Raw genomic sequence first — 72,089 nt, 5'->3', positions numbered from 1 at the left:
ATTGGCATATGTTTTTCGTTTATAAATTGTTTTGCTAATTTAAGCGTTTCGTTGTTGGTTTGACAACATGGCTTGTGTGTGCTGTTTTTTTTTTTTTTTTTTTTTTGTGTACTGTTAGGTTATTCTGATTGTAGTTTTGTGCATTTCGTACTACATGTTCTTTGCATTTTATATTTCTTTTGAAGGTTTCTGTTTTGGAGGGTGGGTGGTTTCTTCGTTAAGTGCATGTGTTGTCATTTGATATGTGCAATTAGCTTTTTTTTTTTTTTTTTTTTTTTTTTTTTTTTTTTTTTTTTTTTTTTCGGGTATGTTGTGCATGTCGGTTTTAAGTGTCTGTTTTTGTGTTTATGTGTGTATTTCTGTTTGATGATTGTGCAGTACGCTCGGAATCGCTACAAGGGTGTGTTATAGACGTGTCTCCCGATGGAACTAAGTTTTGGACGCCTTCGTGTGATGAGGAGGTTAGGCCTTTTGAGGGGCAGGCTTTTCCTTCTCTCGCTCACTGTATTGATTTTTATCACCAGTATGCGTCTCTTGTTGGTTTTGACGTATGTTGTAGTTTGGTGCGTAAGAATATGGAGGGTCTTGTTGTAAAAGACTTGTTGGTTTGTTCGCGTGAGGGATTCAAGCAGGGAGGGGGGAGGGGGGGGGGGGGTAGGGCTCCGTTGTTGTGGATGGTGCATTGGATCAACCACCTGTGGCTCCGAAGCGTCGGCGTGTTTCAAATAGGGTGGGTTTCAAAGCGAGGTTGTTGAAGATGGTTGACGATGGGGTTTTGTGGTTCATTTCATTGAGCACCGTAATAATCATTGTTTGTGCTCGGATGTGGCTAAGCCTTTCTTGCGGGTTAATCGTTCCATGGATGTTCAACACCAAAATTTTATGCTTAAGTGTGCTAGGGCCAACGTTGGGCATAATAGGTCGTTTCCTTGGCTAGGGAGTTTGCTGGTTCGTATTCTAATGTTGGTGCGACATGTGTCGACTTTAAAAATTTGAAGCGTGATTTAATGGAATATATTTGGACTTCTGATGCTCATATTGTTGTGAAAAAAATATGTTAAGAAGGTAGACGATTGCCAAGAATATGTCTTTAAATATGATGTGGACCTTCAAGACTCATATTAGCCCAACGAATCACAAAGTTGGACCCTTAGCACGATTCATGACACCAAATCCTAACATGGATTCCTAACACACCGTTCTAGACATACGAAACATCAAGAAGACTCACAAATAGTCCAATAATTCAACAACGGGAGTTCAAAACATCAATACCAAGAAGAAGAGAATCACGGGGAACAAATCCCCGCACATCACCATATTGTTCCTCGCGGGTGGGGCCACGGGTAGACCCCCACCCGTGGTCCTGCCCGCGGGTACACACCCGAAAGTCACATGTTCCCCGCGGGTGGGGCGGCGGGTAGGCCACTGCCCGCCGTTCCGCCCGCGGGTACAGTGTAACACCCCCCAAACACGACCTATATAAAAGGCTTTAACACCTACAGATCATACAACAAAACTAGCACAGCGGAAGAAGATAAAGCGAAAACTGGATAAAAGAAATCCCAATGGGGTGTTATGCCACGTCTACCAAACACGGTAAACGCTACGGCGATCAATTTGCAAGTGTATACATCTATCCCAAAGACATCAGTCTAAAATACAACGGCACACAGGCTACAAAACAAAGGTAAAGATACTAAACTACCGGCCTCTAACATCGCGCTCGTCTAGACATCACCTGAAAGATACAAAGATAAACATTGGGACGACGCCCGGTCAGCGATAATGCTGGTAACCCACCAATACCGTTAAGTATCATACATAGATATGGTATATATACAAAAACCATTTTCGAAACGAAATACATAAGTATATAAGTCAAAAGCCAAGATCAATAGTCAACACAAGACTCATCGCTCTCAAAGATAACACGGGAACACATCCCAAACCACAAAGGTTAACCACAACACAAAGGATAACGACAAGACCGATGGCAACACATGCCCTTGTGACTACACACGTCACAAGAAAGAGAACTCACAACAACGGCTACACAAGCCCTCGTGACATCACCCATCACGAGTTGATATGCCTTCCTTATGCCCTGTTCCAACCTTATGGCTACGCCCAACATTATATCTTCTTCCAACCATTACCTCCAGGACTGCTGTACAGCCAAGTCCAACCTTATTCCCCCAGGACCGTCGTCCCCCACCAACGACCACCAACGAAACCACCAATTCATAGTACACAAGGTACCGTACATGGCAACACATGCCCGGATAACACATGTTATCCCCCATAAACGTGAACCTTACACAAAGGCCACAACTCCATAATCACGTCACGGCCACCACGAGGACCGCTGCAATACCTTGGTGACTAGTGTCCCATACCACCATTCGTGCAATCCAGGTAAAGCCACACACAGATCACACCACAACAGGAATCAATCAACGGATTACAACGAAGATATGAAACCATACTCAATCAAGGAATGGGTCACAACCCAACAACAACAACGATGAATAACACAAGTTATCATCAACCAATCGGAAGGTACAAACAACACACACGCTAGCTCTTAAACACTGAACTAGCATGCTTATCAAACGGGTAAACCAAAGATAGTTCCGAAGAACACACAAGACACCTCTCGGTTCAACGAAACACAATGTTGAACACATAGCACGATTCAAGACACCAAAGTCCTACATCGATTCCTACCATATAGTTCTAGACATACGAAACATCAAGAAGACACTCAAATAGTTCCACAAAAGAACATCTGGAAGTCAAAAGACCAAATACCGAATCAAAAGAATCACAGGGAACAAATCCCGATCCAACTCCACTGTGTTCCCCGCGGATGGACCCACGGGTAGGCCCCTACCCGTGGTTCCGCCCGCGGGTACACTACCCACAAGCCAATGTACCTGTGGGTGGGCGGCGGGTAGGGCTCTCCCCGCCGTTCCGCCCGCGGGTACATACTCTTGTGTAAAATAATCCCTTTCGGGGATTTTCTTCTCCAAACACATATTCAAGTCCAAAACATGCCAAATCTCACCCAATACAATAAAATGACTTGAACCATGGAAAATGCCAAGCAATGGCACAAAGGAACCTTAAACACAAGCTCTAGATATGCAATATCACAAGACAAATGCATAAACCATCACATTTCATAGCAAAGCACAAGTAGAATCCAAGAAATCACATATAGGTAAGCAAAATAGGTTTTGTAGAGCATGGGTTACCTCTTGTAGACCAAAAGACTTCACTTTACACCACAACAAGCTCCCCACAAGGCTTACTTTCCAAACCCACTTCAAGATTAAACCAAAAGATCATAAAGATCCTACCTTTAAGAAAAAGACAACTAAGATGAAACCAAAAACACAAGATGAACTTAGACCTTACCTTCCTAGATGCCCAAATAGGTGAAAGGTTGAATCTTGGAAGCAAATCTTGGAATCTTGACAAGGGTCTCAACTTAGCTTGGAGAATAAGCTACTCACCTTTCTAGAGAGAAGGTAGAGCTAATTTCTAGGAAATGTAAGGAATGAAATGAAGAAGTCTTCTAGGTTAGGTTACAATACTAACTCTTGGTGAAAAGTCAAGGATACCCTTACTAACATTTAGAATGTGTAAGGAACAAGGGAACTCCCCTCAAAGCTCAAGGTACAACACAACTTTAAGGTTGACTAGTCAAATACTAGTCCTTGAGTATTAAAAATAAGGATTTTAGGAATTAATTCTTCAAATAAAATAGGATTAATTACTCAATTAATCCATGGATTGAATGTGGATTCTTGGGGTGTCACATACAGTCCTGTACACCAAAAATTCCCTTCGGGGATTTTCATCATCAAGGTCAAGTTCATGGTCCAAAACAACCAAAATCTCACACACAACAAAGATATGAATTGAACCCAAGAAATAGCCAAGCAATGGCATTCAAGAAACCTAAAACAAGCTCTAAACATGCATCATCACAAGATCATGCATCAAATCTCACAAATCATACCAAGAACATCAAATAGAAGTCAATAATCATCATTTAGGTAAGAAAATATGTTTTGTATAGCATGGGTTACCTTTGTAGACCAACAACCACTCTTTTCCACCCTCTTAAGCCTTTCCTAGAGCTCTTCTTCCTCACCAACTTCTTACACAAGCAAAAACACAAGAAAGATTCTAACTTTAGATAAAGACACCCAAAAGATGGCTTAAAACACCAAAAAGCTAAGGACCTTACCCTTTCCTATGCTCAAGAAGAAGAAAGTAGGAATCTTGATGGAAGATCTTGCAAAGCAAGGAGGTTCACCTTCTTGCTTGAAGAATAAGCTAGGTTATTTTAGAGAGAGGCTAGAGTGTTTGAGACTTAGGCTTGAATGAAGAATGAAATGATATGTCTTGCTAGGGTAGCTTGAAAAACAATTCATGGGTGAAAAGCCAATTCTACCCTTAGTAAGGTTAGAAAGACAAGGGGACAAGGGCACAACTCATGAAGCACAAGGTACACTCAATAGATTTAAGTGACTAGTCCAATTCTAGTCCCTGGACTATTAAATTTCAGGATTTTTAGAAATGAATTAGCAAAAAAAGCTTGGATTAATTCTTCAATTAACCCTCAATTAGTATTTAGATTTACGGGGTGTCACATCCTCTCCCCTTAACAAGAAGCTTCGTCCCTGAAGCTTGGGTACGACAGGTTAACCTCAAAGATGCGACAAAAGCTGACGGGATGTAAATAAACAAGGCTCCAAAGATCAAAAAGAGGTAAGGTTTCAAGAGTCAAGAAATGCAAGGTTTCAAGTAACGAAGGAAACATCTTAAGCCACAAAACTCCTAACTGATCAACTACCCCACACCCGACCAAAAGACTACACAACTAAGAAAGGTAACGCGAGGTACCTGAGGTAAACAGATCCGGGTAGCGTTCCCTCATGGCGCACTCCAGCTCCCAGGTTGGTTCTTCCACTCCGTGATGAGACCACCACTCCTTTACCATCTTCATCGACTTCCTGCGGGTTTCTCTTGTTTTAAAGTCCAAGATCCGGAGTGGTCTTTCTTCATATGACATAGTTCCGTCAAGGGGTACCACTTCTGGCGGAATCACATGAGAAGGGTCGTGTACATACTTCTTTAACTGGGACACATGAAACACATTGTGCACCCGTTCCAACTCCATTGGTAGCGCCAAACGATAAACCATATTCCCTATCTTCTCGAGAATTTCGTAGGGACCAACAAACCTAGGGCTTAACTTGCCCTTCTTTCCGAACCTCATCACCCCCCTAGTGGGGAGAAACCTTTAACCACACTTTGTCCCCAACTACAAATTCTGCCTGCTTCCTTCCTAGGTCCGAGTAGGACTTTTGTCGATCCTGTGCCATTTTCATTCTTCCTTGAATATACTTGATTTTCTCCGCTGTGTCATGCAAGTATTGCAGTCCCAGCATCACCGGGTTAACTAAATTCTCCCAACATAAAGGGCTTCGGCATTTCTGACCATAGAGCGCTTCGTACGGTGCCATCTGTATGCTTGCATGGTAGCTGTTATTGTAAGAAAACTCAATCAGGTCCAAGTGCTCTTCCCACGAGCCTTGGAAGTCCAACATACAAGCCCTTAGCATATACTCAATTGTTTTAATTGTCCTCTCGGTTTGTCCATCCGTGGCAGGGTGAAAGGTGGTGCTCAGATTCAACTTCGTTCCCAAAGCAGCTTGTAAAGAATTCCAGAATTGAGATAGAAACCTTGGATCTCGATCGGAAACGATATCTCGGGGTACTCCATGGTACTTCACTACTTGACTTACGTATGCTCGGGCTAACTGTGTCATCGTCCACGTTTTCTTCATAGCGATGAGCCGAGTCGTCTTAGTTAGTCGATCCACTATCACCCAAATCTTGTCCTTGCCGGTGCGGGTCACCGGTAAACCTCCTACAAAGTCCATAGAAATTAAGTCCCACTTCCCTTGAGGTACCTACAACGGTTGCACCAATCCTTTGGACCAGCATCGTTCAGCCTTGACTTTCTGACAGTTCAAGCACTTACTTACGAAATCGGCTATTTCCTTCTTCATGTTAGGCCACCAATAAAGCTTTTTCACGTCTTTGTACAACTTGTCACCCCTGGGGTGTACCGAGTACGGGGTGTTGTGACCTTCTTCCAGAATTTGGCGCTTCAAACGGTCACAAAACGCGGGTATACACCAACGGCCTTTGTATCTTATGCCCCCATCTTTGGATAACTCAAAAGATCCCTTCTTTCCCTCGACCAAATCACTCTTAATTTTCGCAAAGCAGGCATCTTTCAATTGCTCATCCTTGATCTCTTCCATGAGGGTAGGCACGATCCTCAAATTGAACAAACGGACTTCGGCCTCCACCTCACCTTGTTCCACCACCTCTAAGTTCATCTTTTGTTACTCATTACAAAGTTCATCGCCCACCACACAGATAGAGCTGATGGAATGCTTAGATTTCCTGCTTAGAGCATCGGCTACCACATTTGCTTTTCCCTCGTGCTATTGAATATCCAATTCATAATCCTTAATAAGCTCTAGCCAACGCTTCTGACACATATTCAAGTCCTTTTGCGTGAAGATGTATTTGAGACTTTTATGATTCGTGAAGATTTTACACTGCATTCCGTATAAATAATGTCTCCAGATTTTCAGGGCAAAGACCACTGCTGCTAGTTCTAGATCGTGTATGGGATAATTCTTTTCATGCACTTTAAGTTGTCTAGAGGCATATGCGATTACTCTTACATTTTGCATCAAAACACACCCCAAACCTGTAACACCCCGAAATTTCAAAAAACTTTTGAAACTATATAACAAAGGTAATGATCGTAAATCCAAAACATAATACAAAGAGTACGGGGTGTTATGCCACACCCGAGCTAGAGAACTCAGGTGCACAAGCTAAATTCTAAAACCTCAGTCAGTGTCAATACAAAATCATGGCACGCAGGCCGAAAGGGAAAACTATCTAATCTACGCCCCAAGCTTATAGCGCGCTCCAGTGATCTACTCGTCTGTGCCTGGAAGCCAAATATATCTGTTCAGCGAGAGATGCTGGTAACCCACTCCAACGCGTTGAAATACAATACATATAGATATATACATAGTTATACGAAAAACCATTTTGAAGCATGAAGATATACCAATATCTTTTGCTCCGCCGTTAGCCATTTCCTATTCGGTCGTGTGGCCGAGGTGAATCCTTCCTCTTTCCCGAGTAGGTACCCGAGATAGTCTTTGTACCCCTTGCTTTGGGTATCAATCCACCCCTTTCGGTCGTAGCTTGACACACCCGTGGTGGTCAATTTCAAGAGCTTGGCCAGGCGGCCTTCGGAGAGTGTAATTTCCTTGCCTCGGACCTTGGTGGTGATTTCTAGCTTATCACCCCGTTTGGTGGCTACTAGATATTGATAGAATTCTTTCACCAATTCGGGGTACGTATCCCCCTTGATGGCGAGATACGTATCCAAAAGTCGTTGGTGAGTAAGCATATCAACTAATTCCGGAGAAAATTGGTCGGGTTCAAGGGCTTTACCTCCGATTACGGTATAATTGGCGTTGCTCCATTCCGGGGTACGGGTTCCGAGGGGCTTTTTCGGCATTTTGGGTCTTCGGCTAGGCGGTGTTTTCCGGCGAGTCTCCGGCAAAGCGGTGGTGAGGGTTTCTGGCAGCGGGCTTGGTTTCGGCGACGGCTCGGCGAGGGGGCGGTGGTCCCTGGGTCGGGCTGGCCGTGGTGGTGAGTCGAGGCAGCGGGGGTGCTACAGGCGGGTGACGAGAGACGGTGGTGTTGCGGGCTGCTTCCGGGCGGCGGCGGTGTACGGTGGGGCGCTGCCTGGGCGGTCGTCGGTGGCTCCGGCGGTTGACGGCGGCCGGCTGGGCTGCTGGTTCGGCGTTTTGGGGCGGCGGGGAGGCGAGATGGGAAGGAGGGGTGAGGGAGAGGAATGTGGGAGAAGGAGAGGAAGAAGAAGAAGAAGAAGGGTTTTTGATTTGGGGATTTTTGTGGGTTTTAGGGACTTGTGGGACTTTTAAGAAGAAAGTGTTCCCTTTAGGTTTCAAGAAACACTCTTAGCTTAGTGGTTAAGATCTTGGTTTTGTATATGGGAGGTTAAGGGTTCAATTCTTATTGGCGGCAACACTAGGCTTTTCTTGATGGTGTGGTCCTTGTCTTTGTTCCTCTTTCGTCTTCTAGTGATGGGAGGCTTGGCTTGTTATATAATTTTTGGTTTCATCTTTATAAGCAGGATTGAATTTCGATCTAATCTTTTATTTATAATAATTCCGAAGTAATCGCTAAATAAGTAGTTTTACTATAAAGGTGATTACAAGGAATTTGCCGATTTATCCTAGACAGAATTCGTCTTCTTGGTTTTCTCCCGCGGGGTTTGCGTGGTCCTCGTCTTCTGGGGTTAGGTTCCCCTCCTCGAGGTTGCTCTCGTTCTCGAGGTCGGCTTGAGTGCGGCTCATGACGAATATTTTCCCGGGAGCGTCGTAGTTCCCTTGGTGGGTGGTGCCTCCGTGTTGACCCGTGGTGGTGGGGCGTGGCCTTTGGGGTTGAGTGCACTGGAAGGTCTTGTGCCCTTCTTCTCCGCAGTTGAAGCATCGCCAGGGATTGCCCATGCAATCTTTCCCTCTATGGCTTTTGTTGCATTTTGGGCAAGGGAAGCTTCTTGGGTTTGCTTCATTGTTCCCTAGGGACGGTCTTTAGTTGGTCAGGTTGCTTGGTCTTGAGTTGGTGTCGTTCCTTGTTCTTTTTAACGGTGGTGCTCCCCCTCCGGTGTTCCTCTTTCGTATCTGTTCCTGAACCCCGCGCTGGAGTAGTTGGATTCAATAGAGATTGGCGGCACTGGAGTAAGCCTCGTTGAGAGTCCGAGTTCTGCTTACCACTAGTGCTTTTCGGGCTTCGAAGTTGAGGCCCGAGACGAATCTTTCTATTTTGGTTACTTCGGTGGGGACTAGCTCTGGTGCGAAGCGCGCTAGTTCGAGGAATCGCTTGTGGTATTCCATGACGGTGGCTGTCCCTTGTTTTAGATAGAGGAACTCTTCGTACATGGATGCTTTTACGTGTGTTGGGTAGAATCGTTCTCGTAGTCGTGTTTTGAGGTTTTCCAAGTTGAACCCTGGTTCTTGTTGGTAAGCGGGACCCTCGTGGATCCACCAAAGATCGGCCTCGTGTCCGAAGTAGAACGAGGCTATCTCCACGCGACGTTCTTCTGGGCATTCCACTAACCCGAGAATTTTGTCGAGGGTCCGGATCCATTCCTCCAGGATCACGGGGTCCTCTTCTCCTGAGAACGTGGGTGGTCGATGGTTTGAAACTTGTCGGGTGACGTCTGAGTTCGTGTTTGATGGGGGAGGCGGGGGCCTGTTGTTGCGAAGAGCTACGTCGCTTAGTGCCTGGGCGACTTGCGTTAGTTGTTGTAGCTTTTGGGTCAGGGGGTCGTGTGTGGCGGGTTCTGGAGTCCTTGATTGTCTTCTGTTTGGCGCCATGCTGTCGTCTTTCTGGGTCAATGTTTATAAGAACGTTAAGTTAGAACTTGGTGCTCTTCTTTCGATGCGATAAGCAGGGGAAGAAGTTCTCTTTAGATGGGGGAGGGATAAAATGAAGGGAGGTTATGTGTAGGTTTCACAATCTCACCGCGCGTCCTAGGATTCCCGAATCCTATGTCCCTAAAGTTCAAGTCTATGTCCTAAGGTCTGTCTTAATAGTCTTATCCTAGGGTCAAACTTAGGCTCTGATACCAATTGTAACACCCCGAAATTTCAAAAAACTTTTGAAACTATATAACAAAGGTAATGATCGTAAATCCAAAACATAATACAAAGAGTACGGGGTGTTATGCCACACCCGAGCTAGAGAACTCAGGTGCACAGGCTAAATTCTAAAACCTCAGTCAGTGTCAATACAAAATCATGGCACGCAGGCTGAAAGGGAAAACTATCTAATCTACGCCCCAAGCTTATAGCGCGCTCCAGTGATCTACTCGTCTGTGCCTGGAAGCCAAATATATCTGTTCAGCGAGAGATGCTGGTAACCCACTCCAACGCGTTGAAATACAATACATATAGATATATACATAGTTATACGAAAAACCATTTTGAAGCATGAAGATATACCAATATCTTTTGCTCCGCCGTTAGCCATTTCCTATTCGGTCGTGTGGCCGAGGTGAATCCTTCCTCTTTCCCGAGTAGGTACCCGAGATAGTCTTTGTACCCCTTGCTTTGGGTATCAATCCACCCCTTTCGGTCGTAGCTTGACACACCCGTGGTGGTCAATTTCAAGAGCTTGGCCAGGCGGCCTTCGGAGAGTGTAATTTCCTTGCCTCGGACCTTGGTGGTGATTTCTAGCTTATCACCCCGTTTGGTGGCTACTAGATATTGATAGAATTCTTTCACCAATTCGGGGTACGTATCCCCCTTGATGGCGAGATATGTATCCAAAAGTCCTTGGTGATTAAGCATATCAACTAATTCCGGAGAAAATTGGTCGGGTTCAAGGGCTTTACCTCCGATTACGGTATAATTGGCGTTGCTCCATTCCGGGGTACGGGTTCCGAGGGGCTCTTTCGGCATTTTGGGTCTTCGGCTAGGCGGTGTGGAACCCGAAACCATGCTTTAGACACTTTCAAACGCAATTGATAACACACGTAGACAATTAACGGATCAAAAATCAAGAAACATACGACACATAACCTATCATGCTTTTCTAAACATAATCAACACCCAAACATGCAAATTCCCACCAATCTACCAAGAATAATACCATACGAATTCCGCGATATAACCTAGGGTTCTAATTATTTTTAAATCAACAAGAACACAATTCATCTTCTAATATCAAGATTCGGTAGGAATATCATATAAACATCAAGAACATCATATAATCATCAAGAACATCAAGAACACCATATAATCATCAAGAACCTCTTATCATCAAGATTACCCATGGAATCATAACACCAATTATCAAGATCATTATAACGAATCATCAACACACAAAAATATGGGGGAAATCCTAAGAGGGAAATCATAGCTATGAAAATAGGTTTTGTTGAGACATGGGTTACCTTTTAGCCTTAATTAATTCCTTGGCTATGAAGGGTCTTTCTTGAAGCTTTCTTCTTTCTTGATTTCTCCTAGGGGAATTCTTGGAACTTCTTGTGTGGTAAGGGATTATTGTGGTAGGGGTTCTAGGTGCCTCTTAAGTCCCCTATTTATATACCTAGGAGTCCTAATTAGCAACTAATATTATAGCTTGCTAATTCTATTCCTTTTAGGGCTAGGGGTTGGGTTTTAGGGGTGAGGGCCCACGGACTATGGTGGGCCTTTTTCTAATTAATTATTGTAATTTAATTCTTCCTTCTGGGCAATTGGTTAAATGATTAATCGGTTTTAGGGGTTGTAACACGGGGTGTTACACTCTCCCCCCCTTACGAGGGGCTTCGTCCCCGAAGCCCGGTGTGTTAATCCATTCTTTCACCCCTAGGCATCCCGCATCTTGGCCTCCCGGTTAGGAATGTGGCCCCACGTTTTGCCTTAGCTGGGGTAGACTGGATTTCTGGCGGTGTTGTGATAGAAAGGTTTTAGGTCTACCTCGGTCTCCTGTTCCTGAGCTGGACGCCCCGCGAGTGCCCAAGGTGGACTCGATTGCTGCCACCCTCTGATCTAGTGTGCGTGTCGTACGGATCAAGGATGAGAACCCTTCCTCCATGATTTGGTTTTTCCAGTTGAGTTGTGCGAGTATGCGCTCATTGATCGAGTCCTCGTTTTGCTCCCTTGGGTTCCCTCCCGATTGTGGGTGCAATGATGGGTTAGGCTCGTCCTCCTCCTCTTGGTCCTCATTTCCCTCTGGACCCCCACAATCTTGCATTGCTCGTTTGAGCTTTTTGTTTGAAATGTCCAGTCGGTCGACCAATTCTCTTCGCTCCTCCTCGGGTTTTAGGCAAATTTCTTCGAGGGTGAGGTAATGTCCCCCTTCAGTGTAGTAGATATCATTGCGGCGGAGGTTCTGGGCGTTAAAGATCATGCCGTTTGCAGTCTTGACCTCAGTGTGGCTTAGGTCTACCCCCTTTTTCTCCATGATCCAACTTAGGATCATCCCGTAGGGTAGGCTAAGTCGGTTGCTTGTTTTGCAAAACTCCATGTGTTTTAGCATGAGGGCCGGCAGGTTGAACTTGATTTTGTGTTTCAAGAGATAGGAAAAAGTGCACTCTAAACTCCCCACGTCCTTGCTCTTATTGTTTGTGGGCAAGAGGCTATCGGTTACAATCATAACCAATATCTTTTGCTCCGCCGTTAGCCATTTCCTATTCGGCCGTGTGGCCGAGGTGAATCCTTCCTCTTTCCCAAGTAGGTACCCGAGATAGTCTTTGTACCCCGTGCTTTGGGTATCAATCCACCCCTTTCGGTCGTAGCTTGACACACCCGTGGTGGTCAATTTCAAGAGCTTGGCCAGGCGGCCTTCGGAGAGTGTAATTTCCTTGCCTCGGACCTTGGTGGTGATTTCTAGCTTATCCCCCCGTTTGGTGGCTACTAGATGTTGATAGAATTCTTTCGCCAATTCGGGGTACGTATCCCCCTAGGAGTCCTAATTAGGAACTAATATTATAGGCTTGCTAATTCTATTCCTTTTAGGGCTAGGGGTTGGGTTTTAGGGGTGAGGGCCTACGGACTATGGTGGGCCTTTTCCTAATTAATTATTGTAATTTAATTCTTCCATCTGGGCAATTGGTTAAATGATTAATCGATTTTAGGGGTCGTAACACGGGGTGTTACAAAACCCTTCTTCAACGCATCGCTGTACACTTCGAATCCTTCGGTCCCAAACGATAGAGTTAACACGGGCGCGGTGGTCAGCTTATCCTTTAGTTCTCGAAATGCTAAATCACAATCTTGATTCCACTGAAAAGGAACGTCCTTCTTTAACAACTTGGTCAACGGTTTAGCCACCTTGGCAAAATCCAACACGAACCTGCGGTAGTATCCCGCTAACCCAAGAAAACTCCTCACTTCCGCAACTGACATCGGTACTGCCCAATCCTTCACTGCTCGGATCTTATCCGGATCCACTGAGATACCGTTACTGTTTGTCACATGCCCCAAGAAACTTACACTGTCTTTCCAAAACTCACACTTTGAGAGCTTGACAAAAAGCTGTTTCTCCCTCAAGGTCTGAAGCACGGTACAAAGATGCCTTTCATGTTCCTCCTTGCTCCAAGAATATACGAGCATATCATCGATGAACACGATTACAAAATCATCTAGGTGCGGTTTGAATAGCTGGTTCATCAAATCCATAAACAATGCCGGCACATTGGTCAGACCGAATGGCATTACCGTGAACTCGTAATATCCATAGCGAGTCATGAAGGCTGTCTTAGGTACATCTTTATCGACCACTTTTAACTGATGGTAGCCCGACCTCAGATCAATCTTAGAGAACACGTCTGCACCCTTGAGTTGGTCAAACAGATCATCGATCATCGGAAGCAGGTACTTGTTCTTACCGGTCACTTGGTTCAACTCCCGGTAGTCTATGCACAATCTCATGCTTTCGTCTTTCTTTTTAACGAAGAGCACTGGCGCTCCCCGCGGCGAGGTACTCTGTCGGATGTAACCCTTGTCCAGCAAATCCTGTAATTGCACCTTCAACTCCTGCTTCTCCTTGGGCGCTAACCGGTAAGGGGCCTTCGAGATGGGTGCGGTTCCGGGTACAAGATCCAGCGAAAACTCCACCTCCCTAGGTGGAGGCATACCCGGGATTTCTTCGGGGAAGACATTAAGGAATTCACACACCACTAGTATAGATTGAGCGGTATCCCCTTTGGTCTCCAAGTTTTCAATGGTGCAAAGGAAGACTTCATGACCCTTCTCCGCGTACTTCTTCATCCTAAGCATGGATACCATCTTGGTTTTAGGCTCCACCGCGGTGTCTCGATACGATACTCTTCTCCCGCTCGGTCCCTTAACACAACCTTCTGTTCCCTGCAAAGGATTTGAGCCTTGTGCTGTCCCAGCCAGTCCATTCCTAGGATCACGTCTACCCCATCCAAACCAAACTGGATAAGGTTGTTAGGGAATTCTTCTCCGTTGATGGCAATCTTGACATTCTCAAACAGACGATTACACGGCTTGATCTCCCCCGAGGCCACTATTAGAAATAAAGTGTAATGGTTTTGATATGCCAAATATGTATTTGTAGAACCCCAAATTTTATTTATATAGGTCTAGTGGAGTCTTAGACCATGATCGGGAAATTATTTAATTTGCAAAAGAGAAAAACAAAGGAAGATGGATGAAAATAGAAGAAGAAGATATCAAGCCTAAAATCAAGAATTTGTCTGGAGAAAATGACAAATTGAAGAAGATGATGAATAATATGGTATTCACGTCGCTACTACTCAAAAAGAATTCCCAGAAGAATTTTCGTGAAAGAAAATTAAGATGGGAAGATTGCATGAATTTGACTTGGAGATCAAGCATCTAAGGAAAGAAAGGAGTACATCAAAGAAGATTGGAGATATAATTAATAAATCGTACAGATGAGTTGGAAGATGCTTGATGTATTATGTGAAATGGCTCAAGTTCAAATCTCAACATTAATAATTTTACAAGGTAAAATTTGAGAAGCCAAAATTAATTAAGTCTAATGGAGTTGGGCGCTAGTTTGGCTTTGGGCGTCAATTACAAGTGGTTTCAGAACAACTAGTTTGGCTTTGGGCGTCAATTACAAGTGGTTTCAGAACAACTAGTTTGGCTGGTTTCAGAATAATTGAAATTGGGAGCTAATGGTTTCAGAACAACTAGTTTGGCTGGTTTCAGAACAATTCAAGTTAGGAGCCAATGTAAAATTGAAATTGCCCAATTCAATTGAAATTGGGAGGGAGCCAATGTAAAATTGAAATTGGGAGGGAGCCAATTCAAGTTGTAGTATGCGATGCAATTTCAAAGTCTGATGGAGTTGGGCGCTAGTTTGGCTTTGGGCGTCAATTACAAGTGGAAATTGGGGAGCAATTTCACTTGGGTAGCAATTGCACTTGGAAGCCGATTTCAGAACAATTGAAATTGGGAGCTAGTTTCACATGGGAATCAATTCAAGTTGGGAGCCAATGTAAAATTGAAATTGGGAGGGAGCCAATTCAAGTTGTAGTATGGGATGCAATTTCAAATTGGGAACCAATTAAAAGAAGATGTTGGGAAGCAATTCATTCAAGTTGTAGTATGGGATGCAATTTTAAATTGGGGACCAATTAAAAGAAGACGTTGGGAAGCAATTGAATTGAGATGATGGGAAGCAATTGAAGCACTAGGAGAAGATTGGGTGCCAATTACAAGTCAAAATCAATTGGGTGCCAATTAGAAAGGAGAAATTCAAATTGGGTGCCAATTACAAGTCAATTGCAATTGGGTGTCAATTACAAAGGAGAAATTCAAATTGGGAGGAAGTTCAAAGCCAGTTTGAAATCTGAGAACACCCAGACGTGAGAATGAAGAAGATGAAGAAAAACTTACAGTGAAACATGAGAACACCATAGGAATATCATATGAAGTTTGGGAAATCATTTGCATGAAGTTGAAGCTCTACAAACGGCTAGCTTATCTTTTCTGACACTTTGCCAGAAGATAAGATAAGATCTCTGACAAAAAGATACAAGAATTCAAAAATGAGATCGTCTCTTTCCAACGGGCAGATTCTCATTACCAGCTATAAAATGATGAAGATATGAAGACTTGAAGAACACGAACTCACGAAATAAGATCAAGAATATATAGAGCAAAAGTTTCAATTGGTACAGAGTATACCAAAAGAAATCTTCAAGTGAGAAGTGAGAAAAGAAAAAGAACTCAGAGAGCTTCAAAGAGAAATATTCTGAGAGTTCTAAAAGCAGAGCTAAACAGAGCATAAAAATCAGGTGCTTTACTTGATACATTCAAGGCTCGTTTGGTTCGCGGAAAATATTTGAAGGGAAGTGGAATTGGAATTCCATGGAAAAACAATTACTAGGAAGATGAATTCATTGTTTGGTTGGTGGAAAAAGAATTACTGGGAATACTAATTCTATTGTTTGGTTAGATTTGGAATTGTAAGAAATAATGAGTATAAAGACTTATATGCCCCTACAAATTAATAAAAGTAATATAATTAAAAAGGAAAGCAAGGGTAAAATAGGCAATCTATTCACTTTTTCTTCCCATCTTCCATGGAAAACAAAATCCTTGGTCCAACCAAGGATTTTGTTTTCCTCAAATTTGAGGAATTCATTTTCCAATGGAAAATGAATTCCATGAACCAAACACTAGAAAACAACATTTTCCTTCACTTTAAGGAAAATGTTTTCCTTTGGAAAACATTTTCCACGAACCAAACATCCCCTCAAAGAGAGAAAACACTCCGAGCTATCACGAGAAAATCACTCAAGAGTGTTTAATCTTCATCAACAAGAGACCTGCATCATATTGAAGATCATCCACAGAGTCTCAAAAGTTTGAAGCAAGAAGAAAACTTGTCCCTGAACAAGTGATATTCCTACGGGAGTGTAGGAAGGGAGAAAAGTAGCACGGAGCTGTGAAATCCTGGATTGTCACACGAAGCTGTGAGATCCGAAGCAGCAGTGTCGGAGGCACTGGGCGTGATTAGTGCGGGCTTTGTGATCAAAACACTAGATCACGGGATACGTTTCTACTGGAGTGTGGAAGACAGGGGGGAAAGTAACGCGGAGTCGTGAAATTCTGAGATAGTAGCGCGGCGACGTGAAACCCGAAGCAGCAGTGTGGTTTCACTGGGAGTGATTAGTGCGGCCTTGGTGATCAAAGCACTAGATCACGGAATTCATTGTATCTTGAAACCAAGAAGTGGTGGATATAGTGAATTGCTCTTGGAGATAAGAGCAAGTGGAGTAGGAGGATTACACCACCTCCGAACCACTATAATTGTCTTGTGTTCTTTACTGCTTTCTTTACTTACTGCTCTTTACTTGCTTCACACGAGATATACTTACACAATCTCACACACACTTATCTTTATTTATTTCCGCTGTGCACCATACTCTAACAATCTAGTTAAGAATTTTGGCTTCTCTCTGCCTTAGCAATTGTTATGCTGTGTGAAAAAGTTTGAAAGTCTATTCACCCCCCCCCCCCTAGACTTTCACCTTACCTCTTTTGGGAACAACAATAATTGGTATCAGAGCAGGCTGTCTATTTAGGCCAATTTGCTATCTAAGCACGTTGCCTAATTGGGTCAACCTTTTCTGACTGCTAGACATATCCATTCTACAAAGTGTGTGATTGGATTAATCTTCCATATCTCTCGTGATGATGATGAAGAAAGATTTAGCCCAAAATCTATTATTCTCACTTGATAAATTTGATGATTGGAAAGTTCGTATGCAGGTACACTTATCGGCTTTACACGATGAAATGTGGGAAGTTATTTCCACTGGCCCGATCAAAATATTAAAATTCAATACGGCGTTTGTCATATCCCCGGATGTTCCACAGTACGTACAAAAGCCTAAACCGGAATTGACATCGGACGATAGAACACGGAATAATCTTGACAATATTGCCAAGGATATTCTATTCAAAGCCGCGGATGATACAATATTTCTGAAGATCCGAAAGTGTGCTACTGCTAAAGAAATATGGGAAACTCTCATCAAGATTGGCGAAGGAGATGAACAAGAGAAAGACAATAAGTTCACAATCGCCATGAAGAAGTTTGAAGATTTCAAACTGCTCTCAAATGAAAGTGTTGCAGACATGGAAGCTCGAATGATCAAAGTTCTTGGAGAGATTAGTGATCTTGGCAAAAATATTAGCCAAAAAGAAATTAATCTCAAAATCCTACGAGGATTACCATCTGCATGGGATATGAAGGTTACGGCTATGCGCGATCGCCGAGATCTAAGAATGTTGTCAACAGACAAATTATTTAGTGATCTTAAAGCATATGAGTTCGAAATGAAGGCCAAAGATGATGACGTTCATGAAGCTCGAAATTCTGCTCTAATGGCCGAACAACCGTCAACCTCCAGGTCAGTAGATAATATTGATTATATGACTGACGAACAGTTTGCTCTTTTTTAAAAAAAATTCAAAAGGTTTATGCGAAAAGGAGACAACATAAATTCTGCTCGTGGAAAATTCGTCTCTCGCACGCCACAAGAAGAAAAGGTCGAAGAAAACAAAGACCTATGCTACAATTGCCGCAAATCCGGACATTTTAAAATAAATTGTCCATATCCGATCGTTAGCAAGTATCAAGGGAAAAATGTTGAATCTATGCCGAACAAATCCGAAAGCAAAAGGTTTAAGCGCGATAAAAGAAAAGCTCTCGTTAGCAACGAACCAAATGAAAATGATGAATCGGAGGAATCATCATCAAGCGATGAAAGCTCGTGTTCGGATGATGATACGGCTATAATATGCAAGTTAATTGAGTTGAGTACAAGTGAAGATTGTTTTATGGCTCTTGAAGCAGAGGAAGAAGAGGTAACATCTAATTCTTTTAATTCTGTTAATTCTTCTTTTTCTCGTGAATCGATTGACAGTATAATGCGAGAATGTCAAGAGATTATGCTCACTCATCCTCAACTCAAGGAGCGCAATAATATTCTAATTCTTGAAAAAGAAGATATGAATAAAAAATTGCAATATGCTTTACTTGAAGTGAGTAAGTTGAAGAGTGAAAATATTCATCTTCAAGAAGAGTGTAAAGCAAGAGAGGTTAGAGAACATAACCTTCGGGCAACCATTGCTACGTTCACTAACTCGTCCAAAATAATGGATAAGATGGTGAGCATGCAAAAGCCATCAGGAGATAGAACCGGAATCGGTTATGACTCCACATGTTCTCAAACCCCTCAAAATCTGACTAATTCTACTACTACTTTAAATAATAAAGTTCAAGTGGTAAAATTTGTTAAAGGCCAGAATAGCACGATGAGACAAGGACTTGGCTATCAAACAAAAGCAATGTCGAATGTTGAAAGACCGAAACAATTCTATACTACGGTAAAGCAACAAAAATTCTTCAAGCAAAGATATGCCAAAGAGTCAAGTGCAAAAAGATTTCATAGAAAAGAGGGAAGCTTTTCTAGAAATAGAGTTGGGAGATTTTATCCCACTCAAAAGGATTGGTTGTGTAATAGATGTAATGCTTTTTTTAGACCAAAGCAACAATCCTCATCCCAGGTGCCAAAATATAAAAATATTTTTCAAAATCTAGCGCAAAAAATGTTTTCAAAAGTGAGTTATGATTATCGTTTTACAAATGGCTACAAACCGCCTCATCTTAATTCAATAGGATCAAGGTGGGTTTGGTTACCAAAAATCACTAACAGTAAAGGACCCAAGCAAGTATGGGTACCTAAAGTTAATTAATCTTTTTTGCAGGATGTTTGGTACATCGATAGTGGTTGCTCACGCCACATGACTAGAAATAAATCATATCTAGTGAATTTCAAAGAAATCGATGGACCAAAAGTTATATTCGGAGGAAATCAAAATTATGGAATTACAAAAGGAGTTGGCACAATCAAGAAAAATGGATTAAAGATTGAAGATATTTCATTCGTTGAAGGCTTAAAATTTAATTTGTTGAGCACTAGTCAATTTTGTGATAAAGGCTATCTTGTAGAATTTTCTAAAGATAATTGCCTAATAAAAAATGAGCTAAAAATGAAGTTGTATTCTCTGGAAAAAGACGAAAGAACATGTATGCTGTTGATTGGAGTACAAGCAAAGATTCAGTGTGCTTAATGGCAAGAAATTCGAATGAAGCTAATTGGGAATGGCACAGAAAGCTCAACCACTTAAACTTCAAGACTATCAATCAACTTGCAAAGAAGAATCTAGTTGAAGGCTTGCCAAATATTATCTTCAAGAAGGACCAAGTGCGTAATGCATGCCAACGCGAAAAGCAAATCAAATCATCATTCAAATCAAAGACACACGAGTCAACGTCAAGACCGCTAAGCTTACTACACATGGACTTATTTGGATCGGTTGATCCAATAAGTGTAAGTGGTAAGAAATATACACTCGTTGTTGTTGATGATTTTTCTAGGTACACTTGGACCGTGTTTCTCAAGAAGAAAAATGAAGTTGAGCAAGTTCTACCAAAGCTGTTGAAGCAACTACAAAATGAGAAAGAATTGCAAATATCAAAAATACGAACGGATCGTGGAACCGAGTTCGTGAATGGAGTTATACAAGCTTTTTGCAATTCACATGGAATTTCTCATCAATTATCTGCCGCAAGGACACCGCAACAAAACGGTGTTGCCGAAAGATGAAATCGGACGCTCAAAGAAGCCGCACGAGTGATGATTAGTGCAACTGGTCTCCTGAAACGATATTGGGCGGAAGCTATCAACACCGCTTGCTACACGCAAAATCGAAGCATGATCCATAAGCAATACAAGAAGACGCCATATGAGCTATATAAAGGAAGAAAACCAAATATTGGTTATTTTCATATTTTTGGATGCAAATGTTTTATTTATATTAATGATAAATTGCATCTAAAAGCTTTTGATGAGCATGCAGATGAAGGAATTTTTCTAGGATATTCGACTACCAGCAAGGTGTTTAGAGTTTTGAATAAAAGAACAATGGTGGTTGAAAAATCCATACACGTTGTGTTCGACGAAAAATCACGGATCAATAATGGCGCTCTGGGCGAAGAAATTGCACAAAATGGTAACAAGTGTCATATTAATTTTTATGATACTAATTATACGTATGAAGATGATGTTTTGCAGGGAATGGATGAGTTGGAAGTTAATTCTCTAGAAAATCTCATCCCTCATCCAGAAGAAGTTGGAAATTCTTTTAATAATAATTTTGGAGGTGAAGCCGCACGTGAGAATGGAGATGCAGTACGGGTTGAAGTTGGTGATCCAGTTAGTGATCAAGTTACAGGTGAAGTTGGTAATCAATTACAAGATGAATTAATTGAGGAAATTCGAACCAACATTGCCAGTACACAACAAATGGATCCACCCAGCACCATGCACCCATTTGAACCAGATTTAAGATGGCTCAAAAATCACCCTCCAGAATTAATTATTGGGAATATACATGAAGGCGTGAAAACGAGATCATCTACTATGGAAGCATTGTTCACGTGTTATCTATCACAAATTGAACAAAAAGAAGTAGACGAAGCTCTTAATGATCCAAATTGGATAGATGCTATGCAAGAAGAGCTCGATCGATTCAAAAGAAATGATGTTTGGGAACTTGTTCCAAGACCAGCGAACCACAATGTTGTAGGAACCAAAGGGGTCTTCCGGAACAAAGCAAACGAAGAAGGCGTGATTGTTAGGAATAAAGCAAGGCTCATTGCAAAAGGGTACTCTCAAGAAGAAGGAATAGATTTTGATGAAACCTTTGCACTGGTAGCCCGACTTGAAGCAATTAGAATTTTCCTAGCCTACGCCGCACACAAACATTTCACTGTTTATCAAATGGACGTGAAAAGAGCTTTCTTGAATGGTCGACTCGAAGAAGAAGTTTATGTCGAACAACCCCCAGGTTTTGAGGTAAAAGGCGAAGGTGATAAAGTCTACAAACTTAAAAAGGCATTGTATGGGTTGAAACAAGCACCTAGAGCTTGGTATGATACTTTGTCAATGTTCTTAATAAGCCGTGGATTCAGCAAAGGCCTTGTTGACAAAACTCTATTTAGAATTCAAGATGGTGATCATATTTTATTAGTACAAATCTATGTTAATGATATTATTTTTGGAAGCACTAACAATTCTTTGTTTGAGAAATTTTCAAAGCTTATGCAGAACAAATTTGAAATGAGCATGATGGGTGAATTGAATTACTTCTTGGGCTTACAAGTCAAACAACTGAAAGAAGGAATATTCATCAATCAAGCAAAGTACACCCGCGACTTGATAAAGAAGTTTGGCCTTGATGGAAAACCATCGATCAAAATTCCAATGAGCACATCATCAAGGCTAGACAAAGATGAAGATGGAATGGATGTTGATCAAACAAAATATAGAGGAATGATTGGTTCTCTTCTATATCTTACTGCAAGCAGGCCGGACATTTCTTATGTTGTGGGAGTGTGTGCAAGATTCCAAGCAAATCCAAAAGAAAGCCACCTCACCGCAACAAAGAAAATCATACGATATCTGAAAGGTACAATCAATGTTGGATTGTAGTATCCAAAAGGTACAGATTTTACTCTAACAGGTTTTTCAGATGCGGATTTTGCAGGTTCCAAAATAGACAAAAAAAAAAAAAAAAAAAAAAAAAAAAAAAGCACTTCCGTGACATGCAAGTTCTTGGGGGGAGGCTTGTTTCTTGGTTCAGCAAAAAGCAAAATTCCATCGCAACTAGTACCGCCGAGGCCGAATACATTGCTGCAGGAAGTTGTTGTACGCAAATTTTGTGGATGAAGCAACAATTGAAGGATTACGGAGTTAATTGTGATGACGTTAGTATTTATTGTGATAATACTAGTGCAATCTCTATCACTCACAATCCGGTGCTTCACTCAAGAACCAAACATATCGACATTCGACATCATTTCATAAGGGATCACGTTGAAAAGAAGAATCTAAAGATCGAATATATCCCCGCGGAAAACCAAGTTGCTGATATTCTCACGAAGCCTTTATGCGAAACGAGATTTTCTACCTTAAGGCACGAGTTGGGAATGATCGAAATGAGCTAAGTATCACTGGACTTAATCTCTCATTTAAATTGATACTTGTGCTCAAAATAAATTGTTTTATGTGATTATATGCCTATGTTTATTCAAAAAATTTTATTTGATAAAATTGCAATATGTGTTAGGAATTTATTTGTGTATTTGCATGTGTTATTTAACGTGAAATCATATGCCATGCAAATTAATTTGATGAAATGTGCAATTCGTGATTAATTTGACAATTTGTTTAGAATTGCATGATTCAATGTGTTTGTTCATGTTTGTTCATGTTTGTATAAGTTGATTAATTTGTTTGCATGAACAATTTGCTTTAAAAATCTAATTTAATGTGTTTATTGCATTATGTATGGGTTTCGTGCATATGTGATATAATTTGCTATAAAAATATTTTAGAAATCTGAGCTGAAAGTTAAAATTTTTATGAGTTTCTAAAATGTTTAGAATCTGATTTGTGTGCTAATTATATGAAGATGTTTCTAAATATTTATTTGGAATATGTGTGATAATTTTGTTAATTTCCAAAATGTGTTTATTTTGATTGGAAATTGCCGTGTGGATGTTTAATGTATATAGTTATGTGTGTTTGATTATTTATGGATTATTTTTTCTACTAACGAGATGTTTGAGTGTGATTATATTTGTGGTACACGTTTTTGAGAAGGAAATCGGGAGAGAAAGGAGGAAAATCAGAGTTTAATTGGGAATCAAACCTCCACCCATATTAAACCTCCACCCAACCTAAACCTCCCCCCATAATCCTCTCCAAATCAAAATCCTTCCCTAACAGATTCACTCTCTCTCGAATCGTCACCCTAATTCCTCATTAACTCTCTTAGAAACCGCTACCCATCACATCCACCGCTTTCTCGACCAATGAAGAGTCATGCAAGCATTCATCACATCTTTTGAAACCAAACGTCGGCTATATCCAAAGGAAACCTTTCAAACCCCTTCATCATTAGCCCACATGGTTCTAGCACATTCCTAAGCCTATAAATTTGGACCTGAAACAAACATGTCTGTGTGGAGATTTCTTTTGTTTGTATCTAATTTTGCTGGCTTCGATGACTCCGAAGAATCAAGAAAAGATAAGATCTTCCAGGAGAGTGGCCGAGCAAGCAAGACAAGAGATGCTGAGAGCTCGACGTGCTGCAAATAGAGGACATGAAGTTGGAGACACACCTAGCAATCCTCTCATCCTATTCTCTGAAGAAGAGGAAGGACAACCACCAACCAAGGATCAAGTTCAAAAAGGTCAGAAAGTCTCAGCAGTGCAGCTACGACGCTCAACACCATCACCCCTGTCATCTCGACCTCAAACTCGCAGCTTTAAGCGATCTGCTCGACCTCCAATGGAACCCGGATTAGTCTATGCTTCGAAATCAAGCTCTCCGTCTCCACCACATGCTGATCTTGAGGCTAATCACGTCGCTAGCTTCTCTACCAATGAAGCCTGAATATGTGATGTGATCTGAAAATGTTATCTCTCTCTCTCCCTAAGAAGGAGATAAATAAAAGAAAAATGGTTGTTTTTGCTTCTGGTTCTCTCTCTCTATCTCTCCTACATATGAAAAATCCCTAAGTCTTATAAAAAGAACAAATGTTTCGTAGCCAAGAAGATACACACACAAAACAAAAGGGAAGAAAAATATATGAATAAAAACAACAAAAAAAAAAAAGAGAATAAAAGTAATAAAAAAATATTTTATGGCTACAAGAAGGGATAAAAGAAGAAAAGAATTAAGAGGAGAAGTGTCAGAAGAAATAAGAGGAGAACTACCAGTTGAAGTTGCAGTAGAAGTTGCTACTGAGAGTAGACAACTAATCAGAAAGGATTTATCTAGTGTATTGGCAGTACACAATACTGAGTCCACCATGCCTATCATGGACCCTATTTTAGAAAATGAAGATTTATTTGCAGACAACTACACAAGAACAGAAATTCTAGAAGAAGAGATTGGTGATCTCAATCAAGAAGTCGAATCACCTGAAGAAGAAGAAGAAGGGATGCAACTTGTAGACACACCCGTTCTCACAAATCCGAGAAGGAGTCCAATCGGATCTCCTCAAAATATTGTGCAGACAAGTGTGATCAAGAAGATGGCATATTTACATCCTTATTTGCCAAAGTTGCCGAATCCGGTGATGTTGTTTGCCAAACCATTGGAGAAAAGTTGGTTGAACAAAATCAGATGATGGAACAACAACACATGGATACCCGAGTCAATCTGAAGAAACTTATAGAGTATCAACACAGTTTGAAGACTCAGATTGACAAAGCTGAAAGAATCTTGAAAGGAGGAGTGACAAAAGGATTACTTGAAGTGATCCAACTCATGAAGAAGGAACGTGAAGCAGCCGAAAAGATTCACAACGAACGTCACTTGCGACAAATCAAGGCGATTCAAGATCAAGAAAGCCGAATCAGCAAACTTGAAGTTGAACTCACAGTTGCAACAAATAAGCTGGATAACGTACAAGCTGTTTCTATTGAAACACACAATTGAGTTGAAATTGTGAAAGCAAACCAAGACCGAGATTGTAAGACCCTTGCATTTTTGGTTGATAACGCCAAAAGGAGGGAAGAAATTCTTAGTCACTTGGCTTTGCAACTACAAGAATTTATTCTTGGAAGCCAATAACAGCCAGTAACACCGACCCAAGGTCGAGGTCGAAGCCGCGGGCAATCCTCACAAGGACCATCTTAGATTGGTTTTTCTTAGTTCGCGAGTCCTAGTCTTGGTACGAGTACATCGAAATTTGCTGAAACTCGTGGCTGGTTTGAATGCTCTAAAGGTCCCGCCACTCATACAACAATATGGACGAAGGAAAATCTACCAAACATGATCAAGAAATGGCCTGCAGCCGATCAAGCCCAATGGATCTCGGACAAGAATAAAGAAGAAGAATGCAAAAGGAAAAGAACCGAGATGTGGTATGAACTAAGAGATTTCACTGGAAATATGGGCATGAATCTTGGAGAAGAAAGAAGCTTCGAAGAATGTGTTGTATGGTGGGAAGCTGGAGTTCTTTCGGGCAACAATATTAAGAAAGTTTTTGGATATTACATGGCTAGGCAAGTTACAAAGAGATTTCAGAATGCGAAGTTCAAAGATGATTTCTTCAAGCTTAGAGAACATGTCAAGGAAATCTTGAAGAAAGACTTGGGTGTGAAGAAACCCAGAAGGTAATCTGGAAAATCTCTTAAACTGATATTTTCGCTATTTTCGAACCTCTGTTGCGTTTTTCTCTAAAATATTCGAAATATATCAATAATAATTTCCCATGGTCTATTTTGAGTTTAGAATTTTATTTGTCTGTTGTAATTAGACCTGCGTGAATTAAAAAGACAAGGAATGTTAAAACGCACATAAAAATTAAAAAAAAATGATGATAAAAAAACTAATAAATAAATAAAAATACGTTTAGGAACTTGTCTAAAAATTAATTCACAAGTTTCTTTTGATTGTGCTTAGAAAACCATTTGTTAAACTCATCTTGGCTTTGTCAAATAAAATTGAGCAAAATGATTATTTTTCAAAGACTTAAAGCCAATGACTGAGTATAGGTTTTGGCATTATCAAAAGGGGGGAAATTGTTAGGAATAAAGTGTAATGGTTTTGATATGTCAAATATGTATTTGTAGAACCTCCAATTTTATTTATATAAGTCTAGTAGAGTCTTAGACCATGATCGGGAAATTATTTAATTTGCAAAAGAGGAAAATAGACGAAGATGGATGAAAATAGAAGAAGAAGATATCAAGCCTAAAATCAAAAATTTGTCTGGAGAAAATGACAAATTGAAGAAGAAGATGAATAATATGATATTCACGTCGCTACTACTCAAAAAAAAAATCCTAGAAGAATTTTCGTGAAAGAAAATTAAGATTGGAAGATTGCATGAATTTGACTTGGAGATCAAGCATCTAGGGGAAAGAAAGGAGTACATCAAAGAAGATTGGAGATGTAACCAATAAAACGTACGGATGAGTTGGAAGATGCTTGATGTATTATGTAAAATGGCTCAAGTTTGAATCTCACCATTAATAATTTTACAAGGTAAAATTTGAGAAGCCAAAATTAATTAAGTCTTGGGTGGCAATTGAGAAGCAATTGCACTTGGTAGGCAAGCCGGGCATGGGAGGCAAGCTGATTGAAATTGGGAGGGAGCCAATTCAAGTTTCAAATTGAAGTTGTAGTATGGGATGCAATTTCAAATTGGGGACCAATTAAAGGCTTTGGGCGTCAATGGGATGCAATTTCAAATTAGGGACCAATTAAAGGCTTTGGGCGTCAATGGGATGCAATTTCAAATTAGGGACCAATTAAAGGCTTCAAATTCAAGTTGTAGTATGGGATGCAATTTCAAATTGAAGTTGTAGTATGGGATGCAATTTCAAATTGGGGACCAATTAAAGGCTTTGGGCGTCAATTACAAGTGGAAATTTGGGAGCAATTTCACTTGGGTGGCAATTGAGAGACCAATTAAAGGCTTTGGGCTTCAATTACAAGTGGAAATTGGGGAGCAATTTCACTTGGGTGGCAATTGAGAAGCAATTGCACTTGGGAGCCGATTCCGGAACAATTGAAATTGGGAGCTAGTTTCACATGGGAATCAATTCAAGTTGCGAGCCAATGTAAAATTGAAATTGGGAGGGAGCCAATTCAAGTTGTAGTATGCGATGCAATTTCAAATTGGTCCGACGTTGGGAAGCAATTGATCAAGTTGTAGTATGGGATGCAATTTCAAATTGTGGACCAATTAAAAGAAGACGTTGGGAACCAATTAAATTGAGATGAAATTCAATACCAGGAGAAGTCTGGGAGCCAATTTCGAAGTCAAAGTCAAATAATTGAAATTCAATACCAGGAGAAGTCTGGGAGCCAATTTCAAAGTCAAAGTCAAATAATTCAAATTGGGTTGCAATTAGGTGTCAATTACAAAGAAGAAATTCAAATTGGGAGGGAGTTCAAAGCCAGTTTGAAATATGAGAACACCCAGACGTGAGAATGAAGAAGATAAAGAAAAACTTATAGTGAAAATATTCTCACAAGGAAAAATACTAGTCTACCTAGTATGGGATTAAATTGAAGAATATTTTTTAAGCATTTAAATCCCAAAGAAACAAGAACCACTTCAGAGCTGATCAGAGAAGCCATTCTACACAAAACTGAGACCCAGATATTCCCAAGAAACATGAGAACACCATAGGAATATCATATGAAGTTTGGGAAATCATTTGCATGAAGTTGAAGCTCTATAAACGGCTAGCTTATCTTTTCTGACACTTTGCCAGAAGATAAGATAAGATCTCTGACAAAAAGATACAAGAATTCAAAAATGAGATCGTCTCTTTCCAACGGGCAGATTCTCATTACCAGCTATAAAATGATGAAGATATGAAGACTTGAAGAACACGAACTCACGAAATAAGAGCAAGAATATATAGAGAAAAAGTTTCAATTGGTACAGAGCATACCAAAAGAAATCTTCAAGTGAGAAATGAGAAAAGAAAAAGAACTCAGAGAGCTTTAAAGAGAAATATTCTGAGAGTTCTAAAAGCAGAGCTAAACAGAGATAAAAATCAAGTGCTTTACTTGATACATTCAAAGAGAGAAAACACTCAGAGCTATCATGAGAAAATCACTCAAGAGTGTTTAATCTTCATCAACAAGAGACCTGCATCATATGGAAGATCATCCACAGAGTCTCAAAAGTTTGAAGCAAGAAGAAAACTTGTCCCTGAACAAGTGATATTCCTACGGGAGTGTAGGAAGGGAGGAAAGTAGCACGGAGCTGTGAAATCCTGGATTGTCACACGGAGCTGTGAGATCCGAAGCAGCAGTGTCGGAGGCACTGGGCGTGATTAGTGCGGGCTTTGTGATCAAAACACTAGATCACGGGATACGTTTCTATCGGAGTGTGGAAGACGGGGGGAAAGTAACGCGGAGTCGTGAAATCCTGTGATAGTAGCGCGACGACGTGAAACCCAAAACAGCAGTGTGGTGTCATTGGGAGTGATTAGTGCGGGCTTGGTGATCAAAGCACTAGATCACGGAATTCATTGTATCTTGGAACCAAGAAGTGGTGGATATAGTGAATTGCTCTTGGAGATAAGAGCAAGTGGAGTAGGAGGATTACACCACCTCCGAACCACTATAATTGTCTTGTGTTCTTTACTGCTTTCTTTACTTACTGCTCTTTACTTGCTTCACACGAGATATACTTAGCAATTGTTGTGCTGTGCGAAAAAGTTTGATAGTCTATTCACCCCCCCCCCCCCCACCTCTAGATTTTCACCTTACCTCTTTTGGGACCAACAGCCACCTTCACGCTTAACTTCACTTCTACGCCATCGGTTAAACCCAACTTCTCAACGAGCTCCGACGATACGAACGAATTAGACGCACTGGAGTCAAACAGAACCAGTGCCGGAATCGATTGCACCAAAACGGTCCCGGTCACGACGTCGCCGTCTCCGGCCTGAGCTTCACTCAAAGCGAGGATCTTTCCTTGAGGCGGTTCCCCCTTCGAACTCTGAACTTCCAAGCTCCCAAACGGTCGTTGTCCCCGAGGTAGCGGTGCTGCAGCCTTGCTGGGGTTAACCTGAGTGGATACACCACTCCTGATCCAACGCTCGATGACGCTAAGAGTGTTGCGAACCACCGCCACTCTAGATTTCTTAACCACATCGCTGGCATCGTTCGGCGCCCGAGCACGGTGACGAGGCGGAGCCATAGCGAGATTCTACAGAAACAACACGGTTACCGCAAGACACAAGGAAACTGCGCACCCTTACCCGGCGCTAAAGACGAGAACGCTAAAACTAAACAAGAACAACAGGGTAAACACAGCAAACAATAAACAAACTCACAGCTCACAGCGCGTCCAAATAAACTTAAGTCATAACACTTAGGCACTTAAAGGTCAACTTAGAGTTTTATTTCACACTTAGCTTCTTAAAGTCAAACTCTTAACATCCTAGGATCAAACCTAGGCTCTGATACCAACTGTAACACCCCCGATTTTACCACATTTTTAAAACTTAAATTCAACATTAAACATCTAACCATCAAACAAACAAAAGCGGAAGCTAAATAAAAACCGTGAGGCGTTATGCCACACCCATAAACCATGGGTGCACAGGCTAAGTCAACAGCTATTCAATCAAGACAATAACAAGTCTAAGGCACATAGGCCATATCTAATCAAGGCTCACAGGCCCAAAACATAACAGTTTAAGGGAGGGGAAACTACTCTAGCTACTAAAGACGGCTAGCGCGCTCCACAACAACTCAGGACCTGTAAAATCAAGGGATAACACCCGGTCAGCGAATAATGCTGGTAACCCATCAATACGCGTTAAATAGCATAGTATAGATAAATATAATCAAAGTCATTTGGAACTGGGGAATACAGTATATATCATTTTAAAACTAAGAAAGGAAATCAACATCAAAGACTCATCACACTCTCAACAAGAACGAGGATCATCAACCTCACAACACAACAACAAGACTGCAAACATCATACACAACACAACTCAGGATGCAACCTACCATTCACAAGGTAGACATCAAGACATGCATAAGCAAGGAAGTACAACAAATCACATAATGACACATTATGTTTCAAGTTCCAACCTTATCCCTTAGTACCACCCTTATGGCTACCCCCGGCCTTATTTCAGTTCCAAACTGTACCTCCAAGTGCCACCCTATACTTCTGAGTCCAACCTTTTCCCGGTCTGGGACCGTCGTCCCCCACCAATCTACACCACCAATCAGAATACCACTGTTCTCAAGTACACGAGGGTACTGTTCAATTCATAGTCATAAACCACCGATCACATGTGAGCAAAGCTCAAGTCACAAAACCACCAATCTCATTCATAGTCACACATGGTCATCATCATCAAGAGGATTGAGACTCATCAATAGTCTCAATCAAGCATCAATAAAGGGTACAACGATTTGTACAAGATAACGTCATAAGAATCAATCAAGAGATTTCAACAAAGTCATGAGATAATACTCAACAACAAGGATTACCATCCAACATCAAATGATTAACAACACAAGTTGTCAACCCCATTAAGAAGGAACAAACCACACATACTAGCATAACAACATCAAACTAGCATGCTCATCAAAGGATAAACCAAAAGAGTTCCAATGAACCTTCAAGATTCATGACACCAAACCCTACCATGGATTCCTAACACACCGTTCTAGACATACGAAACGTCAAGAAGACTCACAAATAGTCCAATAATTCAACAACGGGAGGTCAAAACATCAATACCAAGAAGAAAAGAATTACGGGGAACAAATCCCCGCACATCACCATATTGTTCCCCGCGGGTGGGGCCACGGGTAGAACCCCACCCGTGGTCCTGCCCGCGGGTACACACCCGAAAGCCACATGTTCCCCGCGGGTGGGGGGACGGGTAGGCCACTGCCCGCCGTTCCGCTCGAGGGTACAGTCCTGTACACCAAAAATTCCCTGTAACACCCCGAAATTTTTAAACTTTTGAAGCTTATATAATAGAGGTAAGTTCTCATTAAATCCCAAGACATAATATAAATAGTACAGGGTGCTATGCCACACCTGAGCTAGAGAACTCAGGTGCACAGGCTAACTAACTAATATCCTCAACAATGTAAATGCATAAACATGGCACGCAGGCTGAAAGGGAAACTATCTACTTCTACGCCCCAAGATCCTAGCGCGCTCCAGTGTCTACTCCTTTGTGCCTGAAAGCCAAATATATCTGTTCAGCGAGAGATGCTGGTAACCCACTCCAACGCGTTGAAATACAATACATATAGATATATACATAGATATATGAAAAACCATTTCGAAGCATGAAGATATATCCTAAGAGACTCTAGCTTCAAAACAGGGAATAGACTCGACAGATAGGGATAAGCATAGCCAACACTCATAATCAAGAATGCACAATTCTCAAGTGTAGGGAACAGATTCGACAGGTAGAGATAAGCACAGCCAATAGTCATAATCAAGCATATACAGTTTACTAGCATGTATCCTATGGTCACGCATTCATAACAAACATAACCTCCAACCATCCATATCTCATCACATAGCACACTTTGTTGGCGCCACAGGACCAATCGCATGCCCATACATGAGGGTCAGCGCATATAGCTCTGACACGGCCCCGCAGCACCCTGCCCCGTATCGCAACACGGAGGGGTCGATTGCAACCGACCGATGAACCGCAGCTCATCATAATGTTTGATCGCAACCAAACAATGGACCGCAGCCCAAGAGTAGTCATCTGACCGCAGCCAGGAATATGAACCGCAGCTCATGTAAAACGTTCGATCGCAACCAAATGGTGGACCGCAGCCCAAGAGTGTAAATCTGACCGCAGCCAGCTTCTGAACCGCAGCTCAGGAATAACCAATTCGATCGCAACCGAATTGGGGTATCATGCACACATAACACATAGCAAGCACATGCAGCCCACATTAACATATTGGGAAGGGGGAGAAATCGTATAATGAAACTTATGCGTGATCCTTCACATACTAAGAATAATCCTAAGGGGTTCATACTTCTTCCACCTAGGTCAACGGGATACCAATTCAACTAGCATGCAATATATAAGACTCGTTTATCCTGCGAACGGTACCCGAACATCAAACTAGACATAGGCACGATAGACGGAGTCCGTTGGGACGCCACGAGGGTCGGGGGAACATCAAACGGGGAAGCCGGGATCCCGAGGTGGGAGAATTTCCAGCGGGTAGCCTGTGGGTGAAGGGTCACCTGCCGGCTGCCCGTCGGCGACGTGATTCCGGGCAGCGGGTGCCCGGCGGGCAGTCGCCTGCCCGCTGCCGGCGAAGTCAAAAGCTGGCCGCGGGTAGGTGGCGGGTCCCCTACCCCCCCCCCCCACTGACTCTTTTTCACAAATAACGCCCCGGGAACCTTTGTGGAACCCGAAACCATGCTTAGACACTTTTAAACGTAATTGACGATACCACGTAGACAATTAACGGATCAAAAGCAAGAAACATACGGCACATATCCTATCATGCTTTCTAAACATAATTAACACCCAAACATACGAATTCCTACCCAATATATCAAGAATAACACCGTACGAGTTTCACGATACATCCTAGGGCTCTAATTATATTATTAAGAACGTAATTCATCTTTTAACACTAAGAAACAATACGATTTATCAAGAATATCACACCATCATTACGAATCTAGGTTTATCAAGACTATCACCCAATTATCAAGAATCTCTTTCCATCATCAAGATTATCAAGATTACCCAAGAAAGCACAACATCAATTATCAAGATCACGCCATCAATCTCATAAACGAATCATCAATACACAAGAATGTAGAGGGATGCCTAGAGGGAGATCATAGCTAAGAAAATAGGTTTTGTTGAGACATGGGTTACCTCTTAGCCTTAATTAATTCCTTGGCAATGAAGGGTCTTGTAACACCCCAGATTTTCAAGACATTTAAAACTTATAAAATAAAGGTGAAATCCCATTAAATCCCAAAACATAATACAAGAGTATGGGGTCCTATGCCAACCTGAGCTAGAGAACTCAGGTGCACAGGCTAACTAACTAATATCCTCAATAATGTAAAGGCATAAGCATGGCACGCAGGCCGAAAAGGGAAACTATCTACTCCTACGTTCCAAGTTCTAGCGCGCTCCAGTGACTTATTCTTCTGTGCCTGAAAGCCAAATATATCTGTTCAGCGAGAGATGCTGGTAACCCACTCCAACGCGTTGAAATACAATACATATAGATATATATATATATATATATATATATATATATATATAGATATACGAAAACCATTTTGAGCATGAAGATATATCCTACGAACTCTAGCTTTTAAAACCGGGAATGACTCGACAGATAAGGCCAGACACGAGTAACAGTTATAACAACATATGCAGTTCACAACAGATAAGGCAAATAAGGCAAAGCATAAACAATAGTCACAACCCAACATAAACAATCCCCAACATAAATCCCATAGTCACATCCCCCAAGACACTCATGATCACCACTCATCCATATCACAACACATAGCACACTTTGTTGGCGCCACAGGACCAATCGCATGCCCATACATGAGGGTCAGCGCATATAGCTCTGACACGGCCCCGCAGCACCCTGCCCCGTATCGCAATACGGAGGGGTCGATCGCAACCGACCGATGAACCGCAGCTCACCATAGTGTTTGATCGCAACCAAACAGTGGACCGCAGCCCAGGCGGATGTCATCTGACCGCAGCCAGGAAAGAGGACGAACCGCAGCTCGTATAGAAACGTTTGATCGCAACCAAACGGTGGACCGCAGCCCAAGAGTATCAATCTGACCGCAGCCAGCTTCTGAACCGCAGCTCAGGATAACCAATCCGATCGCAACCGAATTGGGGTAACACACACACATATCACATAGCAAGCACATGCAACCCATATTACATATTGGGAAGGGGGAGAAAGCGTATAACAAAACCTATGCGTGATCCTTCACATACTAAGAATAGTCCTAAGGGGTTCATACTCCTTCCACCTAGGTCAACGGGATACCAATTCAACTAGCATGCAATATAGTAGACTCGTAAACCTACGAACGGTACCCGAAATATCAAACTAGACATATGCACGATAAACGGAGTCCGTTGGGACACCACGGGGAATGGGGGAACATCAAACGGGGAAGCCGGGATCCCGGGTGGGATGAATTTCCAGCGGGTAGCCGGTGGTTGGGGGGCCACCCGCCGGCTGCCCGCTGGAGTGCACTGTTCCGGGTAGCGGGTCGCCGGCGGGCAGCTGCCCGCCCGCCGGCTACCCGCTGCCGGGCGGTGTTTTCTCGGTCGTGGGTAGGTGGTGGGTCCCCTACCCCCCCACCTACCCCCCACTGACTCTTTTCACACAATAACGTCCCAGGAACCTTTGTGGAACCCGAAACCATGCTTAGACACTTTACAACGCAACTAATAATTAACACGTAGACAATTAACGGATCAAATACGAGAAATAAACGACACATAACCTATCATGCTTTTCTAATATAATCAACACCCAAACATGCGATTTCCCCACCCGATAATCCAAGAATAAGATCATACGATACAACCTAGGGTTCTAATCACTTTTATATCAACAAGTATACGGTTCGTCTTCTAATTGCAAGATTCGGTAAGAATAACACATAAACATCAAGAGCATCACACAATTATCAAGAACAACACATAATCATCAAGAACTCTATATAATCATCAAGAATTCCATAATCATCAAGAATCTCCCAATATCAAGATCATCAAGATCCCTCATGGGATCATCACATCAAACATCAATAATAATCATCATATCTCGCCAATACACAATAATATGGGGAAACCCTAAGGGAGAATCATAGCTATGAAAATAGGTTTTGTTGAGACATGGGTTACCTCTTAGCCTTAATTAATTCCTTGGCTATGAAGGGTCTTTCTTTAAGCTTTCTTGCTTTCTTGATTTCTTCTAAGGGAATTCTTGGAGCTCTTTTGGGATGGTGAGTCGTTTATTGTGATGGGGGGTTCTAGGTGCCTCTTAAGTCCCCTATTTATATATTTAGGAGTCCTAATTAGGAACTAATATTATAGGCTTGCTAATTCTATTCCTTTTGGGACTAAGGATTGGGTTCCATGGTCCATAGTGGACCATATTAATTAATTAAAGAGAATCCTAATCATAATCTGAATAGTAAAAGACCTACTTCCTTTATTCCTAATAGATAACTAGGTCTAGGATTCCTAATCAGAATCTGAATAGTAAAAGGTTTACTTTCTTTATTCCTAATAGGCTTAAGGCTCTAATTTAGGCAAGGGCCCACGGTTCATGGTGGGCCTTATTAATTAATTAAAGGGAAACCTAACCGAATTAAATCCTATTTAATTATTATTAACGGGATTAATTAAATAATTAATCCGGGATTGAAGGCCGTAACACGGGGTGTTACACTCTCTCCCCCTTAAGAGAAGCTTCGTCCCCGAAGCTTGGAAATCATTGCAGGGTTAACGAGTCAAGAGAAGAACCGTGGTCCTATAGAGAAGGTATTCCACGGGGAAATTGTATACTTGCACGCCTATGTGTGTTGGGTTTTTGGGAACGATTAGGTTTACAGGGCTAAGAGAGTGGGTTTCAAACTTGAGGACACGGTGAATTCAGGAATTAGGATCGAGTTTTCGAGGTTGCAACTTAGGTTGTGAGGTTGCCACTTGTATGGAATCGTTAAAACATGGGATTGAGAATGGGGTCTGAAGGGTAGAAAGGGTTTTGAAATAAGGAAGGGGCCGATTTTCCGAGGGAGGGAAAGGAATTCGGCTAGGATGGGTTAAGGTTTCTCGATCCCAAGTGAATAATCTGGTTAGATGCTTTGATCACGATGCGCCGACGAGCTGATGATCCTCCTTCCTTGGTGTTGGTGCTTGCTTGACTTTAAGGTCCTTGTTAGACCTTGCTTCCCAGGCTAAGGTTTCATCCTTCTCTTCTTTCTTGAGGGAATTTCCCGTGGTGATTCAACACTTACTTCTTTAATGCGCCCAAGGTCTTGACCGAGTTGGGTCAACCAAGCCAATCTCTTAGGGCGCACTTCCCAAATTCTTCCCAAAGTCTCTTGGGAATTGATGGACTTTGGGTTGAATTTCTCTTCTTATTGAATTTCATCTCCTCTTTAGTGGATGAAATTCTTAGTAAGACTTCATGTCTTACCCGAGGTTCGGCATTGTTGTGCCCTGTTTGTGTTATTTTTAATGATGAAGGTGTCCTTGCGTGCCCTTTTTCTTTTAAAGCGCAGTCGGTTACCAAATTTCGTTGTGGGATGACTCGGCGACTTTACGAGTCACCTCATTTCCTTGTGGGTCCTTAATGACCCTTGAAGTCTTGGCGCGAATGTGTTCTTCACCCTTTTGCTTAGCACCATGGGCTACGTAGTTCTTGATTCCATACAACTTGTAAGGAGTCCTCTAATTTGCTCGAACGATGTCCATGGTTTGGAGGAGTCCCGGTCCCTCCTTAGCATTTTGACTTTTAAGGTTTTCGTGGGTTCTTAGTACGAGTTCCCAACTCGCCTCCTTGGTTTGCACAATCCTTTACGCCAAACATCCCTAGTCGGTTGTATCGTAGGATCCGATTTCAATTACTCGTGCAATGTAATTGATTATGATTTCCCGATGGTGTCTCGTGCGTCAAGGTCTTTTACGTAGGACACTATGTTTGGGTGGTCCATGGTTCCTTACCCAAGACTCACATTCCTCAATCGAGGAACACAAGTGCGCCACAAATCAATAAAATGAGGGGTTAAGAAATCAGCACATTGTACCAGTGGGCACGAGGTGGACGGTCGTCCGCCTGCCAAGCTCCTGCCAAGGACCCGCCAAGGTCCCGTCAAGGACCCGTTGGGGACCCGCGGGAAAGTGACTAGGAATAGTCAATTCCTTCGGGAAAGACCCCAAAAATGCACAGATTCATGTCCTGACAAGTCCCATGCCCTTGTGCACAATAAAAGGGACTTGGATACATAGGATGACCCATCGTACAATGTTCATTGATCCTTAAGCACGAGTTCTAGAGGTAGATATACATACATATATATATCTATGTTTTCTTGGTCTGGGTTTAAAGGGGTGTAAGAAGTGCAAGGGCTAGGTTTCAAAGTCGAGGGGCGGATAGGGTCGATGTCTCAAGGTCGTAATACAGGAAGGAAGGTTGCCACCTTGTACGGGTTTGTCTGTAATGAGGGATCAAGAGCGAGGTTTGGAGTGATAGGACGGATTCTTTAACGAAATGGTACTTGATTGGCAAGGGGAGGGAAAGGGCTAAGGACTCTTGGCTTCGAGTGATTATGCCTGTTTGGGGCTTGGTTGTGGCGTGCAGTCGAACTGGTGATCCCTTTTCCTTGGCTTTGTTTGATTCTAAGATTTTCGTTTGATCTTCTCTTCCGGTGTCGAAGTCCCCTTCGTCTCTATGGCTTCCAGGGGAATTCTCGTGATGGTTTCCGTGCACGTTCCCCTCGAATGTCCAGAAGTCTGGACCCAGTCGGTTTAGTGGGTCAAACCCCTAGGTCTTGACTCCTAATCCTTGCCGAGGGTTCTTAAGGGTAAGGGGGCTTTCGGGTTAGTCTTTCTTGTTCTATTGGGTTTCATCCCTTCCTTGGTGGATGAAATTCTTAGCAAGGCTTTATGTCCTCCTTGAGGTTCGGCCTGTTGCACCTATTTGACGATGTTTTCTGTAGCGAGGGCCCCTGACACATTGAACGTATCTGTTTGCCTGCTCTTGTCAACGCATGGCGTTCTTCGGTGGCGTACGTACAGGCTATGGTTTCTCGTGAAACCTTCACGGTTTTCGTGCAAGGGTGGGGTGATACGTATTCGTAACCTCCACCTACTTCGCCGATTCCTATCAAACAACTTATTTTAATATTGAATCAATGAATGTCGGTTCTTCACGCCCCTGGGCAGGGTAAGGGCCTTATGCTGCTCTACGGTTTTTAACAGGGTTTCCAAACGGAGTGGGGATATGAACTTAGAGTAAGGGCAATAACAATTTAGGATTTCCGAGGGTTTGGGTTAAGCGCAACAAAGGGTGAGCAAGGTCATGACGGTTGCGAATTTGCTCTTAAGGTAATCAAGGATTCGGGGTGGGAGTTTTCAACAAATAGGGGTATCAAGATGCTGGGGTTTCAGGGCGGATGATATTTTAAATTGGAGTGGTGGGGTCGCAAGGTGTCGCGATATACTTACCTTGCACCCAAGGATTCGACTAATGGTGTCGTTCCTTTGCTACTTTAATAGGTGTCCTAGTTCTCCTTCCTGTTTGTTGTAGCCGCAACCCGGGTTTGCCGAGATAAGGTCAACTTGTCGGAAGGTGCATGTCATTTGTCTGACTCGGGGGTTATCGTGGTTACCCTGGGTTGGTGCGTATTGCAGTCCGTACCTTTTAGCAGTCCTGACTGTAACGCCTTTTCTTAGTAGTCATCCAAATCTTCCTTTTCTTTGGTCAGGGTCCTTGTCAAGTCTTTTGACGGGAGTTAGGACGAGGCGATTTATCGGGTAAGTGTACGTTACCCAGTTATTGAAGTAAACTTATCTATTCGCACCCTTACCTGGTGTGGTAAGCGTAGGGGGAGGTTCCTTTAAGTTAGAGAGGGATGAAGTGAGGGGAGGTTATGTGTAGGTTTCACAATCTTACTGCGCGTCCTAAGATTCCTGGATCCTATGTTCCTAAGTACCTAGAGTTCAAGCCTAGTGTCCTAAAGTCCGGTCTTAAGAGTCTTATCCTAGGGTCAAACTTAAGCTCTGATACCAACTGTAACACCCCAGATTTTCAAGACATTTAAAACTTATAAAATAAAGGTGAAATCCCATTAAATCCCAAAACATAATACAAGAGTATGGGGTGCTATGCCACACCTAAGCTAGAGAACTCAGGTGCACAGGCTAACTAACTAATATCCTCAATAATGTAAAGGCATAAGCATGGCACGCAGGCCGAAAAGGGAAACTATCTACTCCTACGTTCCAAGTTCTAGCGCGCTCCAGTGACTTATTCTTCTGTGCCTGAAAGCCAAATATATCTGTTCAGCGAGAGATGCTGGTAACCCACTCCAACGCGTTGAAATACAATACATATAGAGATATATATAGATATACGAAAACCATTTTGAGCATGAAGATATATCCTACGAACTCTAGCTTTTAAAACCGGGAATGACTCGACAGATAAGGCCAGACACGAGCAACAGTTATAACAACATATGCAGTTCACAACAGATAAGGCAGATAAGGCAAAGCATAAACAATAGTCACAACCCAACATAAACAATCCCCAACATAAATCCCATAGTCACATCCCCCAAGACACTCATGATCACCACTCATCCATATCACAACACATAGCACACTTTGTTGGCGCCACAGGACCAATCGCATGCCCATACATGAGGGTCAGCGCATATAGCTCTGACACGGCCCCACAGCACCCTGCCCCGTATCGCAATACGGAGGGGTCGATCGCAACCGACCGATGAACCGCAGCTCATCATAGTGTTTGATCGCAACCAAACAGTGGACCGCAGCCCAGGAGGATGTCATCTGACCGCAGCCAGGAAAGAGGACGAACCGCAGCTCGTATAGAAACGTTTGATCGCAACCAAACGGTGGACCGCAGCCCAAGAGTATCAATCTAACCGCAGCCAGCTTCTGAACCGCAGCTCAGGATAACCAATCCGATCGCAACCGAATTGGGGTAACACACACACATATCACATAGCAAGCACATGCAACCCATATTACATATTGGGAAGGGGGAGAAAGCGTATAACAAAACCTATGCGTGATCCTTCACATACTAAGAATAGTCCTAAGGGGTTCATACTCCTTCCACCTAGGTCAACGGGATACCAATTCAACTAGCATGCAATATAGTAGACTCGTAAACCTACGAACGGTACCCGAAATATCAAACTAGACATATGCACGATAAACGGAGTCCGTTGGGACACCACGGGGAACGGGGGAACATCAAACGGGGAAGCCGGGATCCCGGGTGGGATGAATTTCCAGCGGGTAGCCGGTGGGTGGGGGGCCACCCGCCGGCTGCCCACCGGAGTGCACTGTTCCGGGCAGCGGGTCGCCGGCGGCAGCTGCCCGCCCGCCGGCTACCCGCTGCCAGGCGGTGTTTTCTCGGTCATGGGTAGGTGGCGGGTCCCCTAGCCCCCACCTACCCCCCACTGACTCTTTTCACACAATAACGTCCCGGGAACCTTTGTGGAACCCGAAACCATGCTTAGACACTTTACAACGCAACTAATAATTAACACGTAGACAATTAACGGATCAAATACGAGAAACGAACGGCACATAACCTATCATGCTTTTCTAATATAATCAACACCCAAACATGCGATTTCCCCACCCGATAATCCAAGAATAAGATCATACGATACAACCTAGGGTTCTAATCACTTTTATATCAACAAGTATACGGTTCGTCTTCTAATTGCAAGATTCGGTAAGAATAACACACAAACATCAAGAGCATCACACAATTATCAAGAACAACACATAATCATCAAGAACTCTATATAATCATCAAGAATCTCCCAATATCAAGATCATCAAGATCCCTCATGGGATCATCACATCAAACATCAATAATAATCATCATATCTCGCCAATACACAATAATATGGGGGAAACCCTAAGGGAGAATCATAGCTATGAAAATAGGTTTTGTTGAGACATGGGTTACCTCTTAGCCTTAATTAATTCCTTGGCTATGAAGGGTCTTTCTTTAAGCTTTCTTGCTTTCTTGATTTCTTCTAAGGGAATTCTTGGAGCTCTTTTGGGATGGTGAGTCGTTTATTGTGATGGGGGGTTCTAGGTGCCTCTTAAGTCCCCTATTTATATATTTAGGAGTCCTAATTAGGAACTAATATTATAGGCTTGCTAATTCTATTCCTTTTGGGACTAAGGATTGGGTTCCATGGTCCATAGTGGACCATATTAATTAATTAAAGAGAATCCTAATCATAATCTGAATAGTAAAAGACCTACTTCCTTTATTCCTAATAGATAACTAGGTCTAGGATTCCTAATCAGAATCTGAATAGTAAAAGGTTTACTTTCTTTATTCCTAATAGGCTTAAGGCTCTAATTTAGGCAAGGGCCCACGGTTCATGGTGGGCCTTATTAATTAATTAAAGGGAAACCTAACCGAATTAAATCATATTTAATTATTATTAACGGGATTAATTAAATAATTAATCCGGGATTGAAGGCCGTAACACGGGGTGTTACAGGTCTTTCTTTAAGCTTTCTTCTTTCTTGATTTCTCCTAAGGGAATTCTTGGAACTTCTTGTGTGGTGAGAGATTATTGTGGTGGGGGTTCTAGGTGCCTCCTATGTCCCCTATTTATATATCTAAGAGTCCTAATTAGGGCCCAAATACTATAGGCTTGCTAACTCTATTCGTTTTAGGACTAGGGGTTGGGTTTAGGGATGAGGGCCCACGGACTACAGTGGGCCTTTTCCTAATTAATTATTGTAATTTAATTCTTTCTTTGGATAATTGGTTAAGTGATTAATTGGTTTTAGGGATCGTAACACGGGGTGTTACATTCCCTTCGGGGATTTTCATCATCAAGGTCAAGTTTAAGTCCAAAACACCCAAAATCTCACACACAACAAAGATATAACTTGAACCCAAGAAATAGCCAAGCAATGGCATTCAAGAAACCTAAAACAAGCTCTAAACATGCATCATCACAAGATCATGCATCAAATCTCACAAATCACACCAAGAACATCAAATAGAAGTCAATAATCATCATTTAGGTAAGAAAATAGATTTTGTATAGCATGGGTTATCTTTCTAGACCAACAACCACTCTTTTCCACCCTCTTAAGCCTTTCCTAGAGCTCTTCTTCCTCACCAACTTCTTACACAAGCAAAAACACAAGAAAGATTCTAACTTTCAATAAAGACACCCAAAAGATGGCTTAAAACACCAAAAAGCTAAGGACCTTACCCTTTCCTATGCTCAAGAAGAAGAAAGTAGGAATCTTGATAGAATATCTTGCAAAGCTAGAAGGTTCACCTTCTTGCTTGAAGGATAAACTAGGTTATTTTAGAGAGAGGCTAGAGTGTTTGAGACTTAGGCTTGAATAAAGAATGAAATGAAATGTCTTGCTAGGGTAGCTTGAACAACAATTCATGGGTGAAAAGCCAATTCTACCCTTACTAAGGTTAGAAAGACAAGGGGACAATGGCACAACTCCTGAAGCACAAGGTACACTCAATAGATCTAAGTGACTAGTCCAATTCTAGTCCCTCGACTATTAAATTTTAGGATTTTTAGAAATGAATTAGCAAAGAAAGCTTGGATTAATTCTTCAATTAACCCTCAATTAGTATTTAGATTTACGGGATGTCACAAGCTTAGTCTGGCCGATTGTTCAAATGGGCTGTTGAGCTCACTCAGTTCGGGATTGAGTATCAACCGAAACCTTCCATTAAGGGGTAGACCCTTGTTGACTTCAATGTCGAGTGCACGACTCATGAGGAATGAAAGATGCCATGTGTCCCTAAAGAAGGGGATTGGTGGGAATTGCATGTTGATGGAGCATCCACAGCGAGACATTGTGGAGGGGGTCATGTTGATGACTCTGGAAGGCTTTCGGTTGTATTACGCCCTGGAATATGGGTTTAAGGCCTCTAACAATGAAACTGAATATGAAGCCGTGCTCAGAGGGTTGCGGTTGGCTAAGACGTTGGGAGTGAGTCGACTCCGAATTAAAACCGACTCTCGTCTGGTAGTCGGACAAGTTACTGGGACCTATGAGGCAAAGAATGAAAGGATCGCACGTTACAAGGAGGCAACTAAGGGACTCTTGTTCGATTTGACGGCCTATGAAATGAAACACGTCTCTCGGTCTGAAAACACAAAAGCTAATATCCTCTCAAAGGTAGCACTCGGTGAGATGCCTGACCATTTGTTAAGGATACTTTCTCGTACTAAAGTTGCACAAGTACAAGAAAGTGAGGGACTAGATGATTGGATATAAACCCAAAAGACCGGACATGCCAAACGGATTAACAGGCATAACGAGACGAGATGAGTAGGTAGGTGGATAACAAAGGCGAGAGATGGCTGATGGTAGAGCGGGTCAGCGCAAGTGGTCAGACCAATTGAGAAGGAAATGAGACCAGTCAAGCAGGAACTCATCCAAGGAGTCGGGTTAGGAAAGGAAGCAGTCGGATCCCATTAATCACCCGTCTAAGTGAAGGAGGCTTGGGTCGGGAGAGTGAATGAGCCACCCTGTTGAGGGCTTAGAGAAACCGAGTGGGTGGAGGAATCAGGCGGAGGGTACCGAACGAGTAGAAGAGCCAGCGGACGAAATCAAATGAGTGGAGGAGTTAGTCAGGTTGAGACGGGTGGATGGTGAAGTCGGAGGAGTAGAGAAGTCAGGCAGGTGGAGCCGGGAGAGTGCTAAGACAGACGAGTGGAGTCAGGCAGATGAAACCGGGTGGGTAGTAGAGCCAGAGCCAATTGATTGAAGGGGTTGGTGAGGGAAGACCGAGAGGGGAAGAATCTGAGTAATCCGTTGAGCTGAGTCATTAATGAGCAATTAGAAGGTGTTAAGGGCAATAATGAAGCACGTCGCGGAAGAGAACACCGAGCTGACAATGATTAGCTTGTATTTAGTCTTTTATTACTCATAATTAGTTCATTTAATGCATTAATGGGTGGTTGAGTGCAATAGTCACCCGGATCTGTATAAAAGGCATGGGCACACGAGGTTGAACATTCTAATATACATGAGAGATTGAGAGTACATTGTTAATTTCCGACTAACTACTACTTGTTGTGTTGGACCACCGATAGACTGCCCCAAAAGTCTATAAACCAAATATTGGTTTTTCCATACTTTTGGAGGAAAAAAAAAAAAAACATTAGCTATTTACCACATTCATATCTCCTTTAATTTCGGAAATCCAAATCGTGGGTATTTATAATTAGTAAATGAATCTTAACCACTCTCAATCACGATTCATGGCATACAGTCCATACATGTTAGTACCCATTATATATAATTGAAGCCTGATTTCCAACATCTTCAGGCTGGTAAGATTTGTTTGTTGGTATTTTATCAGCCTCACAGTTAGTTACATTTGTTTCGATCTTATCGCCATGATGAATTCCCAGGGTTCCGGCAGCGTCCTATCACGGCAAGAAGGTTACGTCCCAGTAAAAACGGAGGAGCCACAAAACAGCACCCCAAGAGTCACCTTGGCCGCATTGGAGATCGGGCCACCGGAGGCCATAGAAACGCCGGAGGCGGATGACAGTGTCGAGATCGGGATTTACGCGCTGATCATGCTGGTCATGATTGGTTACTATCTGCCCAACCGCATGCAGCAGGAAAACGACCAATCGATCCGACACCAATTCAACGTGCAAAACGTCACGGCAACCTTAAACACATCGGCCATGGAATTCGTCGGAGACTGGAACGTTACCTTCCGGATCACGAACCGGAGCAACATGACGCGGTTGCTCTACCAGAAATTCGCCGTCAGCATTTCCTACGAAGACCATCTGCTCTCCATCGCGATGTTCCGAACAGGGTTCAACCAAGGAATCCAAAAGACGACGGTGGTTAACGTTTTTCCTTTCGTGAAGAGGGACGATGGTGGGAATTACTACGATTCCATTTCAACCTCGATCAGGAAGGGATGGGAAGCAAAGCTACCGTTGAACGTGACGGTGAAGTTGGTCGGAAGAGTTGGAGAGGCAGACGACGACGATGACAACTACGGAGAAAACCGCAATTACAACATATGCATCTTTTGTTTGGTGTCGTTAAATTATGATGAATCGCGTAGCAATAATTCGACACTGTTAAGTGGTCGGGGAGAAAAAGATTGTGACGTAGAAATTTGTGATTTTCCACTGTATACGTAAAAGGGATGCAATTAAAATATATCTTACGGAGGAGTACTCATACATGATTCATCTCAATGCAAGTTAATAAAAATTACATACATAGTTAATGGTGATTTTATTGACCACTGCAATAATCAAACGGCGAGCCAACACAGTCGAAAAATTAAGGCAGTGATGGCGGCAAAAACAATAATTCTCTTTATTGATTTGTGTATGCGTGAAAAGCTTAACCTTTTTCAAGGTATCTTAGCTTAGGTCTATTTATACAAGAAATAAAGGATCCAAATTAGGTAACTCTAACCTGCCATAAATACAATTGACCTTCTTTCCTAAATACAATTGATATGCTTTCCTTATAGCTTTCGTGTTTCCCGTCGCCTTCCGCAAGATCCGCTCAAATCTTTTCTGGATTTGGCCGTATCCTTTGCATTTGTCTGAGTCCTCCTTGGAGTCGGCAAGTCATCTCCCCTTTGGTAAACTGAATCGTTCAGTCGTCCTTTCGCTCCCACGCTTCCAAGTGCAACTCCTCTGAGCACTCGGCCACCTACCCTCTGTCAAGCGAGTCTTACTCAGCACTCCACCCGAGTATTTACCCCTGGGGCTTCGTTCCTCGACCACTCCTCTGACTACTGGCATCTCTCATCTGGTTCCTCGACGGGTTATCGCAACCACCTTATCGACTGCCCAAACAGGTAGGCTAATCCTATCAACCATCCCACCACCCGTCAGGCTGATTATATCTCCCATCCAGCCACCCGACAGGCTGACTCTATCTCCCATCAGGCCACCTGTCTAGCTTCTTAAATGTCTCGCTCGGTTGCCCCGAATGATTAAATCGACCATCCTTCCTCCCGTCAGGCTACGTTAGGTTGACCGATTCCATAGCTCTACCCGAACCGACCACCTGTCTTCATGTCTCTGCCAACATCCCAGGCCGTGCTCCACCGATCAACTAGATGGCAATCTGACTGGTATTTTACCCTCCACACTTGACTTACTCGCCGATTCCACGCCTTGTCCATTATGATATTTTAAAGTTGTTGATTCAAATTATATTATTTTCTTTAATTTCTAAGTTAAGTGGGTTATTGGATGTTACAATTTAGAGCATTGCATCTAGTTTGTGTTGGATTAGATGTGGCGATTTCACCCTTAGTTATTTTGAGACTTGAAATTTCAGTTATAAGTTCAATTATGCCATATTTGGTTTATGGATTTTTCTATCTTTAGTAATTCCATTTATAGTACGTTTTGATCCTTTAGTTATTTAAGGAAATTTTTGGTAGATGAATTTTGAGGGTACGGTGTTACAGTTGTGCTGCGCACCTTGCCCTGTAGGCCTAGGTGGAGATGTGCACACCAGGCCAATGATCGCGTCTTACTAACTCAGTGAAGGTGTATATGGGACGCCTGCTACTCCTTGCTGGCACGTACGAGAGATGTAGGCCACCTACCCTACTTTGTGGGCCCCATTTTTTTTTATGCACGCTAAGATGCGTACCTTGCCTTGTAGGCTCAGGTGGAGATGTGCACACAAGGCCGAGGATCACGTCTAACTAACCCGAGTGAAAGTGCGTACGGGCCGCCTACTACTTCTTGTTGACGACGTATGAGATGCGAGCCGCCTACCTTACCTTAACTTGCAAGCCCGAGACCATTTTTTTTCTCTCTTGAGCCGCTTACCCTACGTTGCGGGCCTAACAATGAAAATGAAAGGGGGTGAAGAACAATAAGAAAAAAATTTAATAAAAAGTATATATTGTTCTTATTACTTTCTCGGGCTACCTACAAGCCCACCAAGGTGATGTTATCTAGTCTAGGGTTGCCTACGTAGCTTGTGGGCCCTTTGATAGGGAATATACTCTGAGTATACCACTCTACACATTTTGTACATCTATTCGGTATCGAGTACTAGTCAAATGCTTATACAAAGGGCCCTAGCCCTTCATTAGAGGGGGGTCCTTTCCACTTCTCCTCTACATTCTCTCTACAACACTCTCTAAACAAATACACTCAATAAAATAAACTAATTGAGGGCCAATTTTCGATTCTTCATATACACTTTTACATACACAAGTTTGGACATTTTCCTTCTATTTTCATACGATAGTTTACGGATTTGCATACATGCCAGATCATTAACTCTATCATTAATATTTTGGTGAATACTTTCACATGAGAATTTACGACACACATCTCACAAACGCATGAAATATGTATGTGGACAAACTACCATTGCCAAATATCAACACACGCTTGCAAAATCTAGAGTTCATAGTACAACTAAGATTCTAGTCATATACACAACAAGACAAATCCATAACTTCCTACACCATAATCTCATTGCATAACACTGCTCTTTATGCTATCACCAGTAACCCAATTGCACATAACACTCTCTATGTGTGAACATCTCCTATATAGTCTTGCATTGATATACTTTAAAATAATTATTTAAAAATAAATATTGGGCATTATCACATTCGTGCAATGCACATAAAAAACTAATTCTTTAATAAAAGTTTCCCCCTAAAGCTAACTCATCCCTGAAATTTTATCAATTTCAAGCTTATGTAGATTATTTTATTATTTTTATTTTTTTATCATTTGGCGTGCAAGCTTTCTTTATCAGTCATTATTGTGTGGACCATGTCACAGATAACTGTGTGGACCATGACACAGACAACTATGTGGACCGGAAAATAAATACATTATTTGTGTATATAAAGTATATTATTTGAGTATTAAAAGTACATTATTTTGTATACTACCAAATAATATATATTCCATATACAAATAATGTACTTTTAGTTTATTAAATATGTACCTTTTATGATGAGAAAATATATTATTTGAATACTAAAATTACATTATTTTGTATAATGTACATTCAGTACATAAATAATATACTTTTAATATATTAAAAATGTACTTTTCTCATGGTCGTGTCCTTTCTTTATTTGAAATCTTGCAAAACTTACAAAAGGCTGCCACATGGCAGCATGCGTTTTGTACTTCCGTTTAAAAAATATTTTATTTCATTATTAATTTGTTATCTCTCTCTCTCTTTATATATATATATATATATATATATATATATATATATATATATATATATATATATCGCATTTATTGTATTCACATTACTTTATAAATTCATGTAATTTTAATTACAAATCAAATCAAATCAACATAATTATTAAATTAGTTAACATAACATGTCTATATCATTATTTTATAAAATATTACATATATTATATATTATATATTACATCTCTATCTCTTCACTTCTCTTCTCTATCTCTATATCTCTATATATATTAAAGCAAAATGATTAGGGAAAAATCTCTATCTCTTCTCTATCTCTATATATATTAAAGCAAAATGATTAGGGAAAATTTTTTCATAATCACAATCATCATAAATAATTAAATAAAGATAAAAAGAAAATCAAAGTGAATAATAATCAAAAAAAAATTTAGTGGATAGGAGAGTAATTCACAAAATTAATTTGAGTAATAATTGTTGATCTATAATTGAGAATTAACATTGCAATAATTATGTTATGTTTCTAACATTAATTGATTGGAGATAAATTTAAAATTCAGAATCAATATTTACATGAACATCTACACCTACTTCAACACTATAAATAAACTATTATCCACAAGACCACAACCAATGCTACAATTATGTTTGGTCGTGGCTGGAATTGGGAGGATGGTTGTGGCTAGAATATTTCTGGGAGTTTAGATCTCTTATAGAGCTTTATATATACCGTGCGATCTAGGGAAGATGAATCAAGAAATGCGCAGTAGAGATAAAGAAAAAGGTAAAGATAAAAATCATACCTTGCTTCTGAACCTAGGGCTTCAATTCTTGGAGCTGTTCTTTCTTGGAAGTAGAGGCAACTGTTAGTCATAGCTCATGAACGCGAAGAAGAAGAAACAGCTTACGTAAAAAGACTATTTTGCCCTCATGGATAAATTTTTTTAAAAGGTTTAAGTTTTTCCGGCCAATATTCACTGGTGATTTGGCCGGAAGGACCAAATATGCTAAAAAAAAGCATGTTAAAGGACTAAATTGTTAGTTTTAAAAGTCATGGAGCGAAATTAACACTCTCCTATAGTCATATATAGGACTAAAAGTTTGTAATTTGCTCATTGACTTACACTCCCGTGCGAATGGATTGCCAAGGAGCAAAATAGGAATGACTGTTGTCCGTCCACGTGTCCAGATCTAATGGATGAGAAACACTGATTTTTTTAAAAAATACGGTGACATTTTCGTAAATAATTGGACATCGAAGTGAAAGTAAAATGTATTACATGTGCAAGTAGTAGTTTCATATAGTGCACCTAAGTGCAAGTAAACACTACTACAAAAAACGGTTTTAACGTCACCATTATAACGTTGGTTTTTAGAAACTCCGACGTTAAATATTTAAAATTATTTTTTATTTTTTAAAAAATACATATGATGTCGGTTATAACAAATAACCGACGTCATATATAATCGAAATTAAAAAAAAAAAAAAGTAAAATAGTTACGACGTCGGCCGGCGTAAACTAGTTTAAAAAAATAAAATTTAAATAACATACGACATCGGCTAATTAATTAGCCGACGTCGTATGCTATTTAAATTTAAAAAAAAATTAATATTAAAATAAAATACGGCATCGTCTAATTAATTAGCTGACAGTCTGACGCTGTATACTGATTTAAAAAAATGAAATTTAAATAACATACGACGTCGGCTAATTAATTAGCCGACGTCGTATGCTATTTAAATAAAAAAAAATAAGTATTTAAGAAACATACGGCGTCGGCTATTTAAATAGCCGATGTCGTATACAGAATAAAAAAAATATAGGGTATACGACGTCGGGTAAGTATATAGCCGACGTCGTATATTCGTTAAAAACAAATAACCTAGTCTGAAGCGCAGCTACTATATGGCAATTCAAACAAAAAAAAAAAAATCACCTTTCATCTTCATCGCCTCACACCTCCTCACCGCCACAGCACCACACCGCCACGCCACCGTTTTTCGTCGCCAGCCGCCGCCGCCACAGATCGGACGCCGTTCGCATTTCTCTCCGACGCAGCAGCGATACAGATCGGATGCCACAGATCGGACGCCGATACAGCTCCGTCCTCGCTCGTGCCTCGCCGCCATAGATCGGACGCCGCCGTCCCTGCTCTCCGACGCCGCCGCCCCTGCTCTCCGTCCCCGCTCGTGCCTCGTCGCCGCCGCTGCTCTCCGTCCCCGCTCGTGCCTCGTCGCCGCCGCTGCTCTCCGTCCGGGTACGTAATATATATATATATATATATATATATATATATATATATATATATATATATATATATATATATATGTATGTATATATATATATATATATATATTTATTTATTTATTTATTTATTTATATGTAATATTTAATTAATATTTTATATTTTTTGAATTTTATAAATTATTATTTTATATATTTCAAAATTTTAGGAATAATTGTGTATATATTTTTAATTTTATAAGTTATTGGGTAAATTATGAATTGTTGTGTGTATATGTGGAATTTTATGAAATATTATTTATATATTTTTAATTTTTAGAAATTGTTATCTATAAATGAGATGGAGAGAGTAGTAGTTTAGTTATTTAGGTGAAGAACGATTGAGCTAAAGAATTTGACAATTTATTTTATGAGATGACTTATAAATTTTAGTTTTACCTAATTTGAGCTAAATAATTATGAGATGGCTTATAAATTGCCTTAGAATCTAATTACTAAATAAAATGGAAAAGATAAGTTCTTTGTGAAATAGAAATGGAATTGTGTTGATATTTGAAAATTTAGCATTTATTATATATATATATATATATATATATATATATATATATATATATATATATATATATATATATATATATTGAATTTTAAGAATTAGTGTAGTTGTTGTAGTAGTTTAGTTATTTAGGTGAAGAAAGATTGAGCTAAAGAATTTGACAATTTCTTTTATGAGATGATTTATAAATTTTAGTATTACCTAATTTGAGCTAAATAATTATGAAATGGCTTATAAATTGCCTTAGAACCTAATTACTAAATAAAATCGAAAAGATAAGCCCTTTGTGAAATAGAAATGGAATTGTGTTGATATTTGAAAATTTAGGATTTATTTTGTATATATATATATATATATATATATATATATATATATATATATATATATATATATATATATATATATGTTGAATTTTAAGAATTAGTGTAGTTGTTGTAGTAGTTATTATATAAAAATTTGTTAAAATAGTTTTAACAAATGTTTAACTAGGGTTATTATTATTTTAGATTGGCTTGTGATGGATAAAAGTTGGATGAAAGCTAATCGACTTAGTCAGGAATATCAAGATGGAGTTAGAAATTTTTTACAGTTTGCAAAGAATAACCTTCCGAATAGTAATAAGAGGTTCTTCTGTCCTTGTACAAAATGTTATAATCAGAAAATGTTAGGTGAAGAGGACATATATGATGATCTAATCGTTAATGGGATTAATCCATATTATACACAATGAATTTGGCACGGTGAAAGCGATGTTGCTACAACATCTAACATGTATGTTGACAATGAAGATGATGAGTCTGAAGATCGGTTTGATGAAATGTTTCGCGATGTTGGAAAAGAGTTTACCAATCGGTCAAATGAGTTAGATGAATTATTGAATGATTCAAAACAACCTTTATGGCCAGGGTGTAGTAAATATACCCGATTATCTGCTATATTAAAATTATACAACTTGAAAGCTGGGAATGGGTGGGGCGACAAGAGTTTTACTACTGCGTTACTTAAAATAGTAAATGATATGCTTCCAGATGGTAATGAACTTCCCAAGAGTACGTATGATGCCAAAAAGATGTTGTGTCTGTAGGAACCGTTGGTAGAAAACAAATAATAATCAAATAAAAAATTGACTATTATTTTCTGGAAAGAAGGGAAGAAGAATTTGAAGAAAATTGGCTAGTGTTTGGTGTTGGGGTTTTGCAAGAGTCAAGTGTGCACTCTTTCCTTAAAACCTTATTTGACACCTCCCGTAGATGCTAGGAGCGTTGTGGCCTAGGCTTCCCAGGATAAAACTTGCTATGATCCAATGTTTGAGCATTCAAACAAAGGATCCGGCGAGCAAGACAATGGCTATGAACACAGTATAGCTAAAGAAAGAGTAGAAGCAGAGATTTTTTGAAGCTGGAAAAGTATACTTTCGTGCTGTGTAAAGCTGTGTGTAAAACTCTACTGCCTCTACCCTCTCTTATATAGGGTTGAAGGAGCCAATAGCCTTTATTATGGCAATTAAAAATGACATTAAAGCTGCCTTCCAACAGCTAGCCACTACCTGGGAATTGAAAAAGACAATTAATTCCGTAACAGATGAATTCAATCCCCTCAACAGTCAGAACTTTCGGGTTCTTGACCGTTAGCGTACAGGGTTCGGTCGCACCACAACCTCTCGTGCTCTCGGTTCGGCATAACTTAGCCCGCAAGGCCAGCCCCAGGTGCCGGCGCACACGAGCTCAGGCTTGATTACGGGTTCTTGACCGTTAGCGTACAGGGTTCGGTCGCACCACAACCTCTCGTGCTCTCGGTTCGGCATAACTTAGCCCGCAAGGCCAGCCCCAGGTGCCGGCGCACACGAGCTCGGGCTTGAATCAAGCCTTTTTCAATCTCTGCTAGTTGGAATTTGATTTGCAACCCCCCCCCCCCCCCCCCCCCCCGCGCGAGAGAGCCTCTATGCTATACAATTCTACAAGTTTCAAAAGAGCTCTTGTATATAAGGGGGGAAAATCTTTATTCCAAAGCAATGTGGGACAAAAGCTCACTTTTTCCCTTCATTTTCCAACTCAAATGGGTCTACTTTGAGAATCAATATCTCATTCACCCATTATCCGTTTTGAGCGTACAATATATCGATCTCTTCGTCTCACTACGAAGAATCCGAATCCACTTTAACCCGACCCAAATCGGAAGTGGACCCCACTGATAATTGTACCACAAAATAGCCACTTAACATGCCATTTTATGCCATTTTTAGCTATTTTTTCCAACAGTGTCCCATGGGTATGAGATACAAAAAGATACATGTTTGCCCTAACGATATCATTAAACTAGTGATGTCAAGTATTTATATATATTTTATGTCTTATATTAATAGGTGTATGACTGCAACAAACATGATGAGTGGAAAGAAACAAAATCGTTCACCAAAATGGACTATATGTTCGGTAAGTACTTCATTCACTTTGTAAAACATGCAAACTTATTGCTTTTTATTAATTTATTTTAATATTATTGTAATTCAAATGTAGTGTGCTATACAAAAAGGAACCACCGAATGTGGTTATTATGTGATGAAGTTCATGTTGGAAATTGTTTCCAACAATCTAACGAAAGGAATGGATAAGGCAAGTAATTTAATAATATATCTTTTTTCTTCAAATGTTTAAAAATACTTGCTTATTTATTATTTTTATTTCTTTTGAACTTTGTAGGCTTTGGAAAGACAAGGAAGATTGCCCTACAATAAACAAGAGATTGATGAAGTTAGAGACAAATGGTGTAAGTTTCTTATTGATGAATGGGTTAATAAAATGCTTCTTAGTTGATACTTTACGTTTAAAATTAGTTTATGTTTATTGGCTTGATGTTTAGTAGTTTTGTTGAATTGTGTTACTTATATTAGTTTTATGTTTAGTAGCTTGAATTAGTTTAATGAATTATGTTCTTTATATTAGTTTCATGTTTAATAGTTTGAATTAGTTTAATGAATTAGTTGATATTGAATGTTAAGTTGCTAGCTGCACAGGATCTGAAAATTGATACAGGTTGGTGTCGAAACCATAAAACAATTATAATATAAAAAAAATGTATATATACGACGTCGAATATTTACTAAATATCCGACGTCGTATTATTTTAAAAAAATAATAATAATAACATACGACGTCGGCTTTTAGGGTAAAGCCGATGTCGTATAGTTTTTAAAAATTAAATTAATTAACATACGACGTCGACTTTTCCTAAAAGCCGACGTCGTATGTTAATTATTTTAAAAAATAATAATAATAAATACTATATGACGTCGGGTTTTACCTAAAAGCCGACGTCGTATGTTAATTATTTTTTAAAAAAAATAAATAAATACTATACGACGTCGGCTTTACCGTAAAAGCCGACGTCGTATCATTTACTTACTACGTCTCTAAAGTCGACGTCGAAAGATAACCGACGTTAAATGAGGGTATTTTAACCGACGTTAAAACCGTTTTCTGTAGTAGTGAAAATGTATTACAAGTACATGTAAAATGTATTATAGGTGCAAGTAAAATTTACACTGATCATCAAAACTAAGTGAACCTGACGTTATAACTAGGTGCACATATAGTTATAAGTAGTTGCACCTAGGTGCAGGAATGTTTGCGGGCGATTTCACGGGTACTAACTACCCGTTGAACTCCCCGCAAGAACAAAAGCGATGCAGACAGCACGAACTCAGATCAATGAATTGAATGTTAACAAGACAAAATTATATGCACTTATAGGTGAAAGTAGGTGCACATGTAAGTGATTTTACAGGTAATTTTTACTTGCAAAGGTGCACCAACTACTTGCACATATAACACATTTACATGCACCAAAGTTCGAGTTATTTACAAAAATACCACCGCGATTTTTAAAAATTATATCTGATTCGTTGATCTGGACACGTAAATGATGCTGATCTATTCGCATTTCCTTCCTGAGCACTTATTCGCACAGGAGTGCGACCCTTTGCTCATTTGTTAAATTAATAATAATCCGTACATCACACGTGACACTTACTAGTTATATTACTGTAATATAATATAAAGTGGAAATATATTTTAAAGTGAAAAAGTATGGTAAGAAATTTAAGGATGTAAAAATATATTGAAAGAATTATAAATTTAATGATGTGTAATTAAGACTCATTTAAAAATAATAAGAGAATATTACAAGATTAAAGATAGTCTAATAGATTAGGCGAACCCGGTTGTAGATGCTTATACCCAGTTACCCGTTGTTAACCGCACTGTTTAAACAAATGAAGCGTCAAGGACTCGAGGGGTAGCGTCTAGCGTGGTGCCGTGGCGTGGGGTGAGTAGAAAAAGGCTTAAAAATAGAGAAAGGGCAAAAAGAAAAAGCAAAGAAAAAGCCAAAGCGCTCTTCATCATTCCACCATCTCTTATCATTTACCTCCCAACTACCCGAAGTCGTCTGCTGAAGTCTGGCGACGAGTCTGTTGGGTGAGAATTACGATTTGACTCACTCTCCCTCATCTCCTTATCTTGCTGCATTCCATTCTCAGACCCTCCCTTCTCTCAATTTCTATTATTTCAGTTGATGAACCCTAATCTAGTTTTTCGGGGTGTAATTTTCGAATTAGTCCTTTCTGGGTTTGTTTTTTAATTCTCTGTTATTCGTCTTTTACGATAAAGTTGAATTCTTTGGTGCATTTATTCTGGGAAGTTATAATTTTACTGATTGAGCGCTCATTTGTGTTGTTTTTTATTGTTTGTCTTTGCTGTGTAATTCAGGACATTGATTCCAGGGTTGTTTGCTTATAAGTATCCTTTTTACGATCGGGCACGCGCTTGATTCTCAGGTGGCTTTCTGATTAAGATCTCTTCATCACTGTTCCAGTTCCTCTTGATATTTTTCTGTACAGAGAACGATGAGAACGATTCACACTTGTTGGTTAGATTCTATTGTTTTTGTCTTTAGTGCTGTGTTGAAGGGGTGGTTGTAACTTGGCCTTGGCAATGTACTACTTAGTACTGTCTAACTTCTGAGTGAGCTAAGAAGCTCTTATTTAGGAGTAATTAACTTTTAGTTCTCATAACACAATATAGTAGAGAATATATATATATATATATATATATAGATAGATAGATAGCCATGACAACGTAGGAATGTACTTATGTATTGCCTTTAATCATATGAAATTTGGCTCCATGATAACCAAGGATAAGCATAGTTTGTCTAAACTCATACTTTCTGCAAATCTTTATTTTTAGCTATGTATTTTAATTTAGTGCCTATTGCCAGTTTCGATTTAGTTACATACTTACATGTCTGGTTATTATATAAAAATGAATATGATTTTAGGTAAGGGCCTCAGCTCATTAGGTAGCACTGCCTATTTTATTGATGAACACATACATGTTAACAAGATTTATAGAGGTCAATCACCAAAAGATTCTGTGCTATGAAATATCTAAAACTTTGTTCTTCATTTGCATCAGCAACTTTATTTCGCCATCTTTTGCTTTATTTATAAGAAACATGTTTGAACATATCCCACTTTCAGTATGATATGGAGTATATTTTACCTGCGAATTTGGCTTCTTTTCTCGTCCTGAATGTCTTTAATTTGCTATTGCTTGCTTTATTTGTATAAAATTAATAACCATATTTTCAAAATGTTATATTTTTGCAAATATGGGTTGCATTTGTTAACATTGGTTCTCCTATCATTTACTTGCCCCTATTTCTGTTCCAGATGAATTCCAATTCAGAAGATACTTCTGGCACTCTTACATCCTGTGTTTTATGTCTGAGAATCCTGACATCTGACAATGATGCCAGTGATGTTGACTCTATAAATCTGTGTAGTGATTGTAAGTTCTTGCTCCTAGAAGATCTTGATTCCCCTATACGAGATGTGTATCGTTGGAGGACATCTGGGTTAAGAAGAACAAGGTATAATAGCAGATCTGAGTCCATTGAGAATCTTTTTTCACAACAGTTCTCACGTATGATTAATTTGGCAAGGCAAAACCAGGATAACAATTTGGAGCATGATGATCATTCTTTTGATGGAGATGCTAGTGCAAGGTCATGGCGGCTAACAAGTTCTCGCAGCACTCCCAGTGGACCTAGGAGGTGGAGGTTAACAAGAACAAGGTATAATAGCAGTTCTGAGTCCATTGAGAATCTTTTTTCACAACAGTTCTCACATTTGATTAATTTGGCAAGGCAAAACCAGGACAATAATTTAGAGCATGATGATCATTCTGTCAATGAAAATGCTAGCACAAGGTCATGGCAGCAAACAAATTCCCGCACCACTCCCAATGGATCTAGGAGATGGAGAGTGCCTTCTGATACTGAAAGCGATGTAATTGATTCTGTCTTTTCGGAGAGTGAATCAAATCTCAGCTTCAGTGGCTATAGGGTTATGCATAGTGAAAATGAAACCGTTTCCTATAGTGCCTATGGAGGGAGCTCTACTGCTTCTGTTGATGGTAGTAGCTTTCTTGGCATTGGAAATTCGGCAGATGAAGGAAGTGATCTTGACACTGATACTGATATTGACCCGATGCGTGCTGGTATGTACCCTTGGGACTCGGATCAAGAAGAGGATGACAATGAATGGCAAGAGGCTGATAGTGAGGAAAACACAGTTGGTGTTCTTGGCGGTAGATCTCTGCAAAGGTCAGTAACATTGCATGAGAGCACTTGGGGAAGACTGGGCATTCTTTCTGCAGAATTTGAGGGTACAATTGATTCGAGAATTCAGGAGAGGATTCGAGCACAAATCGCTGGCATCTCTAATGATCTCGAGGAATTGGAGCTACACGCTAATTTTGTGGATGCAGACTATCTAGATGCCCGAGGGCTTGATGAATTGGTCGAGCATCTTGCTGAAACTGATGGTTTTAGAAGAGGAGCACCACCTGCAGCAGTCTCCGTTGTAAACAGTTTGCCACGTATAGTTATTAAAGATCACAAGCAGCTTGATGACTTGGCTTGTGCAGTATGCAAAGATTCTCTATTTGTAGGAACTGTTGTAAACCAACTTCCTTGTTCTCATGTTTATCACCCTTCATGTATCTTGCCATGGTTAAGTTCAAGGAACACCTGTCCCCTTTGCCGATATGAGCTTCCAACCGATGATCAAGATTACGAGGACAGAAAACTGAGGAATGGAAACGAGTTTGCGATTCGTGAAACTCAGCAGCACGACATGAACGAGGGCAGTTCCTCAGACGATACTGAAGCAATGGAACCTCGTGAATTTGGTCGTGGAAGAACAGAGCAAGGGGAAGTCACGAGTATGAGTGGATCCAGCACCCAAACTGCCCGGGGGAGATGGTTTTTTCTAGCTGCTGCAGCACCCGTTATTAGTGTTGTCGGTATTGCCATTGCGTTGTGGTTTGGCAACCCATTGACAGAGCAGAGTAGGTCAAGCATCCTTCGAGCATTGTGTCCTCACAGAGAGCCTTCAAATCATGCTCCCCATTCACAAAGAGTGAACAACCGAGAAAGGAGATGGTGGTCTCCGTTTTAGCGTCCTCTATAATAGCTCAGTTCATACTCCGAATTTGATTACTCCAAGTCACCCATCTGTTTTAGGCAAATCCACGAAGTTTGGCCTCCTTTTTTTGCGTGTTGCCCTTTCCACTTTTCCAGTAAGTCCAGGTATTGGGTTGTGTTGTGTTATGTGTTGATTGCATAGGCAAATTTAAGGCATAAGTGAAGGCAACTGTTGTTGATTTTCTGACATGTATTGATTTCTGATCACATTAATAACAATGTCAGCTGGCTATTTTGGTGAGAAAAAAAAATTGGAAAATGACATTTAATATAAGCACATTAGTCCCCTCAATTTTTTTAAAAGTGGCGATTTTTCTCCCTTGATATATTAAATAGACATTTCTACCCTTAGGAGGCGTTTGGTTCAGGTCATTTTTTATTACCTAGGTAATCTGAGTCTGGTAATGTTATATTACCTTGTTTGGTTCAAGTTATGAGATTACCTGGTAATGTTATATCACTTGAAAGTTGATGTGACGGTAATATTTCAAGGTAATGTGATTACCCCCATTTTTTTAGGAAATCTTAGATTACCTTGAATTATTCTAACTTTGCCCTTGTTAACTAATCCTTATCCTTATAATAATAATAATAATAATAATAATAATATTAATATTAATATTATTATTATTATAAATAAATAAAATAAATACACACACATAAATTATATATATATATATATATATATATATATATATATATATATATATATATATATATATATATATATATATATTATTGAGGACATTATTGTAAATTGATTCATATAACCTAAAATATAACCCTTAACCAAACACGATAACACATATATATATATATATATATATATATATATATATATATATATATATATATATATATATATATATATATATATATATATATATATTATTGAGGACATTATTGTAAATTGATTCATATAACCTAAAATATAACCCTTAACCAAACACGATAACTTTGTCCTTGTTAACTAATCTTTATATAATAATAATAATAATAATAATAATAATAATAATAATGATGATGGTGATGGTGATGGTAATGGTGATGGTGATGATGATAACAACAACAACAATAACAACAATAACAACAATAAGTGAATCCAAGTTCCTTGATGCCTACTCCGCTGTTCAGTTCTTATTCTTACTGGAACCGAACCTTAAATTTTTTAATTGATTTCTTTATAGCTTGTTTTCTACATTGCACTTTTGTTGTTTGTCGTAATTGTTCTTTACCTCACAATTATATCTAACTTGAGTTATATTTACAATATTCAGTATTTTCCTTAGTTTCATGTTTTTCTATAAATTATTAAATTTAATGTGCTTTACAGTCATTCTAATTTGATTTTCAGTGCACTATAATTATTTTCTAGTACTGGAATATATTTTGAGTGCACTAGCAATGATAGATTGTGTCCAAAAATTAACTATATAGTAATTGACACTTGTTCTTTTAATATCAACTATACAGATAGATGATTATTCATCTTATCAATAAAAATATTCCAACTGAACCAACTGAAGAGTTAGTTGTGCAAAAACGTTAACTGATGTTTGGTAATTAGTACTTAGTATTGTGTTTGAACTTTGGATTGCTATTTTGTTATATAATGTTTAGAGTTTGAATTTGGATTATGTGAATATGTATTGTTTGGTAGTATGTTCGAAAAATTAGGAAATGTTTGAAATTTGAGGATCTTAAACCGAACCAAAAACCGAACTGAATTAAAACCGAACCGAACCCTAATGTTAAACCGAAAAACCGAAATAAAAAAAAAAAACGAACCGAAACCCGAAACGCCCACCCCTAATTATAACCTCATGAAAATTTCTTAATTACATAGTTATAATTTATTATTATTGTTGTTGTTAAGGGCATATTGGTTTTTATGTTCATAATTCCTTACTATTCAAAACCCAATCAAACAATAGAATTCATATTCATATTCTTGGTAATTTCTTTTCCACTAACCAAATAACAGAAATTATCTAGTAATTTATTTTTTTATAAAATTATCTAGTAATTTATTTTTTATAAAATTACAATTTCATTTTTCTTTAAAATATTTTTCAGGAACCAAACGGGTATTGAAAATCTTATTTTCTTTCGTTCAGTTAGGAAATCATATCCAATCTCAACCTTGTCAATACCTGCTAGAAATCATATCCAATTTCAACTGTTGTTAAGTCAGGATTACAACAAAGTTCATACGGAAAATATGCTCTCTTTTTTTAATAGATAAATTATAAGAAAATGAGGATTGAATTGGAATGTACAATTTAGAGTGCATTAAATTAAGAATTGTGATCTTATAGATTAGAATATAAATTTTACATATATTGAAAAAATGTTAGGTTTATGAATGTTAAAAATTAAAATGGAACGCTTCATGACTAGCAGATTTCAACAATGAAAAAGTGTTATTATTTTTGTAAGGGGAATGATAGTTGGACTTCTTAAATTCAATAAAAATTGTAACTCACTTTTTTTTTTTAGATAAATAAAAATGGTCATGTCAAAATAAAATAAAGTAAAAAGTAAAAGTACGTGTAATATAACTTTTGTAATTAATGAATTTATATGATAATGACACAAACTCATTAAGAGACACACTTATTTAACACATTAAAATTACCCTTTTTATACAAATACACAAACTTGTAACACTACAAGTTAACAATATGTTAATGACACGTTTACTATTTAAATATTTTTATTTAGAATAATACGGAGTACAAACAACAATACAACAAAAACAATTATAATAATAAAGTTAAAATTTTTATTTATCGAGTAATCTTTTAGATATTTTGATCATTCATAGTAGTTTATAATTTTTTATTTTTTTTTTTAGCTTGTAAACAACAACTACTAATACTATTGAAATGAAATTAGAATATATATTTGCAATATAAATGTATTCATTAAAATTTGTATGTAATTTATGATGTATTTTATTGTAATACTATTATAATGTATTTTATTTTGGGGAAAAGCTCATTTTTGTTTTTCAATTGTTCTTGTGCTATAAATGTAGTCCTTACATATTAATGGGTTAACCCTAATTCTCTCGATTGTGCTTTTCGACTACTCAAATTTCTACACGATCACTGCCTTCATGAAATAAGCGGATCGGAGGCGGCGTCCAATCATCTTCCCCTGCCGCCATTTCCACCGCAGATAGCGTCCGCCTTCATTATTTTCTCTGCCTTCACCGTTATTTCCTGCCGCCATCACCACATTTGCACGGTTATTTCCTTTTACTTTGTTTTACTGGTTTAATTCTGTTTGCCGTTTCTGTGTTTTTCCTCTCGTTGTTTTGACGAGTTACTTCCTCTCATTTACTTGGTGAGTTCTTTTTCCATAAAGCGTGAAACGATAAAATTGGTTATGACGTATGTGAATCTCATCCTGGGTGACAAACATAACAATGAAAAAGAGACTCTTCTCAACTATGATATGCAGTTCAGTCCGATGGAGTTATTGTCAATGGATAGAAGAATGAAAATAGATACTCAGGTGGTGTACAAGACTATTCAAGCACCGTCAATCTTGGATACGTTTGACCAAATCATTAAAGAAGTTTTAAATTCCTCCAAAGAATCCAGCTTCAAATTTGTAAAACAGTCTGCGAATCAAGTTTTCTTTAGTATTGTTAAGGAAGTTGTTTCTATGTTTGACTCTAAGGAAAGTTTAACCATTCTATTGATATTTGTTGTAAACGTTTCAACCGATGATTAATGAATTAACTTCTTTATTTAAAATAATAATAATAATAAATGTAGTCCTTATCTTTCAATTGTAATCTAACCCTTCAATTTTTAATCTAGTTGCAAATTAAGTCATTGTATTTCAATTGCTATATATCTAATCTTTCAAATTTTGACCTAATTGCAAATCTAGCCATTAATTTAAAGTACTAGATTTGTAAATCAATCAACAATTAAGGTTTACAATTGGATTAACAATTAAATAACTAGACTAGATTTACAATAATTGAAATAGAGACTAGATTCATAACTAGATCAACAATATTTTTTAAAAAAATATAGATTTTTAATTTCTTTTGGGAGAAAGAGATATATATCATTAAACTAGGCATTATCAGCGAGTTAAATTCACGCAGATGTACTAATGTGTTGTTATTTTCTCTCAGAAGGATGAATCCCTAGTCTTAAGGGCCCACGATATGTTGTTATCTCAACTTACAAAGTGGCGAACGGTCCTATGTTAAATTGCTTATGCAAGTGCGTACGTTATCTGTAGTTCTTCACCATCTCGTTATCATTTCACCGGAGTTGTCTGTTGAAGTCCGGCGACGAGCCTGTCGGGTGAGGATGACGACGATTCATACCCCAATTCTCTTCTCCTCCTCCTCTTAATGCATTCAATTCTAATAAGTCTTCTAGTTTTTGGATTTGCGTTCTCTGAATTTGACGGTGAACCCTAAATTAGCTCTCTGGATTTTTATTTTTATTTTTATTTTTTTAATTCTCTGTTATTCGATTGTTACGATAGAGTTGAATTCTGTGATGCATTTATTCTTCGAAATTACGAGTATAATTTTACTCATTGAGCACTCATTTGTGTTGTATTCTATGGTTTGTCTTTGTTGTGTAGTTCAGAATATTGATTGCAGAGCTGTTTGGTTATAGCTATCCCCTTACTTCAGGCACGTTATTGATTCTCAGGTGACCTTTCTGCTTAAGACCTTTGGAATTACTGTTACTCTTGTTCAATTCTTTATAACCAAAGCTATATTGCTTTTGCTTTGTAAAAAGGAGTTGGAATTATTGATTAGATTCTGTTGTTTTTGCTACATCATATATTTTGTTTAGCGTGTTGAAAGTGTAATATTGAATTTTTGATAATGTACTGCATAGTTCTAACTTCTGAGTGAGCTAAGAAACTCTTATTTAGGAGTACTTCAGTTTTAGCTCTCATAACATACTGATGGGCTGCAAAGAAAATGCCAAGTACCACCCATCCATTATAATATATAAAAATTAGCCATGATCATATACCATGTATCACTCGTTAACCAATGGTATGCAATGTTTCTATAAACTCATTTGTCACAATTCTTTTCTTTTAGCTTTCCTTTTGAGTTAATACCCAATTTAGTCATCGACTATAGTGGTTTTTCTCAATTTAGTCTTAAACGTCTTTTTGTGCTTAATTTTCTCAATTTAGTCTTAAACGTCTTTTTGTGCTTAATTGGGTCCTCGACTTCGATGATTTTACCTAATTGAGTCCTCTGTAACTATAGCTTGGTAATTTCCCCTCTGTTAATGCGCAATTTAGTCTTCCAATATAGTGGTTTTGCCCAAATTAGTCATTGACTATAGTGGTTAATAGTTTAATACCCAATTTAGTCCTTCACTATAGTGGTTTTTTTTTTTTTTTTTTTTTTTTTTTTTTTTTTTTTTTTTTTTAATTTAGTCATTTATTCTAATAGTCGAGGACTCAATCAGGTAAAACTATCAAAGTTGAGGACCCAATTAAGCACAAAAAGACGCTTAGGACTAAATCTAGAAAAAACCACTGTAGTCGAGGACTAAATTGGGTATTAACTCCTTTCCTTTTTCTTTAATACCTATTGGCAATTCTATGTAGTTACATGTCTGGTTATTATATTAATCAGTATGTTTTTTAGGTAATGGCGTCAGCTAGTTATGTAGCAAAGCCTATTTTAATGAATGAATACCTCTAAAACAAGTGTTATAGAGGTCAAACTGCTAGAAACTATCTGAACTTTGGATCTTCATTCACTTCAACATCTCTAATTAACTAGCTTGCCCTATATAGAACATATACATATATACCACATTGTCAATGTGATATATTTTACTTACAAATTTGGTTTTATTTTTTCCTAAATATCTTTAACTAGCTATCTCTTGCTATATTTTTCTGAAATTAATAACCATGTTATTGGTTCGTCATATTTTACCAATAAATGTGGGTTGCATTTGTTCATTACATTGGTTTTACTATCATTTACTTGTGGCTATTTATGTTCCAGATGGATTCCAATGCAGAACAGCAAGAAGATTTCAGGTTCCAGCTAGAAGGTTTCAGGTCCCGGCTAGAAAATATGAGGTCCCGGCAAGTACATTTCTGGTCCAGGCAATTACTTACTATGTATCAGCGTATCTTAGTTTTAATCATGGCGCATCCAGAATATCTCAGGTTCCGAACAAGTTCTCTCACCACTGGTAACAGTGGATCTTGGCGGAGGAGACCAGGTAATGTTTTGGTTGTGGTAGAAGATCTCTGGTCCCAGCTAGAAGATCTCTGGTACCAGCAAGATTTCAGCTCCAGGCAATTAGTTCGCGTGGGTCTGCGTATCATATCCTTTGTCACGTCCCATCCACAATATCTCAGGCCCCCAACAAGTTCTAACACCACTACCAGTTTGAGAATTCATGAGAGGATTCAAGCACAAATTGCTGGCATCTTTAATGATCTTGTGGAATTGGAGCTACAGGCTAATTTTGTGGATGTGGACTATCTAGATGCCCAAGGGCTTGATGAATTGGTTGAGCATCTTCCAGAAACTGATGGTTTAAGGCGTGGTGACATGAGGTCCCTTGCAGGTTCTCGCACCACTCCTAGTTTGAGAATTCATGAGAGGATTCGAGCACAAATTGTTGGCATCTCTAATGATCTTGAGGAATTGGAGCTACAGGCTAATCTTGTGGATGTGGACTATCTAGATGCCCTAGGGCTTGATGAATCAGTTGAGCATGGCTTAAGAAGAGGAGCACCACCTGCAGCAGTCTCCGTTGTAAACAGTTTGCCATGTGTGGTTATTAAAGATCACGAGCAGCTTGATAACTTGGCTTGTGCAATATGCAAAGATTCTCTGTCTGTAGGATCTGTTGTAAACAAACTTCCTTGTTCCCATGTTTATCACCCTTCTTGTATCTTGCCATGGTTAAGTTCAAGGAACACCTGTCCCCTTTGCCGATATGAGCTTCCAACTGACGATCAAGACTACGAGGTCAGAAAATGGTGTAGTGGAAATGAGTTTGTGGTTCGTGAAACTCAGCAGCATAACATGTACGAAGGCAGCTCCTCAAATGCCATTGGTGATGCCGAAGCAATGGAACCTCGTGAATTTGGTGATGGCAGAACAGGGCAAGGGGCAGAAGTGATGAGTATGAGTGGATATGGCAGAACCACCGAGGCTCAAGAATTGGGTCATGGGAGAAATGTGCAAGAAGAAGCAATGAGTATGAGTGGATCCGACACAAGAACCACCCAGCGGAGATGGTTTTTTCAAGCTCTGGTAGCACAAGTTGTAAGTTTTGGGGGTATTGCCCTTACATTGTGGTTGGGCAACCGCAACCAATTCACAGAGAAGAATAAAGTGTAAATAAAGTAAGAATTCAAATTGCATTATTTAATAGGAAAGAATAGAATTATTGGGGATGAGAAAAGAACAAGTGATATATAAAGACTAAAATGTTGGTGTAAATAAAATGTCAGGTCTGGTGGCCGTTGAGGAGAGAAGCCTGCCCACAAGCCTTCTATAAACACCTGCATTCTTTAAGTAAAAGATCATCATCATGTGTTAACTGTTGCCCTGGCACTATGAGAGTACTCACAGGCTTGCACTCTAAAAACCCTTTTGACACAAGTTGAGTCCACTGGGAGATCTAGAAACTTCAATTCGTAGAAAATAACTCAATGTGCCTAGGTCCTTTATTTTAAAGGTAGAATCTAGAAATTGTTTCAAATCATCTATTAGACCGAGCTCACTTCTAGCCACTATAATATCATCCACGTAAACAAGGAGTGCAATAAATGTGTCACCAATGATCTTAATAAAGTGAGATGGATCAGATCTTAATAAAGTGAGATGGATCAGATTTTGCCTGCGTAAAGCCAACAATTAATAAAGCTGCCGTAAGCTTAGCATTCCGCTGCCTACTAGCTTGTTTGAGACCATACAAAGATCTCAATAACTTACAAACTTGGTTTGGCTTTTCGCAGCAAATTATATCGTGCACCGCGGTGCATAATCGATTATGTACCGTGCATCAAAACGACGTCGTTTTGTTTAATGAAAAGAAATGGCATCCGTTTTGCACCCTTTCGCAAAAAGTAACTCAGTTATTCAGTTTCATTTTGTACATACTCCACTTTCAGTTCAACACAACTATAGTTTCATTTCGATATAACTACAATTTCATTCGATATTTATAGATTCAAATATGTGAAAATGTTATTTAATTTTATTTTATATACAATATAATTTTATTAAAACACAACTACATGATCATTTTGATATAATTACAGATTCATTGTACAATATACACTCAAATATATGAAATGTTATTCAGTTTCATTTTATATACACAGTAGTTTCATTTCACCACAACTACAGTATCATTTTGATATAACTGCTGTTTCATTTGATAATATAAAAATAATACGTGAGGCAGTGTCGGTTTAGATACACTATAGTGTCAGTTGGTAATTAACATACAAAAAAACGCGTGCTCTGTTAACACTAACGGCGCGCCGTTTCTTTACTTAAAGAAATGGTGCTGTTTTGGCCGCAGTGTACGTGCACTGCGGTCCACGATATAACGACCCGCTTTTCGCTGTGAAAACCTAGTGGAAGAACCATGTAAACTTCTTCATCTAAGTCCCCATGAAGAAAAACATTATTGGTGGATGTGCCATCCTTTAGTCAACGCTACTGCCAAAGAAGGTTCTAATGGTACCCATTTTTGCCACAGGGAAAAAAACCTATGCAGTCTATTCCCAACTGTTGAGTATAACTTTTGACTACCAACCTAGCCTTATATCTTTCAATTTAACCATCTGCTTTGTACCCTATTGGAATCTTTCGAGGAGGTAAGTCGGTAAGTCAGTGACGGTAAGTATCCATGTTTTTATCTATGCTTGCATTGCTTGTTGCCAACACTCAACTTGGTTATATGTCTTGGGCTCAATATTAGATAAAATAGCATGTGCCACACAACCGCTACAAAGCTCGAAATGCGCCGCTCTAATACCATACCATGAGGAGAAATTACGCAGCAATACAGAATAGTATACACAAAGTAGAGAGAAGGTAGCTCTTCATATATTGATAGAAGAAAAGAAATAAATCTAACTACAGAATGCTTATTTTCACAGGAAGAGAAAGATCCATGTATTTATACAAGGAGAATAACCAAAAAATTACAATATTTCCCAATAACCTTTCTTAACAAACTAGAGAAACTACATGTAGTTCCTCAACAGATTCTAGTGCTTAGCTGCTCAACAGATTCTGGTACTAAGGTGCTGAGCTGTGCAGAGATCTTCTCATGTGTGTTGCTGCTTATGTATTCATTTGTATTTATAAAAGGTAAGTCATGTATGTATTCATTTAATTTGTATTTATTTACCGTATTATCTCTCATATAATGTACCGTATTCTACCTGGGAAAAAAGAATATAAAAATAAAAATGCATTCCTGAGATTTTCAATTTTCATTTGATGATTAGTTGTTGAATTCATGATGTTTTATGTTAACATGGTGAATTCAACAACTAATCATCAACTAGTCATGGTGATTAGGGACTCAATTGTAATTTTTTTAGTTTGATGGTCCAATTGCCTATTTGTGCATTATTTCAATTATAAAATAATACTCATTTATGCTATTTCATATTCTAAATTTACTATAAGATTATCTCATTCAAAATATAGTAAAAAATGTATACTTCAATATACAATGCTAAATGCTCAATACTCACAAATTTGCTACTCCCTAATATGACAAGTTTTAATACTTTTGTTTGTTTGTTTGTTTTTTGTTTGTTTGTTTGTTTGTTTGTTTGTTTTTTTTTTTGTTATTTCATTTTGAAATAAAAAAAAAAAAGAAAAAAATAACAAAAACAAACGTATTAAAACTTTCCATATCAGGGAGTAGCAAGTTTGTGAATGTAGAGACATATAGTCCTATCATACGTGACACGTTTTACGTTACAGATTAACTTCAATTATAAATTTCATGATTTTGTGACTTTTAGTTTTAAATGATATAGTCCTATCATACGTGGCCGTGGCCTAATGGATAAAGTACTTGATTTTCTAATAAAGCGATTCAAAATTTTTTTTAATCACGTTAGTCACTATTACATGACGTAATGAAAGCCCAATAATTTCCTCCAACTTATGATCTTTACGTTGTGGGTTCGACTCAAATTTCCTCCAATATTTTGGTTGTTTAATTATTATAGGTTTTAGTTATAAGACTATTGTATATGAACGTTACTAGAAATATATTGTTATTATATTTTTCTTAGTTATTTATTGGAGTTCTCACATATTTGAAGTGTGAAATTGAAATATTTTGTGACTTCAATACATTAAGGAAGCGAAAGCCTATTCGAAATGCTTATAATATGTTACAATCCTATTAGGGTCATAACAACAAGCTTGTGCACCTACCCTTTGTATCCACGATCTTTGAGTGCTCTACAAGCCCTATAGGCTCCATGCTCAGGGCGCTCTGATCTGTTGATCTGCCCAAGCTACAAGTGTCTTATGTGTCTAATCGTTGGCCATTGTCTTCTTGTCTCGTGGGTCGGATTTGAGATATTTGGTGCTCTTTGTAAAAAAAAAAAAGGAGCTTCTAGCTATGTGCGCTCCTATCTAGATTGATGGGCTTCCTTCTATCTAAGTGGACTGCATGCTTGGGTTTTTGGATTTTTCCAAACTAGTGGGCCTCAGGTAGGCACTTTACTAGCTACCATTGGGTTTTGGCCATTGGATTTTGAGAATGCATGGAAGGCTGAGTTTTTTTTTCTTCTTCTTATAATTGGTTTGACTCTTTAAATTAATTAACCAGTTTATTATCTATAGCCGGTGGGGAGGGGGGGGGGGGGGGGGGCGTAATTTGGTCATTTCTGCCATCAATGTATCTGGTAAGGTAGTATGTTTTTTGTTTTGTTCTCCTGTGCTTTGGGTTAAATTTTTTTTCCCTGTTGTCGTTGACAGTTAGAGTGTTTGTTTAAATCACTGGTTCGGCTACATTTACTAGGGCTTCTTTTTTCAGTCCAATGATTGCATATGTGTTTGAGTTTCGGTGGGTTTAGTGTTCGTTTTGGGTGTTGGAGTGTAGTGTGGTGGTCAGTCGGGTTGTTGGTGTAATTGTATTCTTGTTTCCTTCTTCATTATCTGTCATTTTTTTTTTTGGTAATGAATTTATGTCGTAAAACCTAGTGTTCATTAATGGCGGTGTTGAATACTCGGTGAGTCGTGGTTTGGGCGTTTGCGTAGTATTATTTCAATTTTATTGGTTTAGCGTTTGTTTTCCAGTTCTCGTCATTAGTGTTTTTTTTGTTTTGTTTTGTTTTTTTTTTTTTTTTTGTTTTTTTTTTTTTTTTTTTGTTTTTTAACTAGCTTTCATTACGTGGGTATGGGGTTGTGCTATTTGGGTGCACTGTCGTATTGTATATTCCAATTTATGACAAGGGATATGTATGTTTATGTGCTTGTAGAAATATCTTGCGTTCTGGATAGTTTGTGTATTAGCTTGTGTGCATTGTTTTGACTGTTTGTGAACACTTTTTTTTTTTTTTTTTTGAAGATGTTTGTGAACACTTTTTAATTTGTTTATTGTGTATATTGTATTTTTATAGTTGTGTGCATCGTGGTGGGATGATGCGTGCACTTTGGAGGTTAGGTTGTATATTGTGTGTGTATGTGGGTTTGGTAGGGTTTGAGTTTGATTGTTCTGTTTTTTTTTTTTTTTTTTTTTTTTTTTTTTTTTTTGGCGATGGTAGAACTCTTATGCGATCATGTTGGGGTTGTGTATCAGCTTGTGTGCATTGCTATGTCATAATATGTGCAAATTTGGTTTGTTGTGTATATGGTTCTTTTGTTATTCTATGTATCTGGGTGGTATGATGTCTGTTGGTTAGGATTGTGGTTCATTGTTATGCTTCCTTTTTTTTTTTTTTTTTTTTTTTTTTTTTTTTTTTTTTTTTTTTTTTTTTGGTTTTGTTTTGTTTTGTTTTTTTTTTTTTTTTTTTTGTTTTTTGTTTTACAGTTAGTTCCCACTTGCTTTATGGGAATCATGTGCCCACATGCTTTTGTATCAAATTATGTGCATTGTTTAATTTTGACTATATGTGTGCACTTTTTGTTTATTGTGCACATGATATTTTTATAGTTCTCTGCATCATGGTGGGATGATATGTGCACTTTGGAGTTTTTTTTATTGTATGTTGTGTGTGTATGTGGTTTTGGTAGGGTTCTGATGCGGTCAGGTTGGGGTTGTGAATCAGGTTTTGTGCATTGCTATATCTTAATTTGTGCACATTTGGTTTATTGTGTATATTAGAGATGTCAAAAAGGGTCACCTCACCCCATATCGGCTAAGCTGAAAACGGGTTGAGCCTGACCAACCCGTTTCCTATAGGTTACGCAAATTGTAACCCAGCCCGGCAACCAATTGGCTAGCGAGCTAAAGGGGCCTACATGTTAGCCAAATTATTATTAATTATTTAATGGTTTTTTTTTTATAATTTATTTGTTAAAATATTAAAGTGTTTGTATAAGCCAAGATTCAAACGTTCAACCTCAAAGTTAATGTTAGAAACAAATGTAAATTAGATTTGGATGATTCCAAAATTTAGGAATTTTAGTCCTCAATTTATTTTATTTCTTAGACTTAGGAACTCGTTTTCTCAATTCGAATAGTCTGAATGGTTACGTTGCAGATAGCCAAAGACTAAGCTACGAAGGATTGAAGATCAGAAGAGTTCAAGTTGAAGACTCGAAGAGTAGACGACTTGACGGAAAGGTTGCAAAGGCCGAATGGTAGAAGGGAGTATCTTTCGAGTAAAAGGGGATTTGAGAAGTAGCTCGAATAGTAAGGACAACTATTTGAAACTGAAAGGTTGCAAGTGTTAAGGTTCGAAAATTTAACTCGAATAGTAACAGTTAACTGCTCGAGACATTCTCTGAGCAAACATTTCGGAACCTTAAAGCACTCGTGCTTTAATGTGACCAAGGCAAAGAGAGTCCTAGGTACACATACCAAGAGAGATTTTCTTTAAAAAGCCTAGACATTTTGTGCAGAACAAAAAGTAAAGTTCAGCCAAAAAGGTGATCTATTGGCTGGAAAATCTGACACATAAAGCTACATTTTGGATTACATACTGGTCACTATCCACTGGTTAATAGACGTTTTAAATGGGATTACCTCCAACGGATCCATTTCAAAATGCATATAAATACCTTCATTCAAGACTGAAGAATGCATGTGCTAGGCCATTAATTGAGAAATATTCAAGTGTTCAAAGCTTTCAAAGTTCTATATTTTGTGACTAGTTAGAGAGAGACAAAAGCTACAAAGTTATATCCAGTTTTAGAAGCTTGGGCTGCTCAAACGTGAAGATCAAGATCAATATTTTAAGAGCCAAGACTTCTG

General features: G+C 39.3%; 2 protein-coding genes and 1 long non-coding RNA gene across 15 annotated transcripts in view; 2 read left to right on the top strand and 1 right to left on the bottom strand.

Annotated features, from left to right (window-relative positions):
- Positions 1–25,931: 25,931 nt before the first annotated feature.
- LOC109189905 lies at positions 25,932–43,160 on the bottom strand. The gene is made up of 3 exons (XR_002055661.1): positions 43,086–43,160; positions 30,983–30,992; positions 25,932–25,943 (listed from the first exon to the last, which is right to left on the bottom strand). It is a non-coding gene; the product is annotated as an uncharacterized LOC109189905 (long non-coding RNA).
- A 12,289-nt stretch (positions 43,161–55,449) lies between these two features.
- Positions 55,450–58,889, top strand: LOC109189918 (E3 ubiquitin-protein ligase Praja-2-like). Of its 13 annotated transcripts, XM_019340551.1 has the most exons (5): positions 55,455–55,565; positions 55,857–55,924; positions 56,822–57,021; positions 57,094–57,225; positions 57,298–58,889. In XM_019340551.1, exons 3-5 carry the CDS (start codon positions 56,822–56,824, stop codon positions 58,610–58,612), a joined length of 1,647 nt encoding a protein of 548 aa, XP_019196096.1. In that variant the 5' UTR covers positions 55,455–55,565; positions 55,857–55,924; the 3' UTR covers positions 58,613–58,889. The 13 variants fall into 13 exon arrangements, with proteins under 13 accessions (XP_019196085.1, XP_019196087.1, XP_019196086.1 ...); XM_019340549.1 differs by having other exon boundaries at positions 55,451–55,656; positions 55,849–55,924; positions 57,094–58,889; XM_019340547.1 differs by having other exon boundaries at positions 55,451–55,661; positions 55,852–55,924; positions 57,094–58,889.
- A 3,976-nt stretch (positions 58,890–62,865) lies between these two features.
- LOC109189890 overlaps positions 62,866–72,089 on the top strand; it is a 20,142-nt gene continuing 10,918 nt past the window's right edge. The window contains exons 1-5 of the mRNA XM_019340512.1: positions 62,866–62,972; positions 63,262–63,332; positions 64,667–66,011; positions 66,300–66,306; positions 71,644–71,651. Coding sequence (XP_019196057.1) covers positions 64,667–66,011; positions 66,300–66,306; positions 71,644–71,651 — 1,360 coding nt within the window. The 5' untranslated portion in view covers positions 62,866–62,972; positions 63,262–63,332. The remainder of the gene's footprint in view (positions 62,973–63,261; positions 63,333–64,666; positions 66,012–66,299; positions 66,307–71,643; positions 71,652–72,089) is intronic.

The sequence above is a fragment of the Ipomoea nil genome, unplaced genomic scaffold (genome assembly GCF_001879475.1).
Source record: "Ipomoea nil cultivar Tokyo-kokei standard unplaced genomic scaffold, Asagao_1.1 scaffold1568, whole genome shotgun sequence".
Lineage (NCBI taxonomy): Eukaryota > Viridiplantae > Streptophyta > Magnoliopsida > Solanales > Convolvulaceae > Ipomoea > Ipomoea nil.
This window is presented reverse-complemented; position numbering and strand designations above follow the sequence as displayed.

What these genes read in the sequence shown, in the direction of transcription:
- LOC109189918 (XM_019340540.1), top strand. Translation starts at nt 56,822, where the DNA reads ATGAATTCCAATTCAGAAGATACTTCTGGCACTCTTACATCCTGTGTT.